Source organism: Orbicella franksi, chromosome 5 (assembly GCF_964199315.1).
Source record: "Orbicella franksi chromosome 5, jaOrbFran1.1, whole genome shotgun sequence".
In the NCBI taxonomy this organism is placed as follows: Eukaryota; Metazoa; Cnidaria; class Anthozoa; order Scleractinia; family Merulinidae; genus Orbicella; species Orbicella franksi.
In genome coordinates this window covers 16,970,129-17,042,217 of record NC_138149.1, presented here as the reverse complement: position 1 = coordinate 17,042,217, position 72,089 = coordinate 16,970,129, and the positions used below count along the sequence as shown (strand labels likewise).

At 38.4% G+C, this 72,089-nt stretch overlaps 3 protein-coding genes across 3 annotated transcripts; 1 reads left to right on the top strand and 2 right to left on the bottom strand.

The window, feature by feature from the left end:
* Positions 1 to 22,732: 22,732 nt before the first annotated feature.
* Positions 22,733 to 41,759, bottom strand: LOC145486480 (immunoglobulin-binding protein 1-like). The gene is made up of 12 exons (XM_081465150.1): positions 41,636 to 41,759; positions 38,287 to 38,399; positions 37,768 to 37,852; positions 36,099 to 36,152; positions 30,282 to 30,413; positions 29,447 to 29,497; positions 29,037 to 29,106; positions 28,029 to 28,114; positions 27,601 to 27,648; positions 25,685 to 25,788; positions 23,827 to 23,930; positions 22,733 to 23,287 (listed from the first exon to the last, which is right to left on the bottom strand). Exons 1-12 carry the CDS (start codon positions 41,750 to 41,752, stop codon positions 23,247 to 23,249), a joined length of 1,005 nt encoding a protein of 334 aa, XP_081321276.1. The 5' UTR covers positions 41,753 to 41,759; the 3' UTR covers positions 22,733 to 23,246.
* A 69-nt stretch (positions 41,760 to 41,828) lies between these two features.
* LOC145486491 (protein FMC1 homolog) lies at positions 41,829 to 47,503 on the top strand. The gene is made up of 3 exons (XM_081465162.1): positions 41,829 to 41,933; positions 43,367 to 43,510; positions 47,384 to 47,503. Exons 1-3 carry the CDS (start codon positions 41,853 to 41,855, stop codon positions 47,501 to 47,503), a joined length of 345 nt encoding a protein of 114 aa, XP_081321288.1. The 5' UTR covers positions 41,829 to 41,852.
* Positions 47,504 to 47,512: 9 nt separating this feature from the next.
* Positions 47,513 to 67,497, bottom strand: LOC145486475 (uncharacterized). Its single transcript, XM_081465148.1, has 10 exons — positions 67,150 to 67,497; positions 64,318 to 64,406; positions 63,118 to 63,260; positions 61,899 to 61,951; positions 60,484 to 60,645; positions 58,223 to 58,339; positions 56,848 to 56,913; positions 55,653 to 55,833; positions 54,509 to 54,579; positions 47,513 to 51,644 (listed from the first exon to the last, which is right to left on the bottom strand). Exons 1-10 carry the CDS (start codon positions 67,273 to 67,275, stop codon positions 50,580 to 50,582), a joined length of 2,073 nt encoding a protein of 690 aa, XP_081321274.1. The 5' UTR covers positions 67,276 to 67,497; the 3' UTR covers positions 47,513 to 50,579.
* Positions 67,498 to 72,089: the final 4,592 nt, after the last annotated feature.

Sequence of the window (72,089 nt, the reverse complement as noted above, 5' to 3'; positions counted from 1 at the left end):
GTTCCGATGTAAAGATTTGCATATTGTGATTACAAAGTATGAAGATTTCCTCGTATTGTTAGTTCAATTTATTCGGGTTGGCGAAATGCTTGGTTGAATTCCCAGGTTAACTTGGTTGAAGACTGGCAAAGCTAAATTAAGCTGTCGGCAAAAATACACACTGTAATATTCAAATTTAAGCGTGAATAATTATTAAACGTTAACACTGCAAGCTTAAACTAGTAAGGTAAATAATTAGGAACAATTATGACAAATAGGCAACTAAGATAACTTAACGATAGTTACCTTAGGCCTGACTGTGCATTGCCAGTCAGTGGCATTTGCTCTGCGGCGTTTGATGTTGTAGCAGTAGCTCCTGCTGTCTATCAGCTTCGGTCTGCCTTTCGTAGTGGAGTCTTCCAGGAGTTAGAAGGTGACAGCAAAGGATGGTTCGTTCTCTACAGCTGCTGGTAGTGGCTCAACGATAGACGATTCATCGACAGCAGGATCGGCAAGTGGCAGGCAGAGGCTGGACATAGACTCGGTGAAGTCAACAGGCGTACTTTCAGCGACAGGTGTACTCTCAGACAGCGACAGGGGCAAACAGGTAACACAGCGCCAGGCGATGGAAGCACCAGTTTGCACAGCAAAACGGTAATCACACTGGGAGATTCCCGTTCCACAAGTACGATGTTGCCAACGAAAACAACCATAACATTGGAGGCCTTGCTGAGGTACTCGTACTGGATTCTGACAAGCAATACACTCGGCAGACATGTTAACGATGATGATAAATTTGACTGTTTTGATAAAGTAGCGATTGTAGCTCAATGCTGATATGATATTCGAGTGAGAGTCGACCACCTTTTATACAGTTTCCTAGAATCAAAAATTTCAATTTGGTAAAAAACACGTTTGGACTGGTTGATTGGAACAATAGCTGTTTACTAATAGATTACTGAAGTCTCACCTCCATTAATGTTCGCACATTGCGTGGGTAGTAGGTGTGACAAGAAAAAAACAACACAGTCTTAATTACTAAAGTTGCATGCACTAGAAAACTAAAAGGTCGGCGAGTTCTGCCAAAAAAAGTCTCACCTTGAATTAACACAAGTTCACACATTGCGCGTGGGTACGTATGGCAAGAAAACAACAATGCAGTACGCGCGATAAATCAAATACATTTAGACTCAATTAAAAAAAGGTTTTGAAGGCAGTTTGTTAAACAACGCGCATTAAGCCATGGATGGTTTTCGAAGTTTTCAAATACGATCGGCCATCGATCGATCAACGGACTTTGTTTGACTTTGTTACTATGTAAGTGCTACAAGTGAATGCTAAACAACGCGCGTAATCAAACAAATATATTTAGATTCAATAGCTCTTTAACTACGTCAAGGTAAAATATAACTGAAAAGGTTTCACAGGCGGGTGAAACTTTACAGGGTAAAAGTCATTGGATTGGATAGTTTTCAAGTTTTTCAAAGACGATTGGCCATCGATCGATCAACGGGCTTTGTTTGACCTTGTTGCTATGTAAGTGCTACAAGTGAATGCTTGACAACGCGCGTTGTTGCACTTAAACTACGCTAAGATCTCGGTCGCATTTTAAGTTCTCCACAGGGTTACAGTTTCTGAAATTCGATCGGCCATCGATAAACGAGCGCGAATTACCAAAGAGCACAACAACAACCTCTGTATAGCGTGGGGGACAGAGGGAGATTAGGGCGAGTGAAACTAACAATTACAAACATGTCATCAAGATTGTATTTATAAATGGGACGATTATAACATCAGCTAGGCAAATAGAGACAATTTTGTAAGCATATATACACTCTAATTATATCATGGAGCGAAGTAACTTCTGTATGGAGCGAAGTAACTCTTGTATGGAGCGAAGTGACTTCGATTATGGAGCGAAGTGACTTTTGGTTGGGGCGAAATGACTGGGGGCGAAATGACTATGGGGCGAAATGACCGGATACCGATGTCACTATGTCACACATGTGGCTTAAGAGGAGGATCTGGGTACGAGATCCGGCTGCCATAGTAACATGCTAGAGAACAAGGCTTTTTTTAACTTTTTTATTTATTTACTTACTATTTTACTCGTTTCGGTCGTTTCGCTTGTTTCGGGGTTTCGTTTCTCTCGTTTCGGTGGTTTCGTTTCGCTCGTTTCGTTTCGTTGTTTCGGGTTTTAGTACATGCCCGTTACGGCATGTTCAAATTAATTCTTTACGCTAAAGCGAAAGCTTGAGTTTTTTATCGGCCGTGGCCTTAGTATACGTAGTCGTTCAAGAATTAGAATTAAACTTCGAAGTAATACTGTGCATTAGCACTTTTGTTTTCTAAAGTCCAGGAAGCTGCTTTGAATCCGCGATCTGTATTCAAAACCCACTTGAAAGGGCAATGACTTTATAAACAAAAGGTTGTATTTACCTTCAAAAGCATCCTTAATTTCCGTTTGAGAACTTTCAGGCCCCAAAACTATAGCTTTGACTCCTTTCTCGTTCAGGCTGGACACCTGGTCTTCCATGAAGGAAATCAAAGGGAAAATAACAAGAATAACTGTCTCAACAACTTCTCTTTCACATTTTCAAAAAAGTCCAACACAAACGGCCTAATGTTAAACTCTCTTCAGGTCCAGTCGGTGATCGCGACGACTAATGTATCCTTTAACTACTACGTTTATTCACTCCGATTTCTTCGAAACCAAGCTTCTCGGACAAAACATCTTGTTTCAGCTTACCTGAGGGTCTCCCAGGGGGGCCTTGTTCCCTTGTTCCCTTCCAAAATTGCCCTATGTTCCCATATTCCCACACATTTTCGTAATTTGTTCCCCTTTTATCAAATCCGCTCACCACCTACCCCCCCCTCAATTTTCTCCCAAAAAAAAGTTTAAAAAGAGTACAGATGTTGCATGTGACGTTCTATTTGTGTGACACATCATCTCAAGTATTTGAGCGAAATTCACAATCCATCAGCGTGTGATTAGCATTAAAACTAACCTTAACTCTCCAAGTCAATCATCACAATACATGAACTCGTCCAAATGTGCCCTCTTCCTTGCTCTTCTTGATCTTCTCAATGTGGTATTTGATTGCTCTTGATCTTCCCCTACACATTCCCTGGCCTCTTCGATGGTTACTGATTCTACATGACCGATCATGTGAGATTGATAATAAATAAATTCGTTCTCACTCATTTCAATAATGTTGTCTCTAACGAGGCTTTCTTTCAAAGATCCGCACATGTCCTCAACACTGATTTCCCTTTCTGCCTCTTCTGTGAAAGTTAATGGATTGAACACATTGGTATCAAAGCGCATTGCCCTTGCTTTTTTAGTAGCAGTGGTGACATCTTGCTGCAATACATACAATTTCATTTTGCAAGATGAAGCATCTGAGGCAAGATAGACAATGTCACCAGACGACTGGACAAGATCACTTGACCCCTCCTTTCCTCCCCTCTCCCTTGCGGTAACTACTGTTTCTCCTTGGACCTCTCCAATCTTACCGAAATCAAATGGCTGACTTGTAGGCTGCTCTGTTAAATAGAGATTGATCGGCAGAGTACCTGTGTTGTCTTTTGTACTCATGTTTGTCACCGTTTTCTGTGGAACACTTTGCCCATGCTTTATTCGCCAGTCTCTCATTTCCTGCACTTGGGGCTTGGTTAACTGTGCTGATGAGGGCGGGGACATCTTAGGTAGTTCTGAATACCTTAAATCAGATTTCACTCTTGGGTAATGAGACTTGGCATTTGTGTAGTAGCAGACTTTTGTTTTACACATTTGTTTCAAGTGCTCCTTTAGGGCCCTGATGAATCGAAAATCAAACTGGAGCTGCAATGGCATATCGTATGATCCAGCTCTCATCTCCGAAAAGAAGTTCTCGCAAATCAGCGTCAAAAGACTCTTCATTTTGAACACCTCAAGAAGCTGTGGGGCATGTTGACTTAGGAGATCCTTAATGTCCGTTAAGGCTTGCAAGATTCTCTTTTTATCCTCTAAGACAACTGTAGAAACAGTACATTGGGGATCTTGTGTCTGGACCGTTGTCCCAAGAAAAGCTTTCACTTGATTTACGCACTGGCAGTCAAAGTCGTATACGTCTTGAATTCTACTAATCGCTCTGTCAAGTGTAAAGGACACAGGAGTCTGCTTCTTTTGGTGTAAGCCAAATGTGATGGCAAACTCTCTTAAATTCTCAAGGTATTTAACCAGTGGAGAAACTTTGCTTACCATCCTTAAGCAACCCGTCGAACAATCGACTATAAACACTGTTCTTCGTTCGGCAATCAACCCTGCTGGCTGGACAGACTGAGCACTCTTTCCGTCTCTTGTTCCCTTTCCGTTTGCTAGATGTGGAGTGCACTCCCGTGTGACAGGATTGAACACTTTTATAGAGTGATCTCCAGTATCACTAAACATCAAACTGTTTTCGTACATCGTAAGGCTATGGACCTTGGAGCATTCATTCCCATTGCTAGCAACTTTCTCACATGTACCATCCTGGAAATTTACCACATAAATTCCGCCATTATCATCATGGGATGCAGCGTACAATTTCTCATTTACAAGTGCTAGTCCATACAAAAGGCCACAATTCAGTGATATTTCAGCAAGAACCGTTCCTGACAAGCTGACAAGGTCGCTTTCAACTTTTATCTTGAAGATTTTCCCCTCATTCGTTGATGCAAAAAGATGACCATCTTTATTAAAGGTCAGAGACAGAGGACGTGTGATGTCCTGCTCTAACTGTAGGTGATTACAGATCTTTGACGTCTTCTTTAATGCTTTTTCATTTAAGATTTTTTGCAACTTTTCCTTCGAAGGCTTCTTACTTTTCCTTTTGTCACTATCCTCCCAGGCTCCTACATCCTTTAGTTTAGCTTGCAGTTGCTTAACAGTTAGCTTGCTAGGATCAATTACAGTTTCTCCAGTAAGATCTTTGTATACAATGGTACTCTTTCTTGACTCTGCGATGTAGAGAACACTGTTATTGAACGCAATTCCAACTGGGCAGTCCAGAGAGTCAACTTCAACCGCTACGCTTGCTGGATAGTGAGAAGCTCTGACTTTCAGAATTTTCCCAGTTCCAACATCACTGATGAAAACGTTGCCAAGTGGACCCATTGTAATACCTACAGGGCTCTTAAGTATTCCTTTTTTGTTATCATCTGTGATCCTGTATTTTTCTGGCACAACTGTATGGGTAACCACCACTGCACTGTCCTTGAGTGCATTCGTTACAGCAACATCTGAGATCTGGAGAATCGAATCAACATCTTGTCGATCTCTGTTCCTCACAGCATTGAGGGGAATCTTTTCAGACAGCTTGGGATACAGGCTTGGATCATTTCTGAGTTCTCGTAGCTGTACCAAATTAACTCTGACATCATCTATCCACAGGAACCAATTACTGAAGCTCTGTCGTTTTCGTTTGGCAACATGAACAGCATCAGGAAAAACGGACACAACGTTCAAATACGGGTTTTCCTTTCCAGCTTTCTCCTCCATCAACATTCTTTGACCTCCATCATTTCTAGATTCAGTCCCGAGTTACACCAATGACTGCCAGTCTGTTGCACTTTTTGTCGTTGTTTAAACACTGGTCACAAGCTCTAAGTTCTGGTTCAACATTTTGATGTCCTTTTCTTTTGCAGTCCGCACACACCTTTTTGATTTGAACACAGCTCGGACAATAGCTGTAAAACTTTGCATGACTCTTAATGACACCATTTTTTGTTTCAATTAGTTTCTGCTGTAAATGACATAGGCATACATTAATTTCTCTCATCTCCTGCTTGAAAGTCTCTGCAGATTCAGCAGAACTCCCTCCTTTCGAAAGATGTCGAACTCCAATTGGCAAGGCTAATTGTGAATCTAAAGTGGTTAAACACGACACCTCTGCTTCTTGAACCATACTTTTTTCAGCATTTCATTGTCTGGTTCACGATTTTCTCTGACAAATTTGTAGTCAATATTGATTGTACTGCCTACGAGTTTACCCTGTCTAGAATCATGCAACAACCCTGGTTTTATCTGCATTGCGTCCTTCGCTAAAACAACAGGAAATACTTTCACCTTTTCATCCTCATAAAGTGGAAGCGTTCTTTCTGATATGCAAGATGGAAGAAATGACTGCAGAAGATGAGCATGAATTCCATCTTCAGTAGTGTACCCTTGATACTGTTTGTCTCGCGTTGTCTTTCCAGGAAGAGGCCAATTCCATTTTTGCCAGTCAAAGGTGTGTATCCCAGAGCCTCCCTCGCCTTCATGTCCTGGACCTCTGAGAATATTCACAACTCTTTTTCCTCCATGATACTCAAGAGTCTCGACAAACTGAAGGGCTTCACTATCCCATTAGAATTGTAGAGAGTGATTTCTTTTCCTTTCATTTAGCCAAAAAACATACTTTACAGAATTCGCAAGCAATGAATAGAACATGCTGTCTCTTGCTAACAATCCACTATCCAGGAAACATTGCAACTTCTCAACAACCAGGTCCAGAATTGTCACACGTTTTACACCGGCTGCTGTTTCGTTAGTGAATATCCCTCTGCTTATACCAAATTCATCCATCCCTTCACTGTCATCACTGTCAGAAAGACTAAAGGATGATGATGAGTATGAGTCGTCTGTGTTGTTTTCTTGCACAGGAATGTCCTGTAATGGTTGTTCATCCATTGAATAGTTGTCTATTTCCATGCCTTGACAGCTGGAATAAATGTTTACCAAATATTGATGTGCTATACACTTGAAAAAAATAAGCAAGTTGCATGTCAACAAACACATTGCTGGCCCAGTTTCTCTCTTGTATAACGTTAATTATGTTTTCAAAACGTTGATATATAGTGGCTTAAAAGATCAGTTACTAACATGAACAATAAAGTTTCCAGCAAAAGAAAAACAACTATAGTTAGTTTTCCCTACCCCCTAGGCCAAATGGTTTAATAATCATATCAGAAACTAATTTATCAACGAAACCTTCTGACTGAATGCTCAGTGAAAATAACTTTATTTTTCGAACCCAAGATACAAATGCTTTGAATGTCTTCAGTGGCATTGTTTGATTTCTTTAACTGGCTATTTCCAACCATAGACAATGCGTTTTCGGAGCAGAAAATTAAACAAGCTATTCGATTTAAAATCTGTTAAAATGATCTTTCCAATATAGCAAAGACACAAAGTATCTATTGAATTTTAAAATGAAACAGAATTGTTTACTTATTGTCCTTCCAATAAGCAAGCTCTAGGAATACACGTATCATCACCCCAAGCCAGATTATGGTAACAAGCAGTTTGAGATTGAGATAGTCATTCTTATTCATCAATATCTACACTATGTGGATCCAGGTCTACTCCATTGTCATCATCACTTTCACTGTCTCTTGGTTTAGCAACATGTGATGCATCTTTGGCATTTGAAAATGCAGTTTTTAGAGTCCGCTGCTTGTGTTTTCCTAGATCATTCTTCTGATCTCTCTTCTGTTGGCACTGATTCCAATGTCCTAAAAAAATGCAACAATAAACTGACATTTTTGTTCTCTTCTGCAAAAGATATTAATATGAATCAATCAGATAAAATGGCAATATTTCACTAACACCAGTCCCAATGATTGTATAGTGGAACTCAGGGCTGCAAATAACAGTCGGTCATCGGACATTGGCCGACCACAATTTGCTCATTGCCGACGAAATCCCAAGTGGGGTGGGATATGATGTCCGGACAATTTTTTGATCGTAAATCATTTTACGGCAACAACGAATAAAAATCTGTCCGACCACAATTTTGTTTTGTCCGACCAAGATGGTGTCTTCGTAGGACATATGTCCTTTCAAGTGAAAAAAATTATTTGTAGCCCTGGTAACTGAAAAGGAACTTACTATGACCAAAAAATTTTGATGCTCTAGGCTTGTTCAGCATGACCATTTTTCCACATATGCAGACAATCCACCTTTCATTCTGAGCATAAGCACCCTGGATAAATTCTTTCAATGCCTAAAAATAAATATAAATGAATAAAGGGTCTGTGTTTGACTCCACAATTTATTGCAAATTCCAGATAAAAAACAAACCACAAATACTTTTTTTACAGTTAGTAGTAATATCACGAGTCATATGTAATTCACTGCAATATACACCGCATGTAATGTCAACAGTGACTCAAAAATTGTGTTAAAGACTCGAGCACGCGTAATGATTAAATAAATTATCCGTCACGCAAACGGTACAGGGAACCATAAACCTACTTGCTTTGAATCGCCCCCATTTTGTCTTTTGTCGTTCAGTTCGTTGGACTTGACCCTCAGTCGTATCCTTTTCCAAACATTTGTATAGCCTTTTATCTTCCATATAAGCTGGCTTTGACGGCTTTGCTACTTTTGCAGGCACTGTCGGCACTGGATTTCCGTCTGCAGAACGGTGCCAGCCCGCTTAGCCTGTGCTGTATTGCCGATGTGGGTATAAGCAGCTTTCAACTCGATCTCATACACCTTCACTATTACAAAAACAGATACCACAGCATTTTAAGGAAATGACCATTTAGTACATATTCTGATAAAGAAAAAATTAGGAGTGATTTTCTGAGAGTGTCGAGAATCGGAAGACACTCACGAAAAATCGATTTTTCTTTTATTTCGCCAAAACACACCTTTGGGTGAACTTATTCATGGAAAAATAGTTTAAAGTTCCAACGATTTATTTTACGGCCAAAATTTAAGAAAGTTCGCAATTTGCATATAATGGCGGTTTTCGCGGCTTAAAATGTTCAGAATTTCACGCTTCTTTACGAAAACAGCGGGGGCGTAAAAACAATCCTATGAAAACAAAACTTGGTTCAAATATTATTTCATTCTTATACTTTAAAATCGTGTAATAAGTTTCTTGAAGTTTTGTTTGCAGCTTTGTCTCTTGGCAAGGAAGAAATAAAGGCCAACTTTGACTAGTATAAATGGCCTCTGGTATATATCATTTGGTCAAAATATCTACATTTTAGGAAACCTTGGTTATTGTTTTTTTCACCCGAAAAGGTATAGCTCTGGGAATTAAAATGTTCTCCGTCAGTAAAATAAAATGTTACGGCATGTAAGCGAGTTCAAATTTATGCAAATCACAAGGTTATTCTTTAGAAGTCAACGGTTTAAAACAGGAAACAACGACTCACCGTTACTTACGTTCCTTCTGCTGCTATACAAACGATTTTAACTTCCCAGTGTCCTTGTGACCTGTTCTGTAAAATATTTCCAGTAAAACAGCGAGCATAAACGGCCATAAAATTCGACAAGGCCGACAATGTTTATATTTGAGATGAGACACTGAATGGTACACAAAGTCCTGGCTGTTTTCATCGTCTTGCTCAGTTGAGAGTCCTTTAAAAATATTATAGAATATTCGCTTCAAACCGAAGCAAATTAGTTTCTCATATCCATATGCCTCATGTGGACTCATGAGTAAATTAATCAGTCCCCGTACATTGAATTAAGCACTCGACTGACCTCTGAGGTCAGGAGGTCACCTGATATGTCATTATGTTACTTTTCCCCGGTTTCACATTACACGCGTAACGCCGTATTTGAGGACGCTCGCGCGAAAATTTTCCAGTCGATAGATATTTTCTTAATTTTTACGGCAGTCAGATAATGAGTTACTTGCGTCAGAAATACAAAAAAAAAACAACAACAAGAAAGAAATGGGGGTCACCGACTTCGTTTCAGAGATAAAGCGTGTAGAAAACGACCTGATTTGGAAAATTCAGCATGGTCTACAGGGGTTTATGTCGAATGTGAGTCAAAGGAGGGAAACGATCTTACTGGATAGCACCACCGCCTGTGGTTTTTAAACCAGTGACTATCCGGGTCAGATCTCCAGAAATCGTCAGTTACACTGACTAATAAGTGGAGATGAATAATGATCTTGGCAGTGAATGCGTTATTTAGAGGCAAGGAAGGAACGAGCTGAATACGCAAATCTCACCCGAAAAAAATAAGCTTTGCTCTCGCTGTTCGTATATCACCAGCCGTTGCTAACTGAAACGGAGCAGCCTTTGTTTCTGTGTTAGTCATTTCAGTCACTTATGACGCTCAATTTTGCTGTTATGATTAGGTTTTAGAAGTAGCGCTAATCCACCCCCACCCCACTCCCAAGAAAAATAATTTCAAAAGTCGATCGTGACGGCTAATACTCCCGAAAGCAGAATGCAATCTGCATGAATAGACCATTTTACAGTTGTCTGCCCAGTGACCTGGCCTTTGGATGGCAGCGAGGCTGGAGTTGACCTTGTTTTGATACAGACCTCACTGCTTTTGCTGTGTACAACAAGTTGTTCTGATGCTAACTAGGTGTATTTACATCACAAAAGCAGTGAGGTCTGTATCAAAACAACGTCAACTCCAGCCTCGCTGCCATCCAATGGCTAGGTCACTGAGCAGACAACTGTAAACTGGTCTATTGTATTGAGAGGCACTAGCCTGCGAACAGGCATATATTAGAGAAGAGCAAGTAGGAACGGAAAAAGGGAATTAGAAGTGCCACCCAAGCCTGTTCGCCTTAAATGAATCTACCTGGACATACTTAAAAAGCCATATTACCATTAAAACGGATTAACTCTGTGTTGCTGTAACTGAGGATCATGTGTTAAATGTTTGTTTAATTTTTCACACAAAATGTCATGCTGCTCTTGACAGATATCGCGATAACTTTATAAGGAAGTGAACATGTTTGATTTGCATTAACAAGCGCAACTTAAAACTATCAAGGGTACAACTTCAACAAGTAAGTAATAAATGTCTGACACTTTTTTGACGCCTTCAACGACACAGGCAAATATTGAACCTCCGCAAAATATGTGATTGTAAATGTTTACAGTAATCAAATGAGAAGGAATGTCTTCAAATATGGCCGGAATAGGAAATTGAATGGTAAATTTGGAAAGAAAATCTTAAGCCTATATAACATAAATTTCAGATTAGAAAAATAAAAGAATGAAACAAATGTAAGTAAGCCTTTATTTTCATAGGGAGGCGCGGTGGCCTCATGGTTAGTGCGCTCGTCTCCGGATCGAGCGGTCCGGGTTCGAGCCCTGGCCGGGGACATTGTGTTGTGTTCTTGGGCAGGACACTTTACTCTCACAGTGCCTCTCTCCACCCAGGTGTATAAATTGGTACCGGCCAACTTAATGCTGGGATGACCCTGCGATGGACTAGCATCCCATCCAGGGCGGAGTAGAAATACTCCTAGTCGCTTCATGCTACAGAAACCGGGATAAGCTCCGGCCTGATGGGCCACTTGGCTCGCATGCACACTTGACCTTACCTTACCTTTATTTTCATAGAGTAAGTTTGTCACTTTTGCTAAGCGACACGAAGCGTTACTGAAAGCAAGTAGCTTGCGTTACTCGAATAAATAATATGCAGAATTTAAAACATTATTATCTTCGGCGGTCCAGCTTTTCCTGCAGATAAACGGTTTCTTATTTTTGAGTATTTATCTTTGCGCACGTTTAGATGTGTGCCAAATGTTACTAAGCGCAAAACCATGAATCAAGTCGACATCAGAGAGATCAATCCAGTGTTGAAATTATGTCAGGGTATCATGCATCTATGAACGATATGTTAGAAGCTAACAATTATGTCAAAATGTTGCTTTTTCAATTTTCTTTTGAAATCGAAATGTCGTCAAAGAGATTTTGAATACCGTAATTCAACTAAATACCGTAATGTTCAATACGGCGTTACGCGTGTAATGTGAAACCGGGGAAAAGTAACATAATGACATATCAGATGACCTCCTGACCTCAGACGTCAGTCGGGTTGTTTATTCACTGTACGGGGACTGATTTATTTACTCATGAGTCGACATGAGGCATATGGACATGAGAAACTACTTTGCTACGGTTTGAAGCGAATACTCTATCATATTTTTAAAGGACTCTCAACTGAGCAAGACGATGAAAACAGCCAGGACTTTGTGTGCCATTCAGTGTCTCATCTCAAATATAAACATTGTCGACTGTTTTACTGGAAATATTTTACAGAACAGGTCACAAGGACACTGGGAAGTTAAAATCGTTTGTATAGCAGCAGAAGGAACGTAAGTAACGGTGAGTCGTTGTTTCCTGTTTTAAACCGTTGACTTCTAAAGAATAACCTTGTGATTTGCATAAATTTGAACTCGCTTACATGCCGTAACATTTTATTTTACTGACGGAGAACATTTTAATTCCCAGAGCTATACCTTTTCGGGTGAAAAAAACAATAACCAAGGTTTCCTAAAATGTAGATATTTTGACCAAATGATATATACCAGAGGCCATTTATACTAGTCAAAGTTGGCCTTTATTTCTTCCTTGCCGAGAGACACAAATGGCGGCTGTACAAATACCCTTCGTTGCAAAGCTACAAACAAAACTTCAAGAAACTTATTACACGATTTTAAAGTATAAGAATGAAATAATATTTGAACCAAGTTTTGTTTTCATAGGATTGTTTTTACGCCCCCGCTGTTTTCGTAAAGAAGCGTGAAATTCTGAACATTTTAAGCCGCGAAAACCGCCATTATATGCAAATTGCGAACTTTCTTAAATTTTGGCCGTAAAATAAATCGTTGGAACTTTAAACTATTTTTCCATGAATAAGTTCACCCAAAGGTGTGTTTTGGCGAAATAAAAGAAAAATCGATTTTTCGTGAGTGTCTTCCGATTCTCGACACTCTCAGAAAATCACTCTTAAGTTGGAATCGCCCGATAATAAGATGTACATAAGCATACATGGTTAATGAATGAACATAAGTAAATAAGCTTCTTCTAGCGCTAAATATATTCAAATATAAGCTAGATTTGGGCAACCTACCTATTAATTCCCGCTCCTTCGTTATCACTTTGGTAATTGCTGCATTCCACTGTTCTTGGGAATCAATTTCAAATACTCTGCCCTTTGGACAGTTCGCTGTAACTTGAAAATCTTTCACACTGATCGTCACTCTGAATCTCGCTATTTTTAGCTGGCTACACCGATCTGCGATTCCAAATCCTTCTCTTACTCGAAAATAAAATCAAACAAAATCTTGTCACTTTCGCCCCCGATTCCCATTTCAAGGGACCAGCGCATTGCTGGTTTTTCTTCGCCATTTCGATAAATTGCCGCAGTGACAGGCAACAGAACAAGATCGGCAAACCACCTTTCCGCCATCTTGTCAATAGGCTGATTTAGCAAGAGAACGGGAACGTCACTTGACAACGGCGCGCGCAGAACAAACACCCAAATATGGTCAAATTACAACAGAATCCAGCTTATTGCGCGCGCCCTGCAGTCGTCATCTGACCATATTTGGTTATTTGTGCTGCGCGCGCCGGCGCCGTCGTCAAGTGACGTTCCCGTTCTCTTGCTAAATCAGCCTAATCTGTAACAACACAGCGTCAGATTCCCGCCAACTTGTGACCCTCGTGACCTCTAACCCAGACTCCCAGCTGAGAGCCTTGACTTTGTTTGAGTTCTTTGACTCCAGACTAAACCAGGGCTAAACCAACGTCGGAACGGCAGTGGTGCATAAATGACCATAAATAAAAACTCCGAAATAATGCTCTCTATTTCTTATATCAGAATGTTTTCGTACTGTAATTTTTCGAATTTTGTTCCCCTGTTCCCAAAAATTGTCTAATGTTCCCTTGTTCCCTTCGATATTTTGCCAATGTTCCCTTGTTCCCCAAAACCCCTGGGAGACCCTCATTTGCTTTTAGTAGAGATTACACATTACATTTGGAAACCCGCTAGTCTGATGATTTATTCATCAATTATACATCTATAAATAAGGGTCTCTATATTTTTTCACAGTTATTTGCACGGATGATAAATTATTGTTATTTACTGATTAATGTTATTGTGACGGAATAAAGTTTTGCTGGTTGCAGTTGCGTCCCAGTGGCGGATCCAGACTTTGAGCTAAGGAGGGGGTCCGGTTTTGTTTTACTTGCCCTGCCGACTTTTCGTCCTTCAGTCATTTCTTCTCTTTTCACCCAGAATAAGAGGGGAGGGCCCGGGCCCCGCGGGCCCCTCCCCTAGATCAGCCACTGCTTCCTAACTAAAGTGGGGAGTGAGGGAAGGGCCTCAAATTTTAGCTATGGTTTGTTTTTCCTTTACGCATCATTTCCACAAGTAAGTTATTAAAAAAAAAATTGGGGTGGATGCTCTAAAGCAAACAAAACTCTTGCCTGACCACAAAAGGTTTATTCGTGTGTTTTGGGGGATGCTATAGGGGAGGTCTCAATAATTAAAAAGAGGGAAGCTAAAAAACAGATATTGTATATATCTTTAAAGCAGAAGCTTCTTAACAGGTAGTAACAGGTACATACATAACAATCTGTGGAAGACACAAACTAAATTTCATGTTCAGACCATTTGCTACATCATCCAGGTACATAGTGGAGTATCATAACAAAGACCTTTGACTCATTTTGGCAATTTAATATCAATACATTTTGGACTGTCAGAATCTGATCTGCTTGATCTTTCAGAGAGAGAAAAACACACTCACCTTCGGATTTCTATTGCCACATTTACTTAGCAAGAGTGATATTTCTTCGTCTTTTCACCTGGCTCTAAGTTTCCTTTTGAGCTTTTCATAATGGAAGACAAACGTTTCTTCAACCCACTGCTGATTCGAACGTAATTTTATGATTTCTTGGGCTATGGTCAGCGACAAAGTAATTGTTGTATTAGCTGGTTGATTCTCAGAGTTTTAAACGTTTCTTCCCACCTTCCCAAGAACTGAGATAAGTCATATCTCGGCTTAAGAACGGTAAAGCACCCGGTGTGGATAGCATTAGTGTAGAAATGCTAGAAGCCAGCCCTCCAATTGCTTGGACCAGCTTCTGAATATCTGCAATCAGACTCTTGATCAGTGTAAAGCACCATCTGACTGGAAGAGAGCTCTCCTGGCCAAAATACCCAAGAAAGGTGATCCATCTATTTGTGACAACCACCGAGGGATATCCTTACTTTCAGTACCATACAAAGTCTTCTGCAGAATACTCCTGATGAGCATGCAGGATGGAGTTGAGAAGAAATTACGGCAAGAACAGGTTGCCAGCCGAAGAGGAAGAGGGACAACTGAACAGATTTTCATCCTCAGGAATATCTTAGAACAGAGCGCTGAATGGCAAATACCCTTGTACATTGGTTACATCGATTTCAAGAAGGCCTTTGATAGTGTGAGAGGAGACAAGCTCTGGACCATTCTCAGGCATTATGGCATTCCTGACAACTTTGTCGACATCATACAAGAGCTTTATGATGGAAGCACCTGTTGCGTTGTTGAAAACGGACGAACATCAGATTGGTTTCCTGTAGAGATAGGAGTCAAGCAGGGCTGTGTTATGTCAGGTTTTCTCTTCAACATCATTATCAACTGGGTAATGAGGAACACCACCAATGCAAGGAGAGGCCTGAGGTGGAAGAATACCACGGTCCTAGAGGACTTAGACTATGCAGATGACGTAGCCCTTCCCTCCAGCCGGCACAAAGATCTTCACGAGAAGTTCAGCCGCTCAAGGTATACCGGACTCTGTATCAACACCACCAAGACAAAGGTGCTACGAACAAACGCTAAGGTCACCGACACGATTTCCCTTGATGGCTTAGAAGTTGAAGACGTCAACTCCTTCATCTACCCAGGTGCCACAGTCCATGGAGCCGGTGGGTCACATAAAGACATCTTACGCAGGTTGTCAGTCGCAAGAAGAGCATATACCACTCTAAATCCTCTCTGGAGGTCTAAGACATGCAGCAAGCACACCAAGCTGAGAATCTTCAAGAGCTGCGTGATCTCTGTTCTCCTGTATGGCGCTGAGATGTGGAGGGTTACATCAACTGACATGGAGCGCCTGGATGTCTTCCATCGAAAATGCCTAAGAAGAATCTTTGGCATATTTTGGCCGTACACCATCTCCAACCGTGAACTCTATGAAAGAGCTAGAGAGGGTCCCATCTCAGAAACTTTGAAGGTCAGATGATGGAAATGGATCCGTCGGTCACGTTTTCAGGAGAGAGAAAGATAACCACTGCAGAGTTACGCTCACCTGGACCTCTGAAGGCAAGAGAAGGCCCGGCAGACCATAGATCATTTCGAGGAGAACCATTGAAGCCGAACGGAAAGATCTGAGATGGACAAGCTGGAATGGAGTTGAGCGGGAAGCTCAAGACCGTGATGGATGGCACTTGTTGTTGCGTGGCCTTATGCTCCACTCACGAAGGAGCGAAGAGGATGAGTGAGTGAGTTCCTACCTTCTCGGCTGCTACAACAGGCGACTTACTTCTTTGGTTGCGTGGAAACTTTTACGATTCCTTCGGATCGATCGGGAATGGTCACCACTTGTTTTGCGTTTTTTTTTTTTTCGTAAAGCGCGCCTGTGTCAGCTGAGCGAAGGTGCCGCCATCCGGGCCGGAAGTAAAATGGAATGCGTAGAGCTTTGTAATTTTCATTTCTGCTGCGCATTCATTTTTTGTCAGCCAATGAAAAAAATTCGAATTTTTTGGTGCGTCCAGAGCTACTCGTCATGTCACTCGACATGTCATGTGACCAAGGACGGCAGTTATTTTTCAGGTAGCGCCAATTGTTCGTTTTTATTGCAAAAGTGAAACGTTACTGTAGCTGCGTAGCTTTTAGAATTACACACAGGTCGGTTCAATAAATATCAGCTGCTGTTTTCAATCTACAATAGTGTGTTTGTTAGGGTTCAAATGTATTGCTTCTCCTTAGCGGCTTGTTTATTTCTTGCCTTAATTGTGTCTGTAAGAGAGACCAAAAGGTTTCCACACCCCGCGTTTTCCACACCCCGGAACCCCGGCCCCGCGTTTTCCACCTAGCCGAAAAAATGCTCAAATATTGCTGCAGACTCCGTGGCACCTAATGAAAGCGCAAATTAATTTAATCAGGGGTCTCTGTAAAGTGAGGACCGGATGGCGGCGGATGGCGGATGATAAAATGAGGATGATAGTATGCGGATGACAAAATGCGGATGATAACACGCGATGACAAAGTGCGGATGGAAAAATGCGGATGATAAAATGCGGTAACCATATTACGAATGATAAAATTCGGACAAGCATCAGTTTTGTCATTTGTTTATTTAACGCACGCCGTCCATGGTATAGTGAGAAAATTAATTAGTTTTGGGAATAAAGCTGTTAAAACGTGCAAGAAAAACAGTGTTCCGGAATATCCATATGTTCAGTTAGGAATATTGATGTGTACTTTTGGGACAAATTTCTAAAATTAGTCTTAGGTCGTTGTAGATTCCCACGCCGTGCCGGATACGCTTCAGTAAACTACCATTTCACGATCATCTGTTACTGATGGACTATTTAGTTCGTATGAAAAAAAAAACAAGATGCAAACTTATTTCCCAGTAAATGTCAATAGTAAGTAACTGACCTTTCTTAGGTTGAAACACCAAACAAAATATATTTCTGATATATTCGATTGTGTCTGTGAAAAATCCGACGAACTTTGACGGGTTTCGCTGGAAAGGGCGTGCAAAGCTATTTTAAGCACTTCTTCATCTGGAGTTTCTTTGTGGTTTTAATGCGGACTGTTAATTTTAAAAGAGTTGTTCGCTTTTTTTTTAGCATTTTCTTTACTTTTCCCAATTCGTCCTTTTTTCCAAGTTTTTGTAATTTTTCAAATAAATCACCGATTTTACGCTTTAAAGTTGCCTTGCAATAGTGTGACAGCTGTGCTTATTAACTGTTGTACATTCAAAAAGAACTCTTTACAAAAGTTTAAGAACGTTTCCTCCTTGTGTTCAAGTTTTGTTTCCGCTATTTTAATGGCATCAAATCTGTTCGAAAACAACAGCTGTAAAATGCTCTTACCTTCCATTTCCAAAGGTCTTATTATCCTGCCGATCTGAAGATGAACCGGCGCTTTCACTAGACAAGCACACCAGGAAATGGTTAGCAAAGATTTCGAGAAATAAAGATAAGGTCGAAGTTCAATCGACTGAATTAAATCCATCAACTCCCGTCTTCGAAACAAAGATAGATTCAGTCAGAGAATCGTCGCTGTCGGACGACCCCATAGCCCTTGTGCAGTCCACTTGCGACAGAGACACCTTGTGCACAACACGTGTGCAGTCTTTTGCTGCGAACACTCTGTGTGCCCAGCAAACTTGTTGACTAGGGTACATCGGGAAGCGATCTGTAACCGTGGAAGTGTTTCACTTATTGTGAAAATGCTGGTTTTCGGCAGAGGAAATTTGCTGAGAAGTAAATAGCCGAAGTCCTTCGATGTGGTAAAACACGGAGTCTGAATAATTACTGTTCCTTGATCAAAGTCTTTTCGTGCTTTTTTTTAGTTTCACTTTTTTTACAACCGGCGTAAAAATGTTTCGACCTATGAATTCTCTAGACCTAATTTTACAACTCAGAATGTAAGAAAACTTTTTTCCCCTCGACCCTATATTATCATTCATTATTTTGTCATCCGCATTTTGACATCCGCGTTTTACCATCCGCATTTGGTCATCCGCATTTTTCCATCCGCATTTTATCATGCACATTTTCCATCTGCCATCCGCCATCCGCCATCCGGTCGACTTTTTACAGAGACCCTGTAATCAGTCTTTGAGGAGTCTCATTCATACCGGCCAAGTAGCGCTGTTTATCTTCAATACTTTTCGTTGAAACGCTTCTCAGCTATGAATATCGTTGTGTGTTAATTTTGTATTGTTTTATTTTTAACAACAAAGGTGGCAACAGAAAAAGAAACTGGTATTTCGTGACTATCTGATAATTAAATTAGTTTTTGTTCATCGGTGATTAGAAAATTTGCAGTTTTAGTAAAACAACATCGTTTCTGTTCCGTTTCTTCATCACTACATCAGATATTTAACTTTCTTTCATTTATCTCCAAAAACAAGCACATCTTCCATGTGTTTTGGAGAAAACAAGGGTTTCATGTGACATGCCCTTGCGAGGAAAACAAAAGTATCAGGTTACAAAGTTGGCGTGAAGAGCTAAATTGTCACGTTTGCTTCTTCAACGTATTACTAAATTTAAAATGGAGGAAAATCAACGTAAAACACCAGTAGTAATTTGTACGTAATTTTTGAATCTTCAAGGAAAAAACAACCTTGAAACATACACACTGCTAAGGGGAAAAGCCCTAGCAGACTACCAAAGTAGATACAAACCGGAAGTGAACCGAGCAGGGGTGAGTACTTATGGGACTACCGTACCACAGCTATCAATTGCACTCTGCACTATCCGAAATTCTCACTAGCTTTGTTAACAAGAGCACACTGCTACGCTACTATCTATCACATAATAGCTAGTGAGTAGCGTAGCCAATCAGAGAACGGCATTTGTGATAATACGCGAGTAGATTTGTACTAAAACAAGTCTTCATTTGGCGCGAAAATATACTCGGCTATTTGTCCGCGGACATAGTCTGTTCGATGTTCTGGGTAGCAAACAGTTTTCCGAGAGCTACGTTCTCGGAAAACTATCAGCTTTGAGGAACAGATAATGTCTGAGGACAAATATCCGAGCATATTTTCGCGCGAAATGGCGGCTATCGTAACACAGTAAATGGTTTGAACCCAGGAGTATCAGTAGTTCGTATAGTGTGATCGTCCGGGTGAGTGTGGTTCTGAAAAGAACTCACCCGGGCGATCACAATATACGAACTGGAGGCTATTGTGTTTATTATCCTTGAAATATTTTTCGCAACCCACGCGGTTTTTTGGGCTTTCATTTTACGGCTGCTCAAGTTGTGTGTATACATGTAACCGCGATAGTCAGTCATGTCTTCATAGTGTTTATCTCGCGGAAATATCGTTCTGACAGTTGCCTCTTGAAAATTTATGTTCTTAAAACTAACAAATTTGCTCTCGAAGCTTCGCTTTTCGAGCAAATATTTGTTTTAAGAACTTAAAATTTCTGCGGGGCAACTATCAAACCGATAGCACCGGGACGAAAAAACAGAAATCTCGAACTCATGATATAACTGTTGATTATGCCAAGGCGTTCGTTATAATAATAATAATAATAATAATAATAATAATAATAATAAGAAGAAGAAGAAGAAGAAGAAGAAGAAGAAGAAGAAGAAGAAGAAGAAGAAGAAGAAGAAGAAGAAGAATAAATAAATATTTATATAGCGCCTATCCATGCCTGCTCTAGGCGCTGTACAATTCGCCAAAATGATCTGTACTAATCTTAATAATTAAAAATGTGCATTTAAGAAAGTAATAGAAAGTAAAAATCACTAAGAATAATAAGTTTTCTTAAAAAGATGAGTTTTGAGTTTAGATTTAAAAGAACTTAGATTGTCACATGAGCGGATAGAAACAGGTAGACTGTTCCAGAGTTCAGGAGCGGAAACAGCAAAAGCTCGAGAACCATATGTCTTCAGGTGAAAATTCGTGGGGTTAAGAAGTAATAAGTGTGATGATCGGAGGATTCTGGAAGGTTGGTAGTACGTTACTAGATCTTGAATGTAGACAGGAGATTGTTGATGAAGAGCCTTAAAGGTAAGTAACATAATCTTGAATTTAATGCGTTCAGAAACAGGAAGCCAGTGTAATTCTTTCATTATTGGAGTGATGTGGTCATACTTTCGGGAACAGGTGATAAGTCGGGCAGCGGCGTTCTGAACAGACTGGAGCTTTTTAAAGCACACTTCGGTACATTGTACAAAAGAGAGTTGCAGTGGTCGAGTTTGGAAGACACAAAAGCATGGACCAGGATCTCGGTGGTTTTCGTAGATAAGAATGTCCTTATCCTGGAGATGTTGCGCAGATGATAAGAGGCTGATTTACAAATAGAACTGATATGCGGAAGCATAGTCATGGTACTGTCAAATATCACACCGATGTTTCTAGCAAATTGAGATGGCTGAATTATGTCTTGACCAAAACGGATTGGTGGTAGAGACTGCTGCGGGTTGTGTTTCGAGTATAGATAAAGAAGTTCCCTCTTGTCCTTATTCAGTTTTAGCTTGTTAAGAGACATCCACTTGTCAAGATCAGACAAACATTCCTCAATTTTTCCAACTGCATTAGTTAATTCGACGTCGTTGTTTGTTGAAAAAGAGATATATAACTGAGTATCGTCAGCGCAGAAGTGAAATTGCATTTCGTGGTACCGTAGAATGTCAGCCAGTGGTGCAGTATAAAGTAAGTACAGGATAGGCCCTAGGACCGAACCTTGGGGGACTCCACATTTAAGCTCACGAGACTGTGATTTTTTTCCATCGATTAAGGTAAATTGTGTGCGGTTTGTAAGATAGGAACGAAACCATTCAAGGGCAGTGCCACAGATTGAAAACTTGGATTTCAGTCTTGTTAGAAGAATGTCGTGATCAACAGTGTCAAAAGCAGCAGATAGATCAAGCAGCAGGAGTATAACACAGTGACGATCGTCAATGGCACGCAAAATATCATTGTGTACACGTACAAGAGCGGTTTCACAACTATGAAATCGCTTGTAGGCTGATTGTAGCGGTTCATTAAGTTGGTTGGATTCCAAGTAGTCCTGAAGACGTACTGCAACAACTTTTTCGATGATTTTTGAAATGACCTTGAGATTTGAGATAGGCCTATAATTACTAAGGATTTCGTGGTCCAAGGATGGTTTCTTGAGTAGTGGCAGTAAGACGGCGTTTTTTAGTGAAGGAGGCACATATCCAGATTCCATTGACAAGTTTACAATCCTGCAAAGCGTGGGTAGAAGCATGGCAAAATTTTCTTTTAACAAGACGGCAGGCAGAGGGTCCAGGCTACAAGACCTAGACACAACAGTGCGTGCAACTTCCGAAAGTTCAACGATTGAAGTAGGTGAGAAGGCATTTAGCTGACAGTCGAGTGTTAATTTGTCCAAAGTACAGAAGAGATCAGGCATTTCGGCAGCTTCGAGTTTACATCTTATATTGATAATTTTATTTTCGAAGAAAGTGATAAAATTATTGGCAAGTTCCGTAGCCGAGGAACAAGACGGAAGACACTTCTCGGGCTTCCTGTGGAGAAGGCGGTCGATGGTGCGAAAAAGAGACTTGTTATCGCGATAACTTGTTATATCGCGAGACTTGTTTTATCGGGATTCAGTGTGGTGTTGTGTCACCTGTAACTCGAGTTCCCTCTATCAATATATAATTCGTCGTGTTTCCTAACGTTTTTTCGATTTTGTGGTTCGTTGTTCGTAAAAATATCTTCCCCTAACTTCCATCATGGACTGTTCTCAGCCTCTGTATTATTCAACGCACGCAAGAGAAAAAGCGAGCGAGGCGAGTGCAAAGCACGAGGGGGTAGGGGCGGGGGCCGGGAGGGGGGGGGGGGGGGCGAGCGAAGCGAACCAAACGAAGAATATTTACTCATTTAGCTATTTATCGCTGTCCCCACCCCCTACCCCGTTAAGTCTCTCGTTTTGCGCTGGCGTCCGGTTCTTTCGCGATTCTATCCGCCCGTTCAACGATCGAATAAAAATAGGAGAAAATAGAGGGCTTTGAACAGTCTACTTCCATCAGTGTTTATCTTGAGTATTTTTAGTTACTAAAGCCGTCGTTGTTTGTTTTCTTTATTTCAGATTAGAAGAAATGTACCATGGTCCAAGTGACTTGAGTATCTTACACTGCCAAGTCGACTGACATACTTCTTTAAGTAAGTTTACTCTGATTCAGATTAATTTAGCCGGTATAACGCCTATTAAGAGTAGACACACTTCTACGACAACAGACGGCATGGAGTAAATCACAACACAAAAGCGAACAAAATACTCTCGAGGCCAGACAAGGCATTTTTATTCATACATCTGTCGAGTGTATCAGTATGAAAACTCCTTTGATCCTTTCATTCGTTTGAATTCGTTCGCATTGTTTCATTCTGTGGATCTAGGTGTCCTAGAGATATTGCGATCAAAAGGTTGGTTTTCAAAGAAACTGCTGTACTCGAGGGGATTTTTAAAAATTTCTCCTGGGGTGTGGGAGGGACAAGCTGTCATTCCGGTAAAAATTCGTCTCCTACACAGACGGGTGGGGAGGTCGGGTGTTAGGTCAGTGGGTTAGATAACATTGCTCTATAGTCTCTCAGTTAACTGACATCAACGCAGTTCACCTCCACATAATACAGAGGGGAAACATTTATCCTATCCGTAGGTGAAAAAGCTCTTCTTCTTAGAACAGTTTCTCAATCTGGGAAAGCGTGACGCGTGATGGCCGTCATTATAGCGTGGCATTGAACGGCTGGTCTTTCTTCAATCTGCCGTTGTCACACTAGCCCATATTCTCTCTGTTACCCCAACCACGACGATGATCTACAAAAAGAATAAACGTATAAATAGCTCTTATTGCAGTTGAGCCTGCGGTCAAATATTCCTTTGTTTAAAAAGGCATACAAACGAGGCGACAGGGCCAATAGAAAACGAAATTGACCCTTTCGCCTCGTTTGTATGTCAAACCGCTGATAGCTTCAATAACAGCTATTGGATGTCATGGATAACAACATAAGTTTGCGCAGGCTAGCGGCTGGTTCGCTAAGTTTCAGGCGGTTCGAGTACATTCTTGCAAATGGCCACACCAAATCTCAACCAGAGGTTGGGCTTCTGCGTACCATTTCCCAAAACCCTGAACCATCCAGAAGTGTAGCAGCTCTCGTAAGCTTGTAACTCTTTTGATTATTAGCAGCTGTTATTGTTTTGGAGTTTTGGGGTTGGCGTTAGGCATTGTTTCTGTTGTTTGTTCTATTGTCCTCTCAAAGGGTATCAAGCCATTCATGCGAGACCTTACGAGTGCTGCTACCCGACCCGATCCATCTGGTTACTCCGTGTAAATAGTAAACAAAATTTTCGCCTACCATCTTTCCACTCATCCCAGTCCCTCTTCTTCTGAAGTTTATCTGGGTCGTCCTCACTTTCGGACTCTTCATCACTCGACTTCTTCTCATTCCGCTTTTGTCCACTAATAAATACGAAAGATAAGAACATTGCTTGTAGTAAGATTTTATACTAACTACTTATTAACCTTTACGGGAAAATCTCAAACCGCGTCAATCTCAATTTCAATCCGTTTTTTGCTTTGTTTTTGCAAGCCTGTAATCGGCCCGTGGGCATACTTGAGAATAATGCCCTACAATTAGCCAATCGGGCCGCGCGTTATATCGGCTACAAGAACAAGCCATATGATAAAACTGTGTATTGTTCAGTTTGGGAAATGACTGGGTAACTTAAGTTTGGAAGGCTACCACTTTGGACTAGGCTATAAGCCAATCTCAGAGTGGCAGTAAAAGACATTTATTGTCTCTTTTGTCTATCCTAATTTCAACAGTACGAAATCATAGTGCATGTTAATTATATTGTGCCTGGGACCATATGCTCTCCCCTTTGGGATATATAAACCAAAGCTTCCATTTGACCCGAATTCGTCTGCGAAAATATGGGAAGTTGTGAGCTTAGAAGAACTGATAAAATTCAAGGACTTCAAGTAGTGGTTATTGTGTTTGGAAGTAATGGAATTAAAAAAGTTATCTGATAAGCACAAAAGGATATGGCCACTTCACGTATCAATCGATCATTCCTATCTCATACCAACTATTGCTATTGTAAATGATGAGCCTTCCTTGCCATGGCTCCTTTAGGGGACGTAACAACTGAAAAGAAGTAATGACAGGTAATTCGCATTTTCTTTGCTTTGTATTACCCCCCCAAACGACCCCTTTGTGCAGCGGCAGGAATAAAGGCGAAGCCACGAGAGACGGGTCGACGGGGGAAGCGAGCCGGTAAGGGACTATCTCTCGCGCCTTCGCCTTTCCTCGTTCCGCCACGCACAAGAGCCTGCTCGCAGGGTAAAAATCACACGACTTCGTCATCCAATCGCAAGTAAAAATAAAATCGATCCTTACTCGCTTCCACTGGTTTCCCACGCTACACGTCAGCTGCATCCTTTTGTTTGGAGTTTTGATTGTTTCAGTGAATTCTAGGTCCTCTGTGATTGGCTGGAGTGATTACTCTGGTCGGGGTTTTACGATACTCAATTGAAAACCGCACTAAACACAGTTGAATTACCTAATGTGATAGGAATGCTTTACAGTGAAGTAGTAACTTAGTAAGAAGTAAAGAGATATTTAGGAATTTATGTCCATGATTCTTGTGAATACATAGCGAGCAATGAAGCTACCAACCTCGTTCCCAGGCTTTCTCTCCTCTGCCTGAGGGAGGCAGAGGAGAGAGAGTCTGGGAACGAGGTTGTGAAGCTACTTGGAGTAGTCAATTACAGAAAAGCACAAATATTCTCCAAAACTATCTTTTTCACCATAAATCGGTCCAACTGACCATTCTTAGCCTCCAACTAGCAAAATTTGCCTCAATGAAGGAATTCATACATTTTTGGTTAAAAGGTTAGTAATATCCATGTGAATGAAATGGTCAATTAGGAATATTGATTCTATAACCCGCCTGGCATCACAAATAAAACGGGTCTAAATCTAAGGGGACACACTAGTAACTGCAAAGATCTCTCTCATGAATTAAACGTAAACATCAATAATGACGCATTTAGGCATCAAATACTATTCAAGCTGTCAAATCTTCCACGTATAACTTAATTCAACAATACGCCAAGGAAGCAACATCCAATGTGGTTCACGGCAAATTCAGCAAGTTTTCTACATGTGACGAAATGCGAAGTATTAAGTAGATCTGGAAGATATAGCTTACTCTTTATAATCCAACACAACTTTTCCCTCTAGAATTTCCTTTTCTAAGAATTCCTCTTGTGACATGGTAGGAACACTGGGGTAGCCCGCACCAAACACTTTGTCCTGACAAAGCAACATATATTACGTGTATTAAACGTTAAACTTTTGTTAAATTCGAAAATGCACAGTACAAGGGACGTTTCCTATAACATTCTCGGAAACCCAGGAAAAAAAACAGAAGTGATGAAAGTTTACAAGTAACTTTCGTTGCTTCACCGTGTTAACTTCGCCCTTCCCCAACTAATTCCCCCTAGGCCTCCGAGCGTGTTCCCATAACAGTGAGTGAATTTATAACACTAATTAGTGAAAGGTAAACTTGCACGGTGTTTTCGCAAATTATTCTGCGATGAATTAGGCAACAGGGAAATCATAACAGGGACTGCGATTTGGATGTCCGATCTTAATTGGCAGGGATTTTTACGATTGTTTCTCTCTTTGAATTCTCGAAAAGTTTGGATTGGTCAAAATAATAGTAAGAACAAATTATTTTTTTGTGACGAATTAGGCGTCTGAGATGCATAAATTCGTTGCTTAGTCGAATTATGCGGCAAAATCAGTCTTTGGCTGATTCGTCTGTTAGCACCTCTTCAAGATGGCTTTGACAAGAGAAGATCACGGTAGGAGAGTAAATCCCCCATATAGGCCTTGTACCCAAGGTTATTCCTCTTAAGTTATTTTTAGACTTCGTACCCAGTTGTTCCGTGGATGTTACTCGCGCGATGCGTGGATAGCTTAAGCGACTTTCTCGAAACTTCCTGAGACGAAATGGTGGGAAATGCGGAGAAAAGTTCTTTTATAAGATTTGATTTTCAAAAGACGTTGCAAAGCACAGATGCTTTGTGCTCGCTTGGCTGTTCATTTCTTTGCCGTTCATCCAGTTTTTATTGTTTGAGCAGAGGACTTCTGTGTCTTATTCAAACTCCTATTGACACTACACGTGAAAAATTAACCTCCACAGCGTTGGAGGTTTTCCTTCAATATGTAAACAAAACATAAACAAATCGTCCACGAAAACATCCGCGCAATGTGCAAGTAACTTCCGCGGAAGAACTTAGTATCATGTCTAAAAATAACTTAAGAGGGATAACCTGGCGTATGAGGCCTATATGGGGATCTCTAGCCTTGATCTTCTCTTGGTCTTAGACAAGATGGATAAATCGTTCCACTGACAGCGCTTAATTTGGCAGTGATCACAGGTCATCACAGCAAAATGACAGAGTTCCTTGCCCATCGACTGTCTGCAAACAGTCAGCTGACAGTTGAGCGACAGAAAAGCAACAGTCGAGACATTTTTTTTTTGGGCGGGGGCTGTTCTTCACCTTTACCCTAATTTCTATAAAAAAAAAAAGTGACCAAGTGATCGCCAGGCTGTTAACCATTCCCAGACACTGGACACATTTACTGCAATGGCATCCATACCAAAGTATGGTAAAGATGCTTTCCATGTTTATATTATCAACACTAGAATTAAGGAATAAGAATTCACAGTCTGATTTCTATTTAGATTAGCCCACAGGTGCCCAAGCTCGCAAAAGAACATCACTGTACATACAGTAGTACTCAGGTTTAAAATGGGACAATCAAAATATAAGAAGTTTGTGCTGGAAACACTATTCCACATTGCAAGCCTAAAAAATACGAAGGAGTATAGATTAAAATAAATCTACCTTGCTTCCGTTCTGTGTTTCACTATTTTCCGTGAGGTTTCTGGGCTGATTTATGGCAATTTAAGTGGCTTTTATCTTCAATTCTTGACCTCTCTAAAGGGTATACTGGTAACCTGGGTACTACTGTATGTATAGGGACGTTCATTTGCGAGCTTGGGACACCTGTGATTAGCCTTTCCATCAAGGCCTGCGAAAAACTATTCCATACCTTAATCATCTCCCTTGTTATCAGGATTGGTTTGAAGCCCTGTTGAGACTAAAACAAAACATGTGGAGCAATGAACAATCAATCGGACAGACAGTCTTGCTATGCAAGAAGAAGTCTGCATAAGTGCAACAAAGAAATACATGTTAATAAAAACAAAGAATAACATCACGTCATGATTCCCCCAGACTTCTTCTCCACTAGCAAGTCTGCCCTTTGGTATGGCAGAATCAAAAGGTATCAATATATATGAAGACCAAGACAAATGGCGAGCAATGCATATGAATATATGAGAGACCAGCTGCTTAAGTTGTGTGCACGACTGCGATGATCATTTATGTCTTTGCATTTTTCTCTGCAGTTCATGTCTCCACACTTCAAATATAGGTATCTGCGAAAGCTAAATAGTTGAGCACAATTAGTATTCCAACCTCAGCAGCAAGGGGCTTGTTTTCTTGATTACGGTCGTTTCCTTTTCCCTTTAGTACCTTCATGTGTTCAAGGATTTCCATTTCACCTACAATGTTCCAAAGTAAGGACAAAAGATCAGCAGTGCATGTTATATTGAGATGCAGTAGCATATCGAAGCTTATAATCCATCAAATATTTGCGCTCGCATACGATTAGTCTAAACACGTTACGTGACTGCTAATTCTCCAGCTAAAACTGGGGAATATCCGGGTGATATTCCCCAATTTTCAGAACCACATGTGTTGTGAGAAATATTTGAAAGATAATGAAGACAATGGCCTCCATTTTGCACAAAAATATGATCAGATACTTGTCCTTGGTCATTATCTGTTCCTCAAAGCTCACAGTTTTTCTGGTGCTACACTCTTGGAAAACTGTTCGCATCTCGGAACAGATCATGTCCACGGAGAAATATCCAAGCATTTTGCTCACCAAATGGAGGTTATTGTTTATATAATCGTTAGCTCATATATTTTGAATCTGAATCAAGCAACTCGGATTTTATTGCTAGTCAGAGCGATTAATTTTTTTGTATTCTTGGGAAAGAAATGAATTAGCTCAAACAAATATAAACATTTAAATCTTTCTTTGAAAATTATTAGAATGTTGAAAAAAAAATTTCATTAAGAATTTTGTCAGTTCATTGGATAGAGTGCCAATTTATCATGGATTACCACTGGGTGCAGATTGAAATAGCCTGCATAGCTAGCAGGATTTGTGAGCAGGCGATTTTTGATGGTGGAGCCATCATTTCTTGCGGCTGTGAGCAGCTTCACACCAAAACAAAGCACTCGTGTGAAGTCCCTCCAGCTACACAGGCTACACAAGATTGAAATGTCTTGTCCAAACTTTTGATCCTACTATACACAAAAGTACACATAAAATGTATACTCTGTAATAATCCAGGACAATGATCTGATTTGTAGAAGACATGTTTCACCATATTTCCAACATAAAACAAAACTTACTTTGCAGACTTGTAAGATGCTCCACAACCTTACTCACCCACAGCTTCAACAGAACAACATAATAGTTCCTCTGTAAACAAACAAAAAACCTGTTCTTGAGACAGTTTTCTTAACATTCACAACAAAGGTAACCCACAAAGCACAGGAATGATGGTGATCAACATCTATAATTTTTTGAAAATTTCAAAATGAAGTCAAGCATACATGCTAAAATGGCTGAAAAATTCCATGGACTAAACTTAAAGCAATTCCTCTCCTAACAGGCTGGGTATTCTCCCTTTATTATTGAAACCAGGAATGAGGTTCTTCTAGAACACGAATTTATTATTTTGCAAGTTTTAAACATGTCTTAAATATTGGTAGTTATCAAATTATAGAAACATTGATACGAATATAAAAACTTCAAGTACCTGAATATCTTCATCACCTGTAGATGATTCTTTTAGGATGTTTTTTAGTTCCTGCAAATATAATTATCAATTACCTGTGTTAAACATGCAAGATTGATATGTCTGCATTTTCAAAAAACAAATGAAGACACCAATAGTATAACATCCATTAATAATTTTACTACATGTACATACACTATGATTGGTCAATTTAACAGTGTCTTCTACCGTACAACCCACAAACATTTTGAAGCTGTTTTTGTCACTAAAATGCCTCAGGACGTTTTTCCTTTCTCTTTTTTATTTACACAAATGGCAATGTTTACCCTGCAAGCAGAGGTCCGTTCAATCTTCCTGAGTCTTCTTCCTGACTTTCCTAGGAAGATCGAAGGGACAACTGCTTGCAGGGTAAGCAATGTTATAAACCATTTACCAAAATGTAGCGTTGGCCTTTCTGTCAGTGGAGCTTTCAATCATTTGAAAATTTATTGTTAGTCCACCAAAAGCAATTTTATTGCATACCGAATTATCACCACTCTTGCAAAGATTTGTGAAGTAAAAACCACGAAGACGAAGTTAAATTTCTATATTTGTACAGTGTTTCAGTGTAGTCATTTTCCAGACCAGCTCCCATCAACCTGTCTATATACACACTAGCTCTGATTACACTGCTATGCAAGACTGCATCACTGCACAGTGGTGTTAATACTGTAAAACTTCAAGTAAGTAATGAAAACCAAATGTATGATGTGAAAATGGCAACATCAAAATACCGACAAAATGGACATTTAAAAATATAAGGTGGCTCTGAGCCCTGTTGCAGCTCTCTTGACTTGTGACCTTAGACACCTCTTACCTTAAGCTGTCTTTCCTGTTCTTTTTGTTCTTTATATCTTGTTATTTTTTCTTGTCGACTATTTGCCATTTGACTGATACTTTTTTCTTTCATTTCTGAAGAACTTGATGTTTCTGTGTATCTTGACAGGTCCTTACAAGAAGAGCACAAATAAAGTTAATTATAGTAAGTTCTACTGAAAGTCAGTAATCCGTAATTTTTTTTAGCTGTACCAAGTATACAAATGCAGGGTTTTTGTTTGTTTTTCTTTGTTAAAAAAGTATCGTATTGTAAGTGGCGTAAGTATATAACAATGTAAGTAGTGTAAATATTGTGTGGTAAGAGAAGTTAAACTACCATAATGTAAGTAACGTCATGTAATGTAAGTGAGTTTTTCCGGGTAAGTACCTTAATGAAGGTAATGTAAGTATCGCATTGTAAGTAAATTATGAGTATAACAATGTAAGTAGTGCAAATATTGCATTGTAAAAGTAGTGTTAGTACCATAATGCAAGCAACATAATGTAAGTGGAGTATTTTGTATATATCTAAATGTAGGTAATGTAAGTATTGCATTGTAATTAGTGTTCTTTATGTGGAATTTTTTTTTAAAGTTATACTGAAAGAGGTACAAAAAAACATTAATGCAACACTTTCTCATCATAGCAGAGCTCTGGTGGCCCAAAGGGCCGCCAAACAGAGCCCCATAACTATAGGAACAGAACCACATGCATGTGTAGAAATAGATGGTCAACATGGCTAGCAGCATGTATCGTGGGCGCATGCGCCTAACGACGACAATGTCACGCAACACGGTGGCTAAATAGGTCAACCGAGGCGCGCGGGAACGCGTTTGCGAACGGGAACGGAACGGATACAGAACGGGTACGAGAACGCGAACGGAACGGGTACAGAACGGGTACAGAACGGATACAGAACGGATACAGAACGGATACCAAACGGAAATGGAACGGATACGGAGCGGTTACGAATCACAAAAATGGAAAAAAAAGGGTTCTCCAGAACGCAAACTATAAGAGAACGCGTTCTTCAGAACACATGGTAGTAAGTTACGCTATCAGAGCGCTTACCAAAGATTTGGAGACGATGTAACTTTAAATACACGTTCGTTCAATTTTTGTCCAGCCCGGCGATCTTGAGAAAATGACAGAACGAATCATCGTATGTCTTTTTTTATTTCTTTTTACACGCACTAAGCAAGCATCTTCCCTGCATCTTCTTGTCCATTTCATGTTCATCGCGGCCATTTTGTTATTGTCAACAAGCTTAACTTATGTCCAAATAAGGAAATGGATGGACGAGTCGAGTTAGACTGGGATTGAAAGGTTTCCTCATGAAGAGAAACAAAACAAAACATCGACTTCTTGGTTGACCTTTATTACGGTGTTGTTCACCAACTTTGCGGAAGGATCGGCGAGGATAAAGTTCAGTCTTTACTGAAAATTCGCCTGTGAAAATAACGTCAGTAAAAGTATCACAAAATGCTCGCTTCGGCTTTTTGTCAGTACTTTGCACCTCTCGCGTCCTCCAGCCAAGTTTCTGTCGCATTCGCCGAACAGTTTTCGCCGATACTTCAATGTTAAATCTCACTTAAAGTATTCGTGTAAATACAAGAGCCGAAAGTTCGTCTTTTGCTTGCATTTTTTTTCATCGATGGCGTTAAAAGTGCTTGGCAAGCTGGTTTACTTCTTCCTTTCCTCGGGTAATCACACAGATTGCCGGTCGCTTCGTATCGTTTCGGAAAAAGACTTACTATAAAATGGCCTTGAAGTTACAATACCATCTTCCCGTATTTTTCGAGTAACTGGACTCATATTTTCATCACGAAAATTTAAGTTTACTGTCCCTATTCTCGCATAAAGGCGACAGTTTTAACCCATTTTATGAAATGCAAATGAGTGTCGCTAATCTTGTAAACGAGTTCTCGGAAACCTCGTTCCTTTGAACGAGTTCCAAGAACGCTTACCGATGGAAAGCTGAGAGAACGGGAACAGAACAGCACAGAACGGATGCAGAACGGGAACGGAACGGATACAGAACGGATACGGAACGGATACAGAACGGGAACGGGAACGCGTGTGGAACGGAAACAGAACGCGTTCGGTCAAACGTTCCCTGTTAGGTTTCTTCTGATCGGTACCGTAGCGAACATATTTGATATTGGACATCCATGTTATGATCAATTGACAGCTGTCAAAACAAGGTATCTGCTGACCAGTATCACATGATAATATTGTGGGCTCAGGTTTAGAGCTCATTGAGGTCACATGTTTTTTAAAGTTGACCGCTGACTAAGTACTGGTTTTCAATTGGATTGCGGGCTCATTTTAGGTTCACTTGTTAATCAGGGCCAGGTTGCTCAGGAGGTATACAAATGTTTTTCACTGCTTTTGTTTTGTGTAGTTTGAGATTATTGAAACTCAAAACAGAAAGCCTAACAATATGTATATTTGACCGCATGGGCCCGTGGGCAACTAAGGACTAATTTCACGTGTATTTTCAAAGTTTTCACAAAATTGCCTGAGTCACAAAGCGACGAGGGCAATTTGAAAAAGTTTGAAAATACAAGTGACATTAATCCTTAATTGCACAAGGGCACTTGCCATTACTTGTTTATCACATAAAGGGCAAATTCTGTACAAAGGAAAACTGTCAAGGTCTTGCCATCATGTAAACAGGTTTGCTAGTTGTCATCAAAGAACAGGCTAGCAGTAGAAAGGAAAAACCTAATATAGTAGTAAGCAAAACACAGCAAGTTACATTCACTCAAAGCAATTTCTTAACAAATAAAACTTTAAGCAAGCTAATTTTGTTTTCAATCTGCTTTGCAAAGCTTGCAACGGGGTGAAACTACTCCGGTCGATGAAAGACATAAACAAGTGTCCAAACGAGCTCTAATTAACAATTAGACTCGTAGCCCGCAAGGGCTACGGGTCAATAGCCCATGAGGCGAAGCCGAATGGGCTATTGACCCGTGGCTCTTGAGGGCGAAGGGTCTAATTGTTTTAGTATCACCCAACTAGTCGGACAGAAAAGGCAATAATAAAGTTAGCAAATGCAAGTTGAAGAAATGTTTATTTGGGAATAAAACGAAAGAAAGCGTCACGCTCGATTGCGCCAATTTCGCTACTCGAGGACTATTACTAATAGTCCTCTAGTAGCGTAGCCAATTAAAATGCAGGATTTACATTAGTCCACTAGTTGGGTGATACTAATAACTTCTAGAATCCTTTCCACTGTAAAAACTTAACGTACCAACAAAATTTACACTCTTTTTTACGCCAATAAGGTGACCTGTGATACTAATAAGGCGACCCGCAGCAAAACGGAGAAATTAACTTTCAGTTTGGCAGCCATGAAGTTCTGTAACTCTATGCTTCTTGCAACACCAGCCGTCTCAACGCAAAGTTTTTGCAGGCTGCGAATCAATGCATTTTTGGATGGAAAAATCCTTTGCTTTTCCACCAAAAGACTGCGCTTTGCTGCGTGTCAATTTTCTTTCACATTAAGATGAAATAACCACGTTTAGGTCAAACTCAGAAGCGATACGTTTCTGACATTTCTGACATTCCGTGACAATCCGTTTGAAACCAACTTAATGCAGGCGAGCTCAGCCAATCAGCATCAAGTAACCAAAAGTGATTACCAAAAGTGCCCTTGTGATTTAAGAAAAAATACCCTCTGTCTCAGCCAATCAGCTTTCAGTAATTTTGCCCTGTATGTGATAAAAACAGAAAACCTCACTGCAAAGTTACAAAACTCAAATCAAAATTTTCCCTTGTCCTGGGTTAGCTAAATCAGGCTTTGAAAAACACGGCCTAGGAGCTCCGCTTTTAAGCTTGGCTAAATCTATATATCATACTGTGACTAACCCACTGCTAAAATTATTTTTCTTTTTGTACAAGTTGTAGGTCAAACTGTTTTCCAGATTATTGTATGACTGAGAACATTTACTTGACAAGCACTGCTGTGCAATTTATTAATACGTTAGTGCATTTGTAATATAGTAATGGTACTGTAAATGTATACAAGCTCAAGCAATAATTGATTAAGATTACAGTATACCTTCGGGTCGGCAATTTTCTTCAAATTTGGAGGTTTGGGTCAAAGTAGTGGTCGAGGAATAATCTCTAATTTCTGAGAAAAATTTTTGAAAAAGGCTAAATATTGGCGGAGAAATGGCGGTTTTACGTTTTCGCCGAAAGTAAAAGTTTACCTTTTGATTGATAGCCCTATGGAGCCTATGCAATCAACCGAGACGATTTTCACGGGAATAACCTGTATCGATGTCACGAATTGACTACTCAGTTGTTCAGCATTGTTGTTCTGACTACCCACCATTTTTGGTATTAGGTGTAACTCTATTAAGTTATAAGTAAACACAGACCACATTAAAAACATGGACTAGTTCGAAAAAGCGAAAGCAGCGACGAACGAATGAAAATACATCAATGAGTGAAGTGAAAGTTCGCCACGTGGATGAAGCTATAGCTATCGTCTAAGGGGGGCAAAATATTCGTAGTAAGAGAAAAGAAAGGTTCTGTAAAAATTTCGGAACTTGACAGCAATAACAGGGATGTTGACAGAGACTCTTCTGATGAGTCCGATATCGACGAATCGTCGGACTCATTGAGACCATTTGAAATATTATCCATACAGAGTTGACCACACACAGTTGCTCCCCGCGCTTTCTTTTGTTTGTTTCCTTCGCCCAGCCACTCTAGCGTTCGTATGCCAGACCAGCTTCAAGAAAAACCGAGCTACAGAAAAATTATCTTTCCCCCTTCGGCGCCGTCAGCGCATTGCGAAACACAAGGGTTTTTTAGAGATTCGCGCGTAAATTTCACCAGGAGGTTAAAGGTGGTAAACTTTCCCTTCACTGATTGGCTCAGTTATCTGAGAACCCAGTTGAAGGCATTTGTGCGCGGAGTTTGTTTGCGAAGCAGAAGATTTTTCCTAGCACTGTTTTCTCGAATAAATTTTCTCACTTGCAGCAGACAATTTAAAGAGTTATAACTCAAAGGGAATTTGTTCAATTGCCCTCAAATTTGGACAGCAGCTAGTTTAACATATAAACTACAACAGTGTGTCTGGGAATTGTTAATTTCGAAATACTTTTTCTTCGAGAGTGATTTTTGTACAATCACTCCACATTTTTTTAATCCTATTTCGAAAATGTTCTGTAACTTTTTACATAATTGAATATGCCAAAACGCAGACACGTTTTTAAAGCGCTTTGGGCCCTGAAACCGTGGAAAAAATGAAATTGGCGAAATACGAAATTCGTTTTGACTTGTAGCTTTCGAAAGGTGATTTGGGCGCTCGCATTTTAATGGTCGTGAAAAATTCGACAATTCATTTTTATTTTGAAATTGTTGGCATAGTTTGATAGCCAGCTCTATAAGCTTCAATTTGATATAGGGGTTTAAGTATCCACGGCTTAAACTGCACATGCTACATCGCTTGGATGCGAGACACCCCTGAAGGTATACTGTAACTTTAATAATTATCTCCTCAGAGCTTTATTATCTAGCTCTCTGCACGCACTGCAGGCCTATGATGAGGGAGCATCATAGGCCTGCAGTGCGTGCAGAGAGCTAGATAATAAAGCTCTGAGGAGATAATATTAACACTACTCAACTTGATATCTGGAAATTCTTTTAAATTGCACTCACCTGGAGGCTCATACAATTTTGAGAGAATTTTGAAATATCACTTGTGCCAACGTGAACATATCACTTTTATTACTGTGTATCTACATAATTTCTTTTCAACAACAACAAGTTTAAAACAATGCCAGATAGCAGGTGTGCTCACCATATCTATGACCCCATAATTCTTGCATCTCTTTAAATAGTCTATAAAATAAACCTAGTGCATGAAAAAACACAATTGTTAGTATGGCAAAAGTAGGATACTCATGCACATGTAAAGCCTGACAGACTCAGCCTGCTAAGTCCTGGTGCTGGGATAAAACTCGTGTGACAAAAGAGGGATATTATTAAAGTGCAGTCATTCTTGCTGTCTGCTGTTACCTGCTCTCCCTACACACCACCACTCACTAACCCTAAGAATTACTGGTTCAGTTTTTTGTTTTGATCACCTACAGACACATCATTTAAGTTTTAGTAATAAGTATGTTCTGAGCAGTTATCACAATGTCAGTGAGGGTCAGACTATGTATAGCACATGATTACAAAAATGATGCAGGATATCACCCTTTATAAAACAACTGAGATACTACGTGAGCTCTGATTGGTCAAAAACCTATCATTTATTGTTCAGGTAAACACATGGATGCAGCACCACACGAACTCATGACACTGGTGAGAACAAAATAAACAGTTTCAGATTTCACCTGCCAAGGTATCAATAACACAAATATCTTTTCATTCAACATATAAATAGAAATTTGTAAGGAAAAACAGGACCAGAATTTGGTCACACTATAATGTTTGATCTTGTTTTCCACGGCAAAAATTTTTTACGCTGTTTCCTTTTACTCTTGAGTTTAGAAGAAAGTTTCAAGTGCTTTAAGTGCTTTCCATGGTCTGTTGAGGACACAGTTCTGACTGCAGCCCAGCTGGACAGATCAATTTGGGTTGTTCAAAAAGCATGGAAAAGATTCCTTTGAGTTGACTTAAGTTTATCCGGCAGTAGTTTTAAGTTTGAACTCAAGCATGCATGAATAAAACAAAAAGCTTAAGCTAAAATGAATTTGGGTTCAATTAACGTTCAAGCAACAGTTTCCACTTAGCAAACTACATATAGAGAAACATAGGCTTCAGAGCCTTGAAATAAAGAGTGATAAATTCTGAATAAATTTCAGATGCAGCATTTCTGGAACCAACCTTTATTCCATTTGCAAAAGATTGGAAAGTCATCACTGAATCACTTCCCTAAGTGTAAGAAGTTTTCACTACTTGCAAACTTTTTTCCTTTCATGTGACTGATTCTGGCCACAAATCCCCGCATTTCTCCATCAAAGTACTTTTGAATTAATTAATACACTTTCTGCCTTTCACTGATCGATAACCTTTTCCTCTCCTTTCTTAAAACTTTAACAGCCCTTAATGTTCTTGTTGCTTTGCCCTGTGGACTTTGTGTGCAGTGTTGACTCTGTGCTTTCATTCTTTCAGTCACTGTGATTGGTTTGCCATGTCACCTCATGAAGTTTTTGAGAACAAGCAAAATAAATTTTCCTCTCTTTGACAAACATTTTCCATACTTATTTCATAAAAGCACTAGACCACTCTTTCTCTGGTTTTATTGGTGCATTAAACCCACTTGGGATATTAGGTGAACACTCAAAAAGATTGTAAATCACTCGCATGATGGGTTGTGATTTGCAAGCTCTTCTTGTGTTTTCCAAGCATCACACATGGCTTTATTGTGCCTGTAAACTCATAGAAAGAGTGTTTAATTGCTCAACTTTTTATTAATCAATGACCCATTCAAGATATCAAATGTTCTGGTGAAAACACACCTTTGCAATGTTAAGAGTAGTCATTCTATCAGAAGCCGTTTGTTTAAGAAAGAGGTCTCCAAGAAATGCAGGCAGCAAAAGGAATCTGAGAACAAAGAAAAACATTCAAGTTTAAATTTCATAAGCCAGAAGTGGGAAGCTACGTGAGTCATAAAATATTTTTAGATGTACTGTTATTAAACAGTAGGACTGAGCTGCACATGAGAAAGTTATAATCAGCAGAATATTTCGTAAAGGACACTACTGGTAGAAATTCTACACAGAGTCATTTAGGATTTTGACAGGATCCTAAGTATAACACCCTACAAGATTCTGCCTAAGATAAGTGAAAGTTTGATTTACAAAATTGAGTGGTGTCATAGATTTGTTGTACTTTTCAGGTATGTAACAAAGGATTAATGCTTACATTTTTCCTAACAAATCATCCCAGTCAAAGATTTTGATAGCCAAAGTGCTTGAGGCAGGAAAACTTATCACCCATTGTAACATTAGCTGAATAGAGCTTTACATCAGACTCACCTTAACTCAGAAGTAGGAACTTCAGATAATTCTTCATTTCTACTAAATAGAGCCAAACTATTGACCATTTCTGTTGCTTGGACAAAATGATTCACAGCTGTGGTGACCTTGTTCTACAAAACCAAAATAGAAAGACAGGAATATTGTGCAGGCTCTCTGACTTCAATTAACTCGAGAAGTCATGGAAAGCAAACTTAGGGTCAGAGGTCAAACACAGTTTTTGATATCTGTGTTATATTTGTCATTTTTTTAAAACTCTTGATCCTTTGGCCTCCAAATATGGTAAGATGCAAGTAAGAGCATAGACTTCAGCATTTTGATAGTTTAGCAAGAGTCGTAAGGGGGAAGGGGGGTCTGGCACAGTTCATGAATGGGAAAAATACCGAATCACGGATCACTGATATGAAAATCCCTTTTTCCCGAAATCACAAAAGTAAGTGAGTAACATACTCTTTTCAACAACCTGCTGTTATGCTAGAAAGAGCATTTGAAGAAAGCAAAATCGTGAAAGGCTAACTAAAGGCTCAATATCGCAACTCGCATAGCTAAATCACTCTTGATAGGTAGTTGATAGTTGCTGATGCCATACAAGGCATTACGATAATTAAACAGAGGTCACATTCGAATGTTTTCAGCCTTCATAAATCTTCCGGAGGACTTGCATCTTAAAATCACGTAGAACAGAGTGGTGAAATCACAAATATCGGTAAACAATTAAAGTTCTTCATGGGTCACACAAAACCTTCAAGTCACGAAGAATAATTTCCTAAATTCACGTTTCACAGATCACACATCACGAGAGTACCCCTGTACTACCCTCTTTAGCTGATGTTTAACTGTTGCTTTGGTACCATGAATGGCTGTAAACAGGCCTTTAAAATCAGGTTTCATTCATTTTCAGAAAATGTAGTAGTTACATTCATCATTTGCATGCAATAACCTTGTTATAACACATTCAACTGAACAAATTCTTGGCCTGGGAGATGGGAATTTGACCAACTGAAAGATTGAAATGCCTAATGCCCAGGGATTGTACAGGGAAGGATGTTGAAGTGTCAAACTGACTGATACGTTAGTACTTTACACATTTGCGCAGTAAAGTTTATGTAGAACTTGGGGTGATCTCCTCTGAAAAGCTTTAACGAGCTTGCTGAGATCATCCTGCTACTAAATAAGCTAATGTAAAGTCAAGCAATTCACTTTGTCAGGAAAAATATCAGTGGCTGGCAAATAAAGTCCATTGATTGATACCTAGCTAAAGGTACAAGTGAGTATATGAAATATCATATATTTCAACCTTGGAGAAAAATATGAAGACATGATTGATCATCTCAGTTCTATACACAACTTAAGGTTACTTCAAACCTTTGCGGGTGTCCTCCAGAAAAAAATTCGTACGCGTGCTTTTTTGAAGGAAACCCCCACAAACTATATATCAATACAAAGGTTATAAAATGTAGAATGAAATAGAATTACCTATATTCTTTTTTGCTGCCTACTTTCCTAAGGCGGCAGAAGCTGTTAATGCCAAAATAACTGACTGAAATTCTGGTAAATTAATCGGGTATCAAATGCGATCATTGATACAAAATAACGGTGCAGTGTTAATCACAAAGCATCAATCTCTCAAAGCGTGTCAGCATTTTCTTTCATTTCTATTGGTTATCTTCTTAGAGATCTGTCAAGTTCCACTATCGAAAAAATTCGCGTAACGTGTTGGGTTAGAGACCACCACGAAAAAAGTATTTGAAATAAAAGAATTCACCGGCATATTTTTGTTGCATATCTATCAGTGAATGTTCTGGCCAAATTTCAAGGAAAACCGTCGATTCTACATACCCTTTTTAATTCATTTAAAAAGGAGTGATTCTCTTGAAAAACAAGTGCAAGTTTTCACCTTCTAAAGATTTATAAACATGTCACGCCTTCTCAGAGGGATGTCAACTCAAAATGTCACCAGCCAATGAAATAACAGAAGCCCTAGCGTTCTCAGTGAGGAAAGTTGAGCTTCACGGTAAAGCGATAGTGTTACGGTTACGTTTTAGGTGCACACGTTTAAGGTCGGTGGTCAACAATAAAGGGCAAAATGGAGAAAAGCGATGTGTAACAAAACAAAAAGAAACTGAGGAGCAATTGCTGAAGCATGATTACAAAAAGGCACTCTTGATGGACATGAAATCTCAAATTGAAGGTATTTGATATAGGATCTCTGGATTAAGCTGTTTGCCGCAAAAAGGTCGCCAAGGAGTCTAAGCCTCATCGGGATTATAACGCCTTAACGGTTTATGAACTTTTATTACAAAAACCTCTTTTTCCCAATAACTCACGTGCATTTTAATATTTTATTTTCATTTTTTGGAAAATGTTACCTTGAATAATGAACTTTAATTTGGTTGGAAAAAAGAAAATTTGGAAAAAGTAGCCCCGTAAAGGTTTGGGGTAACCTTAAGCAGTTGTGAAATTCAAGCCTGAAAAAAATTCAGGTTTGAACGGGATTTGAACCCATGACCATGTATATAACTGCGATGATCAATCATGTCTTCATATCTTTCTCCCAGGCTTAAATATATGATATTTCACATCATAGTATGTTCATTTAAAATGCATCAAATATTTTTGCTCGTGTGTGATTGGTCTAAACAAGTCACATGACTGAATATTCCCCAGCTAAAACTGGGGAATATCTGAGAATATTCCCGAATTTTCAAGACTGCACATGTTGTGAAAAAGATTTGAAGGTAATAAACACAATAGCCTCCATTAGGCATGAAAATATGCTTGGATATTTGTCCTTAGACATTATCTGTTCCTCAAAGCTCACAGTTACGCTCTTGGAAAACTGTTCGCTTCTTGGAACAGCTGCGGACAAATATTTTTCGCACCAAATGAAGGCTATTGCTTATATATTCACTTGTATCTTCACCATCTCTGGATATATAACGAACTGACAACGTGACCAGCTCCCAGTTGGCTTGATAGCTCAGTTGGTAGAGCACTGCACCTGTATCGAAGTAGTCATGGGTTCGAATCTCGTTCAAGCCTGAATTTTTTCCGGGCTTTAATTTCACACCTGCTTAAGTTGTGTATAGAACTGCGATGATCAATCATGTCTTCATACCTAGCTAAAGGCTTAAACAAGTTCTCGCCATTTGAAATAATCTGAGCTTATGCGCATTAATCAAGGCACAATTTATGATACAGAGGCACTCTTAGAACTACTCATATGGATAAAAATACATTGTAATCCTGAGCTTACATTTGGGAGAAATTTGAAAGCTTACACGTACATTAAAAAATTCAAAACAAATCAAATACAATTTAAACACCCCTTAAATTAACTAAACATTACCTGAAATATCTCCGATGCGCTTGGCTCATCATAATCTTCTAACTGACTGTGTAAAATGAATCCTTGTTGAAAGATATCTCTCAGAGAAGTTCCTTCCTCAACATTCTTGGCCGCCATATTAGACTCGTGTTGACAGAGACAATGTGACGTTACATGAAGGATAATCTAACACTAAAAGGTAGCCGCTGATTAAAGATTTGGTCCCAGTCATTCAAATATGGTATCTCCGGTGGTATTTCCTCCTTTACAAGTTCTTCGAAGAATTTTTAAAGAGTTGAAAGTTCTATCACGATTTAAGGTAAAGGCTGGGCTAAACTCCAGAATACCCGGCCACTTATTAGCATCTCATTGAATAAGAATAGCAACTATTGTTATATACCTCGTTCTTCAAAGCCCTCCGACACGGGTAAATAAAGTGGCCGGGTATTCTGAAGTTCTAAACGCATATTGGAGAGTTGGTCAGCGATCGAATTCGCGCTCCCTCCTTTGGAATACCGTAACAGTCTTTCATTTTCTGTCTGAAGCTCTCAACAAGGTGATCTATAAAATTATTAAGGTTAACAGCTCGGTTAACAGATTGAAATGATCAATAGACTCGGAGAGAAAGTCAAGGCCGATGATTACTAGTCCCCAGTCTCTTTGCAAGCATTGTTTCTACTGGGAGGAGTGAAGGTAATCTACGATACTCCGTAGAGGACCTAGAGAGTATAGAGAACGATAAATTTGCAATAAATCCCACAGGTATTTTTAAGATAAAGTGGTTCTTATAAATTCTGATAAAATAGCCTTTTTCATAATTTACTTTTCTAAATATATAGTCTAAAAATATAAAAAATAAATATAAAAATATAATCCACCATGTATGTGAGGCAATTTCAAGCAAATTTTAAAATGATAAGAGATGCTTTAACTCAAGAACAATGGCCAGTTGCCTCTGTGAGAAAAACCTGCAGGCAGTAGTTGTATTCATCATCTCAGACTCAATATTTGTTTTGATGAATACGACTGCCATGATTCCCTGCAGGTGCATCTCATGGAGGGAATAGGCCATTACTGTAATTACTAGGGTTTTTATAATCATAAACCATTTGCATGCTTCCACTTTTGTAATGTTTTTTTTTTTGAAAATATCCATACCCCCCCCCCCCCCATGTTATGTTTATTGGGTTTAATGCCTCCAAATTACCTCCTGAAATTCCAGTTTAGCTTCATACTTTCCTTTAACAATTTTGACCATTGAGATCTTTCACCCCTTTGGAATTTTTGATAACCTTCCATGGGTTGAGTAAGGATATTTTCTGGAACTACACAGTGTGGATTTCTTATTAGAGTAGGGGCACTCATAAAAACAGCTAACACTCAAAGGGGCTTACTTATTAGAACACCTGAGCTCTCATTAGGAGGTGAAAAAATCAAATCATTACAGTAATCTAATTGGTTCTTAAGAGTGATCAACCTGATTATCACTGTTACAAAAACAGTTGCCAAGAAAAATACAGAATCAGATTCAACTTAATTTAGGGTTAACATAATTTCTGAAATTATTACTCAATTTACAAAATTACATAATTATTATTATTAATATGTATTATTATTATTATGATTATAATTATTATGATTGTGGGTGATGAGAAATTAGAACATTAGAAATTAGAAAACACAGACAATAAAAATTCTACTGTTCTACTTGTTACTGAGATATACATGTATATTTTCATTTATTTTCCTCAGGAACCAATCACTTCCAGTTTAGAAGGTCAGTATCTTATATCAGAATATCGTCACTTTTCTCAGGCTGGAGAAACATTAGCACACAAGCTTTACTGTGACTGTCTGTTCTATCTCTGCCTGCTTCAAAGTCAGCGAATGGCACAGGTACAAACTGTAATTTTATCATTGACTCTGCCAACTCTGTTAAACAGTTGAATCAATGCTGTTTGGTTCTTGTTTTACCAGTAAGAGAAATTTTGGCTAGCTAGCTTGAGCCAAAAACTATTTTGATTATTTATTTTGCACACAAGGAAGTTCCAGTTTAAGACACTGAAGTCAACCAACCAATCACCACACACCCTTGTTTTCTTGAAAGATGACACTGTTGAATTGCACTGTTCCAAAAAATATCCATAACAACAACAACAACAATTTTTATTATTACTATGACTCACATATTTACAATTTTTACAGAAATAGATATACAGATTAAGTTAAAAATGCTTGATAATAGCAACACCACGAACCCACAGGTAGCCTGGGCTAATCTAGGTGGGCCACATCTATATTTATATTAAAAAAATAAGTAAATAAATAAATAAATAAAAAATAAGATTGTCATGCAACTACTTATAGAAGGATTTACAAAACCATTTAATACAAGTACATTTACATATTTTGATTGACACTAGGAGCTGTGATTTACTAGTGATAAACTAAACTATGGGTTAAAATTAATCAGGAACTAAATTCAACAACTTGGGTCAGGGTGTCAACTTCAACATAGTCATCCCTATCTGAAAGTGTCTCAAATAAAAATCTACAAATTGTTTTCTCAAAGATTGGTTTAGATAAATCTCTCCAGTCTGGAGAAATTTGATTCCATAATATCGCTCCAGTTCTCGAAAAAGAGCGTTTGAAAATTTCCAACTTAACTCCTTTCTGAAGATAATTCCCTTTTGCGGCATGCCTTGTGTTGTACCCATGAATTTCATTTGACCTAGTGAAAAGAGCTCTGATAGGCGAAGGGGCTAGTTTTTTCCAAATATCATGCATGAGATTCACAACCGCGTCAAAATAGATCATATTTACAGGTAAAATCTTTGATTGAATGAAAAGAGAAATAGCATGTGCATCACTGGGTGCAAAATAAATCAGTTGAAGAGCTCTTTTTTGGAGAACAAGTAGTTTGCCAATGTTCGACTTGGCTGCGCGACCCCATACACAAATCCCGTAGGATAAATATGGCAGAATAAGCGAGCGATAAATCATTAAAAGAGTTTCAGTTGGAACAAAGTGTCTTAGCCTGGCTAGAATTCCAATAGTCTTACTTATTTTCAATGAGATAAAGTCGATATGGTGCTTCCACTTTCGGTTACAATCAATAAGAATTCCCAGAAATTTCACAAAATCTTTACGATCTAGAGAACAGAACTTATTGGCACTGTTATCGTACATTTTGATTCTAATTTCCTTATTAATCTTCTTCTGGCTCAGACAAAAGATGACAAAATTGGATTTCTTGATATTTAGAGTAAGCTTATTGCAATTAACCACTCCGAAACTTTACTCAACTCTGAGTTAACTACTTGTTCAAGTACTTTTAAATTTTTGTGAGCAAATAGGATAGTGGTGTCATCTGCAAAAAGAAAGAAATTTAATTTATCAGAAGATTTGGGAATATCATTAATATAAATAAGAAATAAGAGAGGACCCAACACAGATCCCTGGGGGACACCACAAGGATTTAGTTCTTTAGGTGAGACATGCCCATCGATTTGGGTTACTTGGGATCTTCCCTTAAGATAGGATGAGAACCATTCTAGTATAATTCCTCTGATTCCATAGCGGTACAACTTATCTAATAGAATTTCATGATCAACTGTGTCAAACGCCTTTTTCAGATCAATAAACACTCCAGTAGAGAACATCCCTTTGTCCATGTTGTTTTGGATCCTATTTACTATATCAATTAATGCATGCTATGTGGAGTGTTTCTCTCTAAACTGTACTGTGACTCATAAAACAGACCATTTATCTCAAAGAACGATTTTAAACGCTTGTACATTAGTCTTTCAAGGATTCTGTTGAATATAGAGAGCAGCGATATAGGACGATAATTATTGGGGTTGGTATCCTCACCACTTTTGAAGACAGGGACCACTTTAGCTAGCTTTAATTTACTAGGAAAGGTTCCCTCAAGGATCGAAGCATTCATTATTTCCATTAGTGCAAATACTAACAGGGCATGGGTAAACTCCATGTGACTTGTTCGAAGGTAATAGCGATATCTCCAATTCTACTTCACCAAGAGTGACAGGATCGAAATAAAAGGTCTTTGGATTATTAACAAGAAATTCCGAAAAATGGTGTTCCGAGTGGGGTAGCTTAGCAGCTAAAGCTGCTCCACATGAAGCGAAGTGTTTGTTCAGGATCGAAGGTAATTCCTTCTGATCATAGATTAAACGACCACTGCTTTCATCCTTTAAGGCAGGGATTTTTTTCATTGTTTTCCTTCTGCGATTAATGAGTTCACTTATACCTGCCCAGGTCTTCTTCATGCTGAAAATATTCCATTGAAAATAGTTATGAAAATATTGTTTCTTACTTAGTCTAATTAGAGTTGAAATTTTATTTCTATCTAGTCTATATTGATCTTTAACGTTAGAATGGTATAGGCTGTTCTTAATATTGATTGATTTCCTTATACCCTTGGTAATCCATGGTTCAGAAAGTTGTCTTGCTCTGCGTTTTGAGACAATTTTAAAAGGCACGTGGGTGTTAACTACCTTGTTGAGTTTGTTGTAAAGTTTTGAAAACAATTTATCGTTGTTCATATTTGGTAGAGAAATTATTTTATTCCAGTTAATATTTGACACCTCCGCTAAAAATTTAACTTCTGAAAAGTGCGAAAAATCACGGACTTTTTTAAATCCGTTAACACTCCTTTTCATTAGACTCCTTTTCATTAGGTTATTTGACATTACACAGAACTGCAAAAAGTGATCACTGATATCTAAAATTATATTACCACAGGATAAGAGATTGGTTGTATTATTTACAAGTATGTTATCAATTAAGGTAGCAGAATTTCCGTAAACTCTTGTAGGTTTATCTATTAATGGGATAAAAGAATAGCTCTGTAGCGAGAGTAGAAAATTATGTGCATAATTGCAGCTTTCAGATTTGAGGAGGTCGATGATGAAGTCGCCAACTATGTAAACAGTTTTGTCACAGGCATTAAACCATTCAACCGTTAAGAAAGAAAACTCTCCGGAGAATTGTGTTGTCTATACAATACGCCACAAATAACATTCTTTTTGCTTGGAACAAGATTTTCTATCCATAAAGCCTGGAACGCCAGATTAGACATTCTTTCAACTACGGTATAATCATTCTCATTGATATAAATTCCCACACCTCCAGCAGACAGAGGTGTTGGGACATACTCAAAGACATAGCCACTAATGTTTGGATTAAAATCAATTTCCATACCTTCCTTATGGGAAGTGTTTTGGTTTGACTACCCCACCCCCCTTCCAACACACATCTGGAATTCCAGTTTAACCTCATACATGTACTTTCCTTTAAATTTTTGGGTTTTGAGACCCCTTCCCCCATCCCCTTCCCATTTATGGACCTTTTATGGGGTGGGTATCGATATTTTCTGGCATTGCACAATGTGAGCACTGGATCTCAATTCATTAAACTAAATTCACAAGAATGTATGAAGTACAGATGTCTTTCAGATCAGTGAAGAAATAATTACTCCTTAATTTAACCTGTAGTTATATATATATATATATTTGTTAGGTAGTCTGTCGGAGTATAGGGTCTTTGAATCTAAAGAGTGTAGTAATGTGTATTAGCATAGTTATTATTATAAGGCCCAGCACAGATGTATCACAACACTGAACAGTAATGAGCAGTGACTACTAGTCATTTGTAGCAACCATTATTCACCTGCGAGATCGTCTGTATTTCAATTTATCCATTTTACATCCAAGAGGAAACCATGAGATTTAATTAATTTTGTAGATGCTTCATGCAAAGTACAAGGGTGCCGGTGAGAGACCTGTTGAGGAGGTGGCTGGCTTAGTGGGTTTTAAGCTTCCAAAGCAATACCAAGAACCTCCAGGTGATACAAGTAAAAAATGACATGAAGTGTTTCATGCAGGGCAAGGATAATTTCCATGCAAGATAAGTTTTGTTGCTGTTATTCAACTGCAGCTTATCAACAAGTGGTGAATTTACTGTACCAATAACTGAGGTTTAAGAGTGTGTTCCTTTTTGATGATCTGGATCAGAATCAATGATTCAAGATCACTTTGATTGTGGTACATTAAAGGAGTCCACAAATCCTTGCCCAAAATGGATTCATCTGTTCGTTTGATGCAACATGATCCAAGTGGTCTTGGATCCTTGATGCTGATCTAGATCATCCCAAAGGAATGCATCCTAATCATCAAGTGACTGACCCAGTTGATGGTCAAAGCCAGTGATAAAAAGAAGAGTGGGAGGCAAAGATGAAACCATTGGGTGCCATGATTACAGGAACTTGACACAAGGAGTTAAAAAGAAAACAAGTACTTATGATGTTGTCACCCATTGCTGATTTACAAATCTGTTATTTCATGCTTTCAAATGGAGCAAAAAATCTGATCAGAGACTTGACTCTCAGATCACCATCAGCTGCTGTTACATCATTGTTGTCACATGATTCATTGCTACATTGCTATCATCTCATGACAAGAGATCTGCAAGATGGCTGCTTAATGTTTGCAGGACAGAAATGGTTATAGATTAAAGTGCCATTTTGTTTCTTTTGTGATATTTTCTATTTCTGGTGCCAAGTTTGAAGAACACAATATTCCCTGAGATATTCTCTCTCCTTTCTTTCTTTCCTAATTTGCATAATACAAAAATGTCAGTACCTCTAAAGAGAAAGAAGATATTCCAAAAAGGAAAATGCCATTCTAATATATTTTGAAAGAACTGTCAAATAAGCAGCAATTATTTTTCATTTCATAGGCACTTTAAAGTAAACAGGTAGCTTGACTAAATAATGTTTAACAGGACCACGATTTTAATTTAACAAAAACAGGCATCATTTTGCCTTATGTTTCGTATTGACGTTTCTTACTGAAGAAAGTGATTGATCTGTGATGAGAAACACTCTTGTGTTTGATACATCACCCAACCATTTTATTTTATGCTTCGCCTTAAGATACAGATAGCTACTTAAACAAATTTCAAACATCTCTGATTAACAAAAAGAATAACTTGAGATAATTTTGGATCAGCTGAGTTAAAAAGCTTTATTTCATGGTAAGCTCTTCTAGCCAGTTGCAAAACCATGCATTGTCAAGCAAATTACACCAGTATTGGCCTAAGAAGGTAAATGGACGAGACACCAATGTACTTCAAACAATCAGCTATTAGCAATGTAGAGCTGTAAAAATTTACCTTGTATGGTAAATATTTGCCTAAAAAGGCTAATAAAGATTCATATTTATAATCTTTGCTTAGAATACTTGTAGTCTCGGCTGTCCCTGTTTTATGAATTACTTGGCAAGGACATAGAATTTCAATATGAAGATATTGTTGCTTTAACTAAAACCTTAGTGAGCAAATCTCATCCAGAAAATATGCAACTAACTGTAACAAACAGATCAGAGTTTAAAAAATAAGTCACACAAGTTTTTGTTTTATAATATACCCAGGCTACTGTTAAGGCAACATCAAAATAAGCTTCCAGCACTTATCTTTATCTTTCTGTTCAGATTTCAACTACAATTTGTATTAGTTTCAAATACAAATAATTCCAATTACTTTTTGTAGCCAGTACAATGTCTCTGATTTGTCAGCTGTGCTATCAAAGCATGGCTGTGAGGCAGTTTATGCTAATGTTGAGCTGCCAAAGTCTGCTGCTGCTGCTGTATAATTTTGTACTTTTCCTCTCAAGGAATTGGGCTGTAGAAATTATAATTACTGTTTGCAAACGTATTTTACGGGGGCAAATGAATGCTGTCTGCAATAACAATGAATACACTACACCTTATAAGCTTAGGAACTCTTTAGAGTTCAGACCATGTTAGTCTAAAAATTACCTTTACAAGATCTAAAACGGTTATGTTTCCGAGACCATTATTGCAGTTCTCGTTTTTCGTTTCATATCTATCTATTGGTATCTATTACAATGTTAGCAAAATTAATATACCTTAAACCACTCACGTCTGGTTGAACTCTTGAAGGGAACTTATGAACCCCTTACTTTTCAACTTTGAAGATACAGTGGAATCCTGATTTTTTGAACCTCCATGGGAAACGAAAATTGGATTGAAAGATTGAGTAGCTTGAGAAATCTAGGGTCATATTACATTGTTTGAGGGGAGGGAAATTACTTTGGCTTCGCATTATCAGGAGATTAAAAAAATCAAGGATTTGATAAATCTGTATTCCACTGTATATCCTCAATGAAGAATAGAGGCCATTGTCAAGTTTCCCTTTGCCTCTGTTTCAAAGGGAGTTCAGGTGCAAAATCTTAAATTAACATTTTACAAAAAAGGTCTTGCACTAGGATCCAATTAAAACAGAGACAAAAGGCAACACAGAAGTGGTCTTTTGACTTATTGCACTATGCTTCCAGTAGACCATTGCATCTGCTATATCTAAGTTGTTTCCAGTGACAAGACCACAAGTCTTTCACATATAAAAATTCATGACAGCTTGACTTTCGATGTGATTAGAGATACTTACATTAGGTTGAACAGACTAATGTACTGTGTAACACAAGCGCAAGTCAAACACACTGTGTCAATTGCACTGTATTAAGCATAATAACATGTTTGACATGCGATTGCAGTCTTGTAGTGAGGCAAACAAATCATGGATGTTCTGGCCTACTGGAAAGAGTAGTACTTGAATTTTCTTGCTCTTATAAGATTCACAACAAGTGTCACCGATCACCTTAGGAGAATGAACCCTGGGAACAAGGTTGGAGTATGATTTTTTTTAACTTTGGTTGAGCTTTTGTACCAAACAGGTTAAATTGCTCAGTTGATTTATTAACTACAGATGCATAAACAGGCATGTAAAACTTTAGGTGACATATTTGTTATGAATCAAAGACAGTGGAAAATTTGTTATCCAGCAGCATTTTCAACAATGAATAGAGCAGCTCCATGCACAGGTTCCACTCTGTTGAGATTCAAGCGTATATTGAGCCTCTTATTCAACTCTGTGATTCAGTCAATGGTACATTGGATACTGCCTCATAAGTAGCTACTCCATTTCTCATCAATCCAGGCTCAACAAGCTGTGTGTTTTCTTGTGGCCTGTTTTGACCTTGAGGGACTGAGTGAACAATGCTATCATCATGCACCTGGGCAAAGCTTACAGCAGCAGTGGCTACTGCAGGGCGTGAACTTTTCACTGGACTTCCCTCTGATGTTAAACAAACAAGGGCTTTCACACGATCTTCTGTGAATGAGAACTGACCAACTGGCATGTTGGTAAAATCCAGCTTAGCTGGCTCTTTTTCTTCACTTGGATCCTCCTGTTTCTTGGCATCAAGTTCTGCCTTTAATGAGATGTTTTGGCGGCTCTTTCCAGATGCCATTCGTTTTATCATTTGTTTTCGGTTACAGAACCAAACTCTCACAGTGACAGGTTCAAGTCCTAATTTTGTAGAAAGTTCATTAATTTCTGCACTGGTAGGCTTTGGATTCTGATCAAAAGTGTGAATTAAATACTGAAGAGTTTCATTTGAGAAGGAAGTTCTTCTTTTACGTTTTTTGCACATTCGTAATCCTTTGGCGCACTCTTGTTCTTTCTGTTCAATCCATGCTTGCAAAACTGGCTTCATTTTCTCTGCTGCCTTAAGCCCAAGATTTTTTGACTCAAATCGAGATATAAATGACTGGCTGTAAGAGGAATGTCCATTGCTGTGTGACAGCTCATTACCCACATCTTCCTGGGTGTATCCCAGAGCAATCCGTCTTGCTCTGAAGGACTCGATGAAAGCTTTCATATCTGTTGTTAAACAAGTATCTGACAAGGTGCCAAAAATCTGTGCAGAAGAATTTGGGGACTCTGAGCTCTCTGACACAGTGCTTTGGCTCATCTCTTGTGATGGAGATGGCTGATCACTCTTTCCCACCTGGATATGTGGCACTACTGATGGAGGGAGGCCAAGTGAAGCAGCTGGAATGGTGTAAGTGGAGAACCCTGAAATGACACCCTCTCCAGTTTGAGAAGCTGGAAGAGCTTGTATCTGGCTGGTAATAAAGTGCCCCATCTGTGTGCCAAGAAAACTCTCAATTAAATATGGAAGCAAATCAATATGCTACCTGATATATAATACACTTAAGCTAAAAAAAAAATGTAAACCTTATTTAAATCTTATTACTTAATCTTATTAATTAATTACTGGTCCAGAGGGAAACAGTTTTGTTTTCTGGAGGATCTCAATGTTTCCTGATAGAAAGTCTAGAGAAAAAGCTCAAGATTCAAGGGAAAACAAATAACTATCTGTTTCCCAAGGGACCAGTAAGTAAGTGTTTTGTTATATAGCTGGAGTTCAGTGTAAAGTAATAAGGTAAGGAGAAGTCAAAGTAACCTATGGTTAATGCAAAAGCAGGCAACAATTATGTAACAATTTAGATTTAGCTGTTGGCATGTGTGCTAGCCATGGGTAAGGGCTCTTTCACCCATGCATGGGTGAAAAATGATGTAGCTGTGATCTTTGTATTCTCAGAGCTTATAAAATAAACAGAATTTTGTGTGCACTCTGATTGATTCAAAATGTGTTTTTGGGCTATAAAACAAAGAACAGCCCTGTCTTGTTTTTTTTTTTCAAAGATTGACTTTATTTTGATTAGAAGAAAGACAATCACAGTGAACTACATGTACACAACTTACGTAGCTGTGACAAAACCTGAAAAATATATTCCAGCCCTTATCACAACTACCTAAGTTCTGTATTTCACCACGATGGTCTTTCTTCTAATGAAATCTTTATTTCACAGTTCAAATCTATCAATTTCATATATTCTATTTCATTAACTTCAACCACAAGGCATTTCAAAGAAGCCAAAGGGATGTAATCTACTCTATTTGAGAACACTTTCAAGACAAATAGAGAAAACACTCCCTTGCAACTTGTGTGTTACAAAATAATATACACTTCATCACTGGCCCTGAGAGAAAACAAAGCTAAGTGCTTCCCCCAAGGGAACAGCAGTTAAGTATTTTGTTATATATTTGGAGGTAAGTGTAAAGTAATAAGGTAAAGAGAAGTCAAAGTAACCTATGGTTAGTGGGAGAGAGGGTGAAAATTGCTTAATTGTTACCCACAGGGCAAGATTTTGATTTAGAGAAAGAAAACTTTGCCAGTATGGCAGATCATAACAGATCTGAACGGAATAGAACAATCTTTGTTTACAGTATCTGCCTCATTAGCATACGCGATACAGTTTCTGCACAAGCCACAAAAACTTCAGTTCTGAATATTGACAGGGCATACCTCAATTAATTGTCCCAAGGAATTTGAGTCTGATGAAGTGAATACTTTTTGTGTATGCAGGTTTAAAAAATCAAAATTTTACAAAGGATCTATGAACTCATCAGCACTTTTGCCACCCAGAAATGTTGCAGTGTTTGAAAGCCAATTTCCCTTTGAATATTACACCCAAAGTTCCGAAACCTTCAGCTTCTCTGTGCAAATTTGTATGTTAATTCAGGGGGATAATGTAAACAATGCAACCAGCAAAGATTCCCCTATAAAACAAACAAACCATAACAGCAGAAGATGCTATGGTGGGTTACAGCAGTAGTTGCAATGAGTTACTATTCTTTACAGAAAGAGTTTGTTGATAGTCCTTCATACTCTTAAGGCCAATCTACTTATCTCAATGATTTGGGATAGCTTTGACTTGTTAGACTTTGTCAAATTAAGTTCAAGTTATTGAGGATAAATTTACAAAGAAGATGACCTTTATTGAGGTAGTGCAAGATTCAAGTTATCAGGGGTTTGAGTAACTGTGAGTTCATGCTACAATATACACTTAATTAATGGTTCCGAGAGAAACGGTTTTATTTTCCAACAAATGTCAAGACAAACATTGAGATTCTCAGGAATTAAAACAAAATTAACTGTTTTGCAAGGGACCAGTAATTAAGTGTCTTGTTAAATAGCTGGAGTTAGTGTAGTTGAAGGTTTTCGTGCAAAAGGGGCGTATATAGCATTTTGGGCTGATTTTTATTTTTTGCAAGATCGAACTGATTTTTGGCAGACTGACTTGCTTTGACATGAAAAGCATCGTTGTGTAACTGTTTTTGTTGGTTTGTGCTTTGTTTTCGAGAAATAACGTATGCAAAAAACTCAGTCTTCCGAGTGGCATCTTTTGAAGTGAATCCTTTGAAGGTGGATTTCGACACAACGCGAACTTAAACGGTTACTTTCAGCAGCTTCGACAGCATGTTTTTTTTTTAAATAGATGTTTTTATTTTTGAAAGAAGTGGAGAAATAGACTGGAAAAAAAATCGACCAACCCCATATCAAACCGGTGTCACGACAAAACAAACTCGAATCCGGCCTGTTTAGTGCCTTATTCACTTGCGTTACCGAAGCAACAGTAAGAGAATAGCCCAATTATTATGAATAATAAAACTAGCGGCAAATGCCATGCTTCGGTGACTTCGTGGTTTAGCAAAACAAAAGGTTGCTTTTTTTTTGTTCAACAAAAGATCTCCAAAAGATACCCTTGGAAAACTGAGTTTTTTGCATACGTTATTTCTCGAAAATGACGCACAAATCAACAAAAACAATTATGCAACGATGCTTTTCACATCAAAACAAGTCAGTCTGCCAAAAATTAGCTCAATCCTGCAAAAAATAAAAATCAGCCAAAAAGCTATATACGCCCTTTTTGCACGAAAGCCTTCAGTTATAAGTCACGAAGTCTAAATAACCTATTAGTGGGAGAGCTGGCAACAATTGCTTAATTGTGTTTTATTATAATTTTTTTTTTGGAATAACAATGCAGAATACCTTGTTCTACAGTAGAGACCCATAAGCATCTACGCTTTTTTATGAATTTCTATATTGCTCTCCTAGTAAACCCTACAGAAGCATCATGTCAGCACTCGCCATATACTTACTTGAACACTGGACTGAATCTGGTTGGTATTTTGACAAAGTTGATCCGAAACAATGACAGACCTTGTGTTTCCTAAATCAGTAACAGAAGGTGTCTCATTATGGTTACAGTGACTTTCAGTTTTAAATTCATGCCAGAATGTGAAAAAGGCCTCTCAGGGGTATCTTCTTTGGATCATGTGTACTTAAGTCATCTGCGATCAATACTCTCAATCAATACCCTTGATGGACATCTCAATCTATGCTCAATTGACATCCCAATCAACACTTGGTTGACACTCTATTGACACTTGATCAACAGTCGGTCAATAGTCTGCCGAGTGTCGAACGACTCATATGCATCAATCAATTAGTCAACTTAGTTGGCTTCTCTGGGCTTCCTTGCCTATAATATACACTGATATGTTGATCGAGTGTCAACCGAGGCATCGATGGAGTGTTGATCAAGTATTGATCAAAGGTATCAATCGACACTCGACCGCAGATGCCTTTAATACGCATGATCCTATTCTTCTCATGTTTTAACATTTCTCAAAAGTGACTACTAGACAGGTGTCAATAACAAACACCTCTACTTATATGAAAACAAAGTCTGGTATAAAATTTTATACCCTTGGAATGCTAAATAGTATAGCTCATGATCAGCTAGATTTTTTTTCCTTTTTTTTTTTCTTAAAAAAACAATACTTGAACTTCCAAGCAAGTCTGCATACATAAGACTATGTAATGATACTCTTGAGAATTCTTGCTTTCAAATTTCAAATAGTCACGTGCATATGAATGAATAATTTTTAGATGAATAAATGAACAATTCTCTAGGCCAGGGAATATCACATGGTCAGCAATGAAAACAAACTGCTCCAGCTCAAAAGTTCTATTATATAACCCACTGTAATTCTTTGATTTAAATACTGCACTTCTTTGAGTTGTGTTAAACTGGGTTCAACTCATTGAAAATTTTTGTATTTAAACCTAAAATGAATGTACGAGCATAGTGGATCAAACACCAAATGTACAACACAAGAAACAACACAAAGGTGTGATATTTGTAGCATATGATTTACTGTGCATCTTCAAAGTTACAACAGAATTACACTGTTTTATACTGTGACAATGTGCTGAATGATATAAAACCAATTTAGGTACCTTGCATCACTGAGGTAGCTATAAACTGTTGATGCATTTTTTTAAGATCAGCAACAATCTTTTCCTCAATTTCACGCCCAGCCTCCAGCTCGGAATCTGACATCCATATGGCTGTCTCTTGAGATGGTGTGATCATAACAACAGTCTTCTTACGAGTTTGTAGGATGTTGGATACCACTACCTATATGTATAACCAGGCATCTGCATCAGTTACACAACTTATACTGTTTCCTGTAGGCAGACACCTTCCATGAGCAGACACTCTTGGCCTCAGCCACATACAAGCACTACATTTCTAACCTTCCAAACACTTTTTCTGATTATTTTAAAGCAGTTAGGGGTAAAAAATCTGGCCAAGACAAACAAGCATTAGAGATCACTGTTCTGCCATTTTGTTACTTTCAAGTGGTAAAATTCATAGTTACATAATCCATGCCATCAAAAACCCTCAACAAATCAACCCAAGCAAAAAAATGGTATGGCTATACCCCAGGCATGAAAGAAATGCTCTGCCCAAATAGCTGAACAACTCAAACAGTGGCCAATTCTCTCTATGAGATGTGCCTAATGAGAATCATGGAGGTTGTATTCATTAAAACAAATATCCAGAAAAAGATGATGAATACAACTACCGTGATTCAATGCTTGCACATCTCAAAGAGAGAATGGGCCATGGATAGAACAACAGCACTCTTAAGCATTCACTGCATTGGTGTACTTCTTAGGGGCACCAATATGGCAACTGTTCAGTACAAAAATGGTTATATAAATTGCTATTTGTTTTTACTTCATGATTAGATCTGAAAAGAATAGATTTAGATTTCAGACTTCTGATGATGTCAGATCAAAACCACTAACTGGTAGGTCACTAGACCCATGAAACCCTTACATTGTATGTACACCAGACCAAGCATACTACATGTATTTCACAACCAAAATTTTAGAATAAAAAGAAGAGAAAATGTACACTATTTGTAAGAACCAGGCCAAGGATTGTCAATAGGCGGTGACTTTTCCAATGCCGTGCTCTAGCTGTAGAAAGCCTGTATTTTCTGGGGAAATTCATCCAATCAAGAATAAGTGAGGAAATTAACAAGGAAGGAACTGGCTTTTTAAGATGCTTCCTTTGGAATAGACTTGGTCTTACCCACTAGATTTGAACAAAATAGTCAGATAAGAACGTTTAAGTACTTACCTGATGTGAGTACTTGGCTAAAGCTTGTCTTGCTTTCTTGGAGATTATGTTCATATCTGTCTCCAACTATAAATAAACAAAGGAGTTCATTTTAATTCATTAGTTTTAGGTGGCTCCCACATGACAAGAACTAATTTAGCTGTACATTTTTAATGATAGAGTTTTCAACATAGGATGAGTGATGAAAAAACTGTTCTTGTTTATAATTTGTAATGCCCAAGTGAGACCTCTTAAAGTAATATACTATTGACTAAGTCAGCCAATCAAAAATACTGCATGATTCAAAGGTACTTGGATGTATGACATGGTTTTTCTCTTTCGGCTATTTGTTCAGTTGTAAGATTCTCAAGTCTAAATCCAGAACTGACCTGAAAAAAATTGAATTATTATTATTATTATTATTATTATTATTATTATTATTATATTACTTTATTATTATCACATTATTACTTTATTATTATCACATCTCGGGTGATCAGCTGGGAAGAGGTTCTAATCGAGCTCCAGATGCAAGATTAGATATTCATGTGCGCGGGTTCTGGGAGAACCAACGATCAGCATTCTTTGACGTGAGGGTTTGTCACCCTAATGCTGATTCGTATAGGGACCTAGAGCTCCAACAGATATACCGCAACCATGAGAACGAGAAGAAGCGCCTTTATGCGAGGAGCGTTTTGGATATCGAACAAGGAACTTTTACACCCCTTATTTTCACGTCAACAGGTGGCATGGGAAATGAGTGCTTGCAATACCATTCCAGACTGGCGCAGCTGATCTCCATCAAGAAAGGAGAACATTATGCTAAAACAATCTCCTGGATAAGAGCAAGGACATCCTTCGCTTTACTAAGATCCGCACTAATCTGCCTAAGAGGTTCAAGAGCTAGAAGGAAAGCCTTTTGTGACTTTAAGAACATTGATATTGACGTTGAAACCCAGGAGGGAGCCATTATGTAAACACTGTTGAAATAGGTTTTAATAGTTTATTTCTTTTATTTACTTTTACCTTGTAATATACCGATATTGACGTTGAAACCCAGGAGGGAGCCATTATGTAAACACTGTTGAAATAGGTTTTAATAGTTTATTTCTTTTACTTACTTTTACCTTGTATATACCTTATTTATAAAAAAAAAAGTAGTAGTAGTAGTAGTAGTATTAGCATTAGTTGTAGTAACCATGATATCATGACATATATGATATGACGATGATGATAATAAATTATTATTATTATTATTTTGATATTATTACTATTATAATTACCGAAAACTTAAAGAACAACAGAATTTCTGAATTATTATTATTATTATTATAATTAATCTTTCAAATAATATGTTAAAATATACCAGAAGAGTTTTTGAAAAATGTTTCTGCACCTTAAATGAAACAGTAAATGCTTGTGGTATCCATTCTTTCACTAAAGGAACCATCATTTTGGGGCACTGTACCAAGTGAAGCTGCAGTGGAGCATTTGATTGAATTTTGTGTTTCGGCTGTACAATATTGTAAAGAAAAACACAGTCAGCATTTAAAGGGAACAAAAGGGTAGAAAACAAAAGGTTATTTTACAGTTAAAGTCAGAAAACCATGAACACCTAAAATATGTTGGGAATGTTTCTTGTAGCCAATCACGAGCGAGATCTTCAACCACAGAAACCACAGAAAACAGATGAGTTTCCATTCACGGAACACAATTTGTTTTGTTTTAAAAGGTCTGAAAAGAAAACCTCTATTCTGGTTAAACAAGAAATTAGATCATTCCTGTTACAGGCTATGTATTATAAACACTAGAAAAGAGGGTTTGGGATATAGATGTGAAAAAAACTTTTTTCACAAACCAATACAATGTGCCGGGCCGACGCAACTGGCAGCCATTGAATCACTCAAGCGCGAATGATCCAAATCAGTGCTTTCATTATTTCATTTCTTTATTTTGATAATGGCGAAAAGTGACGAGCAATATTGATGAAAGTGGAAGTCCTCATTATATTTCTGTAATAAGTTAATCAAATGCAATTTATTTGGGAAGGAGCAGGAGAAAATTGAGGTGTTTACTGTTAGCCACAGCTAATTCCAAAATTAGCAAACATTTGAATTTATCATTGTCATTCTTTTCAGGGTCTTTAGATCACCAAATCATTGGGCCTAAGGAATTGTAATTATTTGTGAAAATAAAGAGTAGCTACCAGTAGTTTAACCAAAGATGATTCTAAGGTTAGCAAAACCACCAAAATTTTAAAAATTTATCCACTCCTATTTATAGCCACGCCAAATTAACCGTCGCTTTGCTTGAGTAACTGTACACATCAGTGGGATTCTTGTTTTCCAAAATCCCTCAGACAATGTACTGGATGTGGTTCTTGACTTTCAGTAATATATAGAGATGGAGGGTGTATCTTGGAACAAAAACCAAAAGCTACATTTACAGTTCCATGACTGATCCCCTGACAGATGGAATACATCCACTTTCTGTGGTTTCTGTGGTTGAAGATCTCACTCATGATTGGTTATAACATAACAGACATTCCAGACATATTTTAGGCATTCACGGTTTTCTGACTTTCAATGTAAACCTAAAATTATACATAAAAAATGATGAGTGAGGTTTAAAGAATTTCAGAGTTGGATAATATTCTGCACACAAAGGGGTTAAATTAATATTCAAACACTAATATGAAATGATAATGATTATCAGCCAGGTATGAAAAGAGAGAGGGTTTGGCTTTGAAAAAAAGACAGTGACTTTTGTTTGATTCTTAGCCGTTGAAGCTAGCTCTTGCTTTTAAAAGAAATAGTATGCGTCACCAGGATTTTCATTATAACTTTCTTCCTGTAACAGTTATAAGGAACACGGTTGACAACTCTAATAAAAACTGTTGCCAGGGAACCTGTAGCAAAAATTGCTGGAAATTTAAACACATCACCCAGAATACTCAAAATATTTCTGGGAAACTAGAGATAATATATTCGTATATTACAAAACAAACATTCAGAATCGTTGCAAAAAAGCTTTTAAATTTCTAGAGAATGGCCTGATTTCACTATGACATAGCACAACTTGAACAATGTTTACTTGGTTCCCCCATGCATAATATCGCAAGACAATATCCTTGAAATATCAACAAGACGTAATATCATTGAAATAATATCAATTCCAGATCGACTGGACAGGGTTCATGGCCTGCCTGGAAACACTGTGTTAACTGCTCTTGGGTAAGATACTTTATTCTCACAGTGCCTCTCTCCACCCACGTGTATAAATAGGTACTGGCCAATTCAATGCTGGGGTGTAATTCTGCGACATCTGGCCTAGCATCTCATCTGGGAAGACTAGAAATACTCCTCGTCCCCTCACGTTACTGAAACTGGAGATAAGGGCAAGCCTGATGGACCACTTGGCTCATATGCAGACTTCATGTTTAACTTTGTGGTTATGTTAAATGTTTGTTTGGGTGTATTTACAGACGTTACTGATTTACAACATTAACTAGTCTACCATCTTTCATAAAATTTACTTTCCAGACCAGCCTGTTTCGTTGGGCATTTAAAAATTCTGTTGCTACTCTGGAGATATAGTACAGCACATACTTCAAATTATATCTAAATTCCACAAAGAATTAAACTGCATGTGGCCTACCAAATCTTGAGGAGGAATGTAGAAATCAGAGACAGCAGCTGCCAAGTACAACATGACTGTGGGTCCATGAGGTGCAAGAGACTCTGCCACACCCCTCAGAAGGAACAAGTACTCAGACAGAGTACTAAACTCAATCATAAGTAATGTCCCAGCAAGTTGTACCTGACAAGAACAAGCACCAACATACAACTATTATACAACTTCAGTTTACAAAGGACAAGGCTATTGTGGGTGGGAGAATGCTGCTTTAAGGTCTAGATATGCAAGTTTAATAAACAGTAATAATATAATCAATAAATCCCAACAAAAAAATCACTGAAGAGATCAGTGATCATCACAGTTATACACACAACTTCTGCAGCTGTGAAATTAAAGCCTGAAAAAAATTCAGGCTTGAACAGGAACTTGAACCAATGACCTCTGCCATACCGTTGCAGTGCTTACCAACTGAGCTATCAAGTCAACTGAGAGCTGGTCACATTGTGAGTTCATAATATACCTGTAGATGGTAAAGAATGCAAGTGCATATATGAAAGATCATATATATTATGAACTCGCTCAAGGAATTTGAATCCCGTTCAAGCCTAAATTTTTTTCAGGCTTTAATTTCACAGTTTGTGTACATAACTGCAAAGATCATTGATGTCTTCATATCTTTCTCCATAGTTCAAATAAATGATCTTTCATTTATTCAATCTTAGATCAGTGAGCAAAATGTTCATAATTCAGGGTACAAAGAAAACCAATTTTTGACCTCTACAGGCAAGATGTGACTATGATGCACCAACCTCAAAGTCAATCTCACTAGCCTCAACAAAATTTCAACTCTTACTCAGCGCTCAAAAAATTGACATCTGGTTGTCAAGGAAAAGCATGTGTTGATTTTCTCGATGGGCAAGTAACTTTTCACACTCACTTGCCCTGGGCAAGGGACCAGGCAAGTTGTCTGCCTACTAAATAAAAAAATGTAAACAAAAAAATATTTGCCCAGGGCAAGCAAGATTTGAGGACTGCTTGTCCAAGGGGCAAGCTAGAATTTAAGTTTTTTTTTTTTTTTCAAGCCTTGTTACAGTGCTTAGAACTAAAATTTGAATTTTCAGTGCTTAGAACTACAATTTGAATTTCAGGGCAAGCAAGATTTGAGAACTGCTTGTCCAAGGGGCAAGCTAGAAGTTTTTTTTTCAAGCCTTGTTACAGTCCTTAGAACTACAATTTGAATTTCCTCAAAAATATTCCCAAGAAACTTCACTAGCCTGTCAGGCTAATAAAGGACACAATCCTCTAGCCCCCATGCAAAATCCACCAGCCTTGGGCTACTGGACACAATTTTCTTTGCACACTGAATCTATCAGAGCTTGAAATATAGCTTTAATGCAGCGCAAATTATACCAAAAATCAATCAAAGTTTTGCATACCTGCCTATGCATCTTGAGTACTTGTGTTAGTTTTGGTACTTTACAAGGGTTAACTAGTAATAATAAAGGATATCTATCAATCAATCAATCAATCAATTTAATAAAGTGGCATGAGGTTGCCCTCCATATCTGATGTAGAGGCTCATAAATGCTTAAGAGAAAATTAGTAAAAAAATTATTGTTTAAAGAATATAGAACATATTAAAAATATAGAATATAAATATCAGTAAGAATACATATTAAATGTTTTTCCTACAAACACTAACAGGATAAAAAAAAAGTAGATACACAACCAAGTTAATATAAGCAACTATGATACCACCCCAAAATTAAGAACAAGATGCTATTTCCCTTTAGAAAATAGTCCTAAGAAAATACACGCACTGATTGGTTAAAAATCGTGTTTCTATAACTCAATAGAAACACAGAACTAGCATGAGCTGTCAACGTAATGATGGCATGAGCAAAGAGAATTTGCATTTTGATAATCAAAGTTAACCAGTTGTTTTCCTTTTTTTCATCACGGTGTTTTCTAAAAGAAATAGAAAACATGTTCTCCGTGTTTCTATCAAGTTATAGAAACACTCATGAAAGTTTGGGAGAACTCAAAAAAGCTGTGGCCCTCTTGCTGCTAATGTGTTGTTCCAGAAAATATCCATACCCCTCCCACAGAAGTTTTTTTAGCTTGAACCCCCCCCCCCCTCCCACCCTGCCCCTCCAGAAATTCCATTTTAGTGTCATACTTCCCTTAAAAAATTGGGCTTTTGAAACCCTATTTCCCCTTGGAATTTCCGTTAACCTTCCTTGGGGTGGGTATGGATATTTTCTGGAAATGCACAATATGATATTTCTTGCGTTTTTATTAAATTTATGTTGGAGTCTTTCTGATAAAAATTGTATGGTTCCAGAAAATATCCATACTTACCCTAAGGAGGGGTTATTGGAAATTCCAAGGGGAAGGGGGAATCAAAAGTCAAATCAAAAATCCCCCCATGGGAGGGGTATGGATTTTTTCTGGAACAACAAATTATATTTGGCTATATATTCAAAGTATAACAAAGTTTGATGCATTAGAATTTTTAAGAGTGTCTCTACATCACACAGCAGCCTATTACCCTTACATTTGCACATTAACTAGGAATGAAGTGTTTCCCATTTAATACTACTTGGCATGTATAAATCCTTATTTCTGTTTTCAGAAACCATAATTACTAACTACCTTCAATCTGGCTTGATCCATCAGGCAAGTTCTTGACTTGCAACAGTTCCATAACATCTTGAGAAGGAACATGGCGAGTGAAGGGACATAAAGACCCTTGCCTGTGTAGAAATATCACTGCATAGCCCTGCTGAAGAAAATATCTTGGGAAACAAAAGTTAAGGAATGAAATGCTATATAGAGAAACCACAGACGTAATTACCAAATAAACCTTCAATAATTGCTACAGTTGTTTTTCTTAACTTACTATGCTGAGGAGCTCAAAAGTGTAACTGTGTTTAATTCATTCACATTATTTCGTCCATGCAGACTATCCAATTAGAAGTCAAAGATGACTTTTCTTGGCTTCTGATTAGATGGTATGAGCTGAGACCACAATAAGCCTGCAGATTTTGCTCAAAGTTCCTAAACAATGGATAACCACAAAATAATGACACTTTTCAGGACTAAACTTTCTCTTTTTATCACAGCATAGTCTGCAAACAAGACCTTTATGACTTAAAAGCTTAGTGATTTTAATTGGCATACAGTCATGATATGCAATCATAATGTTAAATTAATCCAACAATTTCACATACATGTATCTGCTCAGGCAACGTCTGATGACAAACTCTTATTTCCAGCACTGACCTTTCAGTTAGGACTGACTACATTTTTAATTACAAAATGTGAATGCTTCAAAAAGGATGTCCAAATAAAAGAATCCCTTGACTGGAATTTCAAAAGTTAGGATTGCTTGTGTGAAGGTTACTTCTTGAACCTAAGTGACCTTGTAACCTGCTAACAAGTTAACATGCTTATGTAGCCTACTCTGCATATCAATGAATCACTCCTCACATGCTTATCTCCCATCTCCACTCAAGAAGTGCCCATGATTTTCGCAAGGAAGATCCATAGTGATGACCTAGCTCTAAAGAGACCAGTGTTACTTTCTCTGATTGGTCTTATATTGCTAACTTTTGGATTTCAAGTATAAATAACACGCGGTCCTAGACACTATTCAGATCTCTTAACAGTTATGTTAAATTCTCTACATTTTTTTTAAGTGGGAAAGATTGAAAGTGCTAGGGGGGATCTGTCCTCCTGGACTAATCTCTAACCCTCAACCTTCTGATCCCTGAAGAACATCTATTTAAAAACTTGTTTGTGCATAGAATTATTAAGATTCATTCTTTCTGTGTGGCATCTTTAGCAGGATACTCAGCTGAAGCAGATCCTCTTGTTCCAATGCTGAAATTGTCAATGAAACGAACAGCATTTTCCTCCAGTGGAACACGGGTGCCTCCAGACTATAAAACAGAATTGGTACATTAATTAATTTTTATATTGACTCACTTTCTAGATATATTTGGAAGCAGATGAGCAAATCTCCTTATAGCTCACAAATTCCAAAGGCAGAAAGAATACCCTAATAATTGTTAAAATATATTATTCTGCCACATCTGATAAATTAAGATCTCAAATAGGGACCTAAAAACAAAAAAAACTGGTTGCCAGAGTGTTGTCATGGAAGTCAAATCCAATGGCTCAGCCACATTCTTAAAATGGATCAGTTTCATATTCTTAAAGTTTCCTTGTGATGGACAATAGGGAGCTTTAGATTGGACTACGAGTACGAGATTGAGCACGAGTACGATTTTCAATTTTCAAATCAGTGATGTTTCCAGAGCCCTAGTTTTTCATGTTGGTTTTAGGCAGAGAGGGTAGCTCATGGGATGAAATGGGTATGTGTTGTGATAATGTGAAGCCTGAAAACTAGAATTGAAAAGTCGTTCTCGTAGTCGTACTCAAATCTTAAGTCCCCTACCACCTGGCAAAGGAAACCTGCTTGGCCAAAAACCACCTGGTGCCAAACTGTGAATGACTAAGCTCAGTGAGGTAAAACTGACATTGGGGCTAGCACAACATGCTGCACAAAATAGAGATAAATGGAGAGGGAATGTTGTTGCCTTTTGTCCCACAGCTTCATGCCATTGGGAACTGGAATCACTCAGACATCAGGAGATTGGGGCTGACATGAGTCAGCTCAAGATGAAAGCCCAAGACAGAGACATCTGGAGGACTCTTGTAGGTGGCCTATGTCCCAGGAGGGGTTATAGGGATTTAGCAAGCAAATAACTATGTCCTACAGGGGAAGAAGATAAAGTAAGTACGTTATTGTTATAACCAAACAGTTGCAATCACAATTGTCCAAGGCAACTGTAAGGATATTTTTTACTAAGATCTAAACTCCATGGTGAAGCCCTGAGAGACCATTAGAAACTTCATCTCCTGAGAATCAAAACAGCTTTGAGCCAATCCACATTCCAATAAAGTGCTCGAAAGGAATGGAGCAACCTTCCCAAACAATTCCACCCCTGCAATACCCTGACAACTTTTAAAACAGAAACTTTTAAATTTTTAATTGACTTAGATAAGGCACAACACAAATTTTATGTAGTGTGTAGATTTTCCACTCTTTTAACATCGTGTATCCAAGCTACCTTCTGGCAACATATTTTTCATGGTGCCCTTCACCAAAACAGAAAATTTGACTTCATCAACAGATTAAAGGATTTCCATCTCTGTTGACATGCTTTGCAGTGATCATAATACCACTGGGTCATGTTCCACACATCTTGTTCTTACTTTTGTTGGTAGTTTCTGACATCTGTTTATTCATCTCGCCCCAAAACTCCTTCACAGTCCCATGTTACTACAACAGTTTAACCCACCTGGGTGTGTAGTTTCTCCTGGACTACCATCAACTGGTGCTATTCAAAGACTTCAAAAGCTACCATCTCACAAATTTAATTTTACTGCATAGTATAACTTATGAAATGTAAGGTCTCTGAACAGTCTCTTGGCTGAGACGAAACGCCGCATCAGACTAGCCATGAACATTTCACAAGTATTTGACAATTGTTTAATATAACTTAACTTTGTTTATAAGCACCAACATACATTAGCTGACTGCCACACAGGACTGTTAAGTAGAGTTACACAACACTTGATGACACAGGATATGGTTGACTAACAAATGTCAACTTCACAGCAAATTAAAGCTCAAATTGATTCACTTTGATCAAAAGAACTTTTCGATATATTTTTTGTATATAATTTTTAGTTTGTGTCCTGAATGACATGTGGTGTAAATATCAAAGATACCTGAAGTTCTTTTCACAAATGTTATTTAAACAAGATTTGGAGCTTCAAGGTCCCACTCTTTAAAACTATTTTCGGCATTTATTAAATATTCAGGTGAGCACAAATCAAACAATTCTGAATAATTAGTTCACTTGAGCAGAAGATTATTACATTCTCTGTTTTATTCTACTTCTGCTCACTGCTCTTAGCATATAAGCTTAAAGCTGGGTTCGTGGCCATGCGATGTTCTTAGCTAGTGCTTTACGACAATACAGTTACTGAGAAAAGTAGGGAAGGCGTGATTGAAAGACGAAATATTATGCAAATATCACATTTTCATTACAATGAAACTTAATGGTCTCGGATGAGAGAACAAACGCCCTTTCGACAGTAGTACTCGCACAAGTGGAACGAAAGTGGATGGAAATTTACCTTTAATCTTTAAAGGATTAAATCTAAACATGGTCACGCTGTCGTACACACATATATTAAACTCAGTAACTTTCTCATAATCGATGGTGCCAAGGCATCTACGAAAACTGAACATAACCTGAGATAAATTCACTTAGGTTCTGATAACTACAACACGTTTAAATTGAAAGTGAAACGGTCGTTGTTTTACGCTTCCACGCTTCACTCGTCACATACGAAGTTTTGGTTGTGTAGTTTTTAGCAAGCCAATAACTCCATTTAAACCATCAATTCCACAATTTGACAACCATAAACTAAGCGTATATGTTTTTTTCGATTTACTTTGCATTTCTGCTGCCTCATTTAGCCATAATATATACTGTTCCTTGCATGTTTTAATCGTAATGGCAAGATTAGGGAGCGTATGTGCATAGATTTCCGGACTGACTGATTCCTGCAAGAAATGCCTGTAGTAGATACGGATTAACAACTCACCGTCACCAAGACAATGTCTCTTCCAGCTGCCCGTTGAGTTCCTGCAAATTCACTAACAGTAGCTCTGACTTCTTTCAAGTTTCCAGGAGGTGTTTGACTCGCGAAAAATTCAACCCAATCCGCCATGATTCATGAATTATCCCTTATTACATATTCGGCTTTGATTTTTCACAAATCTGTTTCCTCTGCCTTCAGTAAGACCAGGTATTCGTTTCTTTTTCCAAACAGGCCTTAGTTTGATAACTACACTTGGTGACAACGCAATTTCTTTCCCTAATTTCGCCTATTCAAATCAAAATTTAAACGCACAGAAACCGAGAAGTCACAGTTAATTTCGAGATATCGAAGAATTAATTTCCTTAAGACTGCATAAATTATTACAGACCAAAGTCGTTACAGCCAATCAGCGGACAGAGTAAAATCCACACCAGCCCTTACGTAAACAGAGCAGAAAGCAGAGCAGAACAGAGTTGAAATTCCACTGTTGCGGGAGTTAATTATTACTATCTCAGTTCAATGTTTTCCCCCCAATTTCTCATTTTCACTTTCAAAAGTAAAACATGTAAGACAATTTCATACCAGGGTGTATGTCACGTGACCTTTGTGGTTCTGTTTCTCACCTGCCCACGCATAGCCTGCGAACGCAGACGTATTTCCGGCTGTCGCTTGTCTCCGCCGAAAATAACGTCTGCGAACCCGAGCCAGGAAACGATTTCTGTGATGTAATGACTTTTGTTTCTCCTTGGCCAATCAGATCCTATGATAGAATGAAACTCGAGTGCTCCTCGCAGCGAATACCTCGCGCAGTAGTTCTGAGGCTACTTGAGCTAAGCTGTGATTGGCTTAAAATTCCTACGTCACATAAATCGTTTCCTGGCTCGGGTTCGCAGACGTTATTTTCGGCGGAGACAAGCGACAGCCGGAAATACGTCTGCGTTCGCAGGTTAGCCCACGTACGAAGAGATAAAAATAAATTGTTGCGTGGCAGTAAAATGTTTTCCTCGTGCTATCGAGGTTGTTGTAGTATATAAACGCGTAACGGGGGAGTCGAAGGATTTTTTTGAGGGGGGAGGGAGGATCCTGGATACTACAAAACTGTTTGTCCTCACAAACTGATTTTCTTTAATACGAAAATACAGCTTCATTGCTTTTTCGGTTTTCCCACTCGTTGAGTAAAGAAATTTTTTTTCCTAAGAGTGGACGGACTTATCAGATGAATCGTATCCATGCATGGTCAAAGAAGGCTTTCATTATCCAAGCTAGTTCTTTAGGTGTCAACCTGGTCATCAGAAGCTATCAGTTCCAGTGTTCTAACTTTCAACCTTTTTTTTCCTCTATCGGATTTTTTCAACCGTCTTCTTTCTTTCCCTTTGCAGGAGACCACCTCTTGGATTCTTGCAGGGGCTCATGCTGCAATTTGAAACAGGTAAGTGAAGTCATTTTGTTTTATGCATATGTAATAGCTGGCGGTCAGACACAGTAGTTAAAACTTCCATTTTCACTACCCCGTTAAGTGTAACAATCACCTATGGTGTTTATGAGTCAAGAAGCCGGAAGGCGGGTGGTGCACGCGGTGTATAGCAGCAAGCATGAGCGCTGGTTCATTGCGGAAGTAACGAGGAGTTTTTCACATTAACGTTCCCACACAAACAGGTCCATAGCTGAAGAAGTAATGACTGAGGCGATGTTCATGGTTATATCCTCTTCCAAGGTATTTAGCAGTGTTTAACTTCCCCCCTCCAGAAAAGAAAAACAACAACAACAACAAAATAACTAGGCAAGTGCCTCGGTTTGCTTTATACTGGCTACGGCCCTGCTAACCAAGGAAATGTAACTTTATTAGTTAGTTACCTGCCATAACATAAAAATAAGATCAGCAGCAGTAGAGGACTAAACAAAGATTCCTTCATACGAGGTGTGATAGTTGATGTTAGTAGTCAGAATACTACTACTATTACCATTGCCATGGTCACTGCCATTGCTCACAGGGCAATAAAGGGGAATTATGGGCAGTTATGTCCCTGGTTACAGTTATTTAACCAAGCTGAAATTTTCCCTAATTATAAAATTTGCTTGTAGACTACGTGCATGTCACGTGATCATTAGTACCAGGAGCCCATCACTCGGAGCCTCCATAAGTACTATCAGGAGCCATAATCGGGAACGGAGACTGTAAGTCTCGGGATTCGCGCGCACCTATGATATGGGACAATTTTTCTATTTTAGAACAAATTGCACCATCCTGACGTCATATATCCGCGCGGATTCACGCATGTGTCGGGGGCTCTCGCGTGGATGTTGTCACGTTGTGTGATCAAATGGTGAGAGTTGAGAGATTCTTTTGCGTATTTTTCACAGCGATGGCAGGGAATAAGGCAGGGAATACGAACCAGGGCGCTTATATGTAGTTTTATGCTCTGAGCTAACGGAAAAGGTGGGTTTTTCAGGGTCGAAAACAAGACTTCAATCTTGCGCTGGGAATGAATACTAAGATCTGCTCTCGCTAGTTGTAAGCTTACGCGTATGTTTTTGCGTTTGTTCTGACTTAAGAATATAGCAAGAAAACTCTACACTCTGGTATCGAGTTAATTTGTGAGTTTCTCAGACAATGGTTCATCATAACCAAAACCTGTTTTGACGGTTTCTTATCGTTTCTGCTTGTTTGGTGAGTTTGCAAAAGTTTTTGAAAGGAAAGTCTGACGCGTACAATTAGCTCATTTGCATAGTGCAGCTCGTGCACTTTCAAGTCCGAGTCGGTGTTTGAATTGTCAACAAATCTTGACAAAGATTTCTTTCGTTATCTTTTGTGCTGAGATGCTGTAACAAATTTCACGAACGCAAAAAAGGCTACTAACATCAAGTGTGTTTCTTCAACATAAGCATAGTGAAGTTTTACACTGCGAAGATGAAAATAGACAAGGAGTTTTGATAGCTCGATCAACAAACTCGAAATCGTTATTCCAAGTTGATTAAAGAAAGCGTCATCGTAACTTTGCTGATTATTTCTGCTTTATTCACATATTTCCAGCTTAGCTTTTAATATGTTCTCAAACATTTATCAATCTTAAACATATTTAAAAACTATAGAGTTACTGTTTGAGTTCGATGTACGCTTTCACACGAAAGAGCGGCGGAAGTACAATTTGTCGTGTTTACTGACTGTACTGAAAACACGCATCGGCGGGCGCTCTCATTCATTGACAACAGAGAATTTACTGGATTTTTACACGAATAAAACTGAGCAGTATCTACGGACGTAAAGTTATTGGGCCTTGGATGAAACATCAAGCGTTGCTTAAAATTCAAGCGAAACTCAAACTAGCAATTATTCAGGAGTGCTCAACGGGAAAAATTTTAAAATTGACTTGTTGTTGCTCGAAAGTATTGATTGATATCCAATAAGATATAAATAGTTAATAATTAACAACCGTGGGAAAATAATATCCGCTCCGCATCGCCAGCCAGTAGAAGATAGCTAAATGAAGTTGCCAACCAGGAACCGTTTGGGGGATGCTTTTTCCCAGCCAGCACAACTTAAGAAACGTTGGTTTTCCCAGCAATTTTTACATTACTTTTTGCGCCAGCCAGGAAGAGTATAAATAACTTTTTAAATTCAATTTTAATTTAATTAACTGAGTTAATTAAATTGAAATTACGTTGGAACTAATTAATTAATCAATTAATTAATTTGACTCAGTTATAATTAATTAATTTATTAATTATAACTAATTAATTAATTAATTATAACTAAATTAACTAGTGAACATAAAAAAACAAAAAATTTTACTTACCTCAAAAAGGAAACACTACAATTATCATTGAATGGCAGTAAGATTAGGACAGTTCTCCATCCATGCAATAATTCATCTAGCAGTGATTTATAGCCCTCCGCAAAACAGTTGTCGCTGAAAGTATCAGAACTGAACTGAGTCCAAGGCCATTCAGACTACAAGAACTCATTGCTCCATTCAACTGTTAATGAAAAATGCAAAAGAGATTGCATTTTTTCTTCCAAATGTATACAGGCTTCAATGGAAATGTAGCATGCATAAAAAAAAAAAAATAGAATCCAATAGAATTAGATGTTTGTTGTAAAAAAAATCTATAGAAACCATTTATTTTGCGATAACATGAGCAATAACTAGAAAAGTAAAACTTACGATAAATTAATTGCTTAACTGCCACTGCTGTTTAGGGTTGTCAGCGTTTTTAGGAAACCAATACCACAACCGACCCAGGTTCAGACTGCCTTAGTTACCTTTTGAAACTGGTAGATAATTTCAAATGTACTAGAGTGGATTTTATGCTCGGATCTGTTCAATACTTAGAGTTAGCTCTACTAATTTGCAAATTGTAATTGAATTTTTCCTCTCAGTCCATAATGCGAGGAACAAGGGTTGGAAATGAACCTCGAGCTCGCACATTCAAGTTTTTAAACTGCTCTGGTGCACCTGCCCCCTTCAAACTTAACGACATAACTTTTTGACAGCCCCGAGTATATCTTTAAGTATTGGTGGCACTTACGAGAAATCGTACCTAAACCTCAGAATCTATAATCCAGACCGTATTAATTGCCCCTTGCTAGCTACAAATAGAAAAACTCAACATTGAGAAACTAACAGACATTTTGAACTAGTTTTCATTCTCGGGCCAGAGCAATATTAATAGTTCATTCGTTTGCAAATTTTGAAAGAATTGTGAGAAAAAAAACAGCTCTGGTGCACCTGCCCGTTCAACCATAGTCCCAACTACAAGTGAATATATGAAAGACCATATATCTTCTTATAATCCCAACTGCAGCTCCGAGTCAAGTGTTGGCGGCACTTGTGAGAAATCGTACCCTAGTCTCAGAATCTATAATCCAAAACATCCTAATCCTCGTTAGCAGATGCACTAAAGAAAGTGCATTCTTGCCCAAACAGCGTCCCTCTAGGAAGCTA

Coding starts and splice junctions, on each gene's coding strand:
- LOC145486480 (XM_081465150.1), bottom strand. CDS start 41,752: ATGGCGGCCAAGAATGTTGAGGAAGGAACTTCTCTGAGAGATATCTTT. Junction 38,400..41,635: donor GCGCATCGGAGATATTTCAG/GTAATGTTTAGT, acceptor TTGGTTTTGTAG/AACAAGGTCACCACAGCTGT. Junction 29,107..29,446: donor CAGGTGATGAAGATATTCAG/GTACTTGAAGTT, acceptor GTTTGTTTACAG/AGGAACTATTATGTTGTTCT.
- LOC145486475 (XM_081465148.1), bottom strand. CDS start 67,275: ATGGCGGATTGGGTTGAATTTTTCGCGAGTCAAACACCTCCTGGAAAC. Junction 63,261..64,317: donor AGAGGATCTGCTTCAGCTGA/GTATCCTGCTAA, acceptor TTGTTTCCCAAG/ATATTTTCTTCAGCAGGGCT. Junction 60,646..61,898: donor TACTCAAGATGCATAGGCAG/GTATGCAAAACT, acceptor TGTTCTTGTCAG/GTACAACTTGCTGGGACATT.
- LOC145486491 (XM_081465162.1), top strand. CDS start 41,853: ATGGTATCTCCGGTGGTATTTCCTCCTTTACAAGTTCTTCGAAGAATT. Junction 41,934..43,366: donor AAGTTCTATCACGATTTAAG/GTAAAGGCTGGG, acceptor TATTTTCCTCAG/GAACCAATCACTTCCAGTTT. Junction 43,511..47,383: donor AAAGTCAGCGAATGGCACAG/GTACAAACTGTA, acceptor TTAATTTTGTAG/ATGCTTCATGCAAAGTACAA.